The 60,948-nt window shown below is 41.2% G+C and overlaps 5 protein-coding genes across 6 annotated transcripts in view; 4 read left to right on the top strand and 1 right to left on the bottom strand.

Moving 5' to 3' along the window:
- Window positions 1-2,740: 2,740 nt before the first annotated feature.
- On the top strand, window positions 2,741-23,517 carry LOC124056453 (FYVE, RhoGEF and PH domain-containing protein 5-like). 2 transcript variants are annotated; one of them, XM_046383884.1, is made up of 21 exons: window positions 2,741-2,967; window positions 4,024-6,613; window positions 10,203-10,356; window positions 10,936-10,994; window positions 11,108-11,138; window positions 12,008-12,159; window positions 12,349-12,505; window positions 14,959-15,046; window positions 15,151-15,201; window positions 15,644-15,702; window positions 16,916-16,987; window positions 17,186-17,254; window positions 18,955-19,038; window positions 19,325-19,404; window positions 19,533-19,629; window positions 19,721-19,858; window positions 20,028-20,130; window positions 20,834-20,970; window positions 21,088-21,186; window positions 21,387-21,544; window positions 22,379-23,517. In XM_046383884.1, exons 1-21 carry the CDS (start codon window positions 2,958-2,960, stop codon window positions 22,413-22,415), a joined length of 4,425 nt encoding a protein of 1,474 aa, XP_046239840.1. In that variant the 5' UTR covers window positions 2,741-2,957; the 3' UTR covers window positions 22,416-23,517. The 2 variants fall into 2 exon arrangements, with proteins under 2 accessions (XP_046239840.1, XP_046239839.1); XM_046383883.1 differs by having other exon boundaries at window positions 21,088-21,213.
- A 4,322-nt stretch (window positions 23,518-27,839) lies between these two features.
- prkcda (protein kinase C, delta a) lies at window positions 27,840-41,629 on the top strand. Its single transcript, XM_046383882.1, has 18 exons — window positions 27,840-27,992; window positions 30,677-30,806; window positions 30,952-31,151; window positions 31,243-31,309; window positions 32,089-32,245; window positions 32,623-32,654; window positions 32,865-32,950; window positions 33,511-33,640; window positions 33,723-33,823; window positions 35,695-35,791; window positions 35,920-36,050; window positions 36,257-36,430; window positions 36,530-36,621; window positions 38,684-38,746; window positions 39,742-39,880; window positions 40,020-40,208; window positions 40,345-40,473; window positions 40,590-41,629. The coding sequence occupies exons 2-18, from the start codon at window positions 30,698-30,700 to the stop codon at window positions 40,746-40,748; spliced, it is 2,055 nt and encodes a 684-aa protein (XP_046239838.1). The 5' UTR covers window positions 27,840-27,992; window positions 30,677-30,697; the 3' UTR covers window positions 40,749-41,629.
- Window positions 41,630-42,532: 903 nt separating this feature from the next.
- rft1 (RFT1 homolog) lies at window positions 42,533-45,642 on the top strand. The gene is made up of 10 exons (XM_046383880.1): window positions 42,533-42,809; window positions 42,909-42,994; window positions 43,087-43,209; window positions 43,313-43,604; window positions 43,692-43,826; window positions 43,937-44,197; window positions 44,294-44,438; window positions 44,528-44,633; window positions 44,726-44,975; window positions 45,101-45,642. The coding sequence occupies exons 1-10, from the start codon at window positions 42,747-42,749 to the stop codon at window positions 45,263-45,265; spliced, it is 1,626 nt and encodes a 541-aa protein (XP_046239836.1). The 5' UTR covers window positions 42,533-42,746; the 3' UTR covers window positions 45,266-45,642.
- A 2,477-nt stretch (window positions 45,643-48,119) lies between these two features.
- ruvbl1 (RuvB-like AAA ATPase 1) lies at window positions 48,120-54,211 on the bottom strand. Its single transcript, XM_046383881.1, has 11 exons — window positions 53,904-54,211; window positions 52,881-52,967; window positions 52,658-52,790; window positions 51,489-51,640; window positions 50,994-51,083; window positions 49,719-49,868; window positions 49,553-49,616; window positions 49,257-49,455; window positions 49,036-49,138; window positions 48,859-48,950; window positions 48,120-48,529 (listed from the first exon to the last, which is right to left on the bottom strand). Exons 1-11 carry the CDS (start codon window positions 54,042-54,044, stop codon window positions 48,370-48,372), a joined length of 1,371 nt encoding a protein of 456 aa, XP_046239837.1. The 5' UTR covers window positions 54,045-54,211; the 3' UTR covers window positions 48,120-48,369.
- A 133-nt stretch (window positions 54,212-54,344) lies between these two features.
- eefsec (eukaryotic elongation factor, selenocysteine-tRNA-specific) overlaps window positions 54,345-60,948 on the top strand; it is a 10,462-nt gene continuing 3,858 nt past the window's right edge. Inside the window, exons 1-5 of the mRNA XM_046383879.1 lie at window positions 54,345-55,166; window positions 56,758-56,965; window positions 57,192-57,288; window positions 58,111-58,275; window positions 59,335-59,979. Of these exons, the coding sequence (XP_046239835.1) occupies window positions 54,863-55,166; window positions 56,758-56,965; window positions 57,192-57,288; window positions 58,111-58,275; window positions 59,335-59,979 (1,419 nt within the window). The 5' untranslated portion in view covers window positions 54,345-54,862. The remainder of the gene's footprint in view (window positions 55,167-56,757; window positions 56,966-57,191; window positions 57,289-58,110; window positions 58,276-59,334; window positions 59,980-60,948) is intronic.

Genomic DNA, 60,948 nt, shown 5'->3' with positions numbered 1-60,948 from the left:
AACAATAAGAAAAGACCAAAAGCAACAATAAATTGATCCTATCAAAAAATGTTTGTATTGCAAATTAACATTATATAGCCCCACTGTTGTCCAGACTGGGTGACATGTTCCATCATTATGATCAGCAGGCTCTATTGAGCTATTGGCTACTTTGAGTCAATTCCACACACACACCATCCTGTTGCTGTATACGCTCACTAGAGCACAATTGTGTATTAATCCTCAGCTGAAAATAACTCCCAACAAATGCACAGTTTACTGCTGTTTGAGTGATGCTTGCTAAAAGCTACAGTGGCCAGCAATTTTAGCAAATTGTAAGAGTAATTGTGTAAGTAAGAGCAAACGGGCTTCATCCTGTGGCGCTTGTAAAACATCGAAGGAGAATGCATATTGTGCTGGTCTTTACTTTGGATTTCTTTACCATATCAACATATTGTCAGCCTTTTGCTTTAATCATTTTTATTATGTGTGTGTGTTTTCATATTGGTTATGTTTGTCAAAAGATCTGTCATTATTCTCTCTTGCTGCAGGCTGCCTGGCCCACCTTCTTCCCATTTATTGACTCAATATGAAAACACAATCATTGCACCAACAAAAAGGTGGTCGAAGGTGCAGCCACATAATGTTTTTCAATGAACCAAACACTCTGTTAGTGACAATAGTGTTTGTAGTCTCAGGGGCAGCACACTGACAGAAATGCATGAGCACTTTACTGTTTAAGCTGATTAACAAGAGAGGTCTGTTTATTTTCCGTTCTGTAATATTAGTATTTAATATTTTCTCGATAGTAAAGTCTCAGGGAGCTCATTGCACACAAAGTATGGTCATGTCCCAGTAAACATGGACTGAAGTGTGTAGATTTACTCACGTAGCAGTGGATTAAGTTTTGTGCCTAGGCAGGGCTGGAGGCATTTTATATTGTGTACGTCCCATTCAGGAATTCATGTGCTAATTTCGACAACATTTCACACGAAGGTCTGACAACATAAAATGATTGATGACATTTTATATCTAAAAGGTCAATGGTCAGTCTAACTGTGACATCATAATGTTTTTTGTCCATTATTGAACACTCAGGAACAGAAGGACAGATTGTGGCCATATTTCACGTTTGCTCAGGTGCTGAACTGGTGGGACTAATCCTGTGTGCCCACCTTAAAACTGTGCTGATTGTGTAGATCTTCTGTGCTGCTGGGTCGAAGGTGTATATGAAGCATCCATGTTTTAGAATTTTATCAGAATCAAAGTCATAAAGTGATGACACCCATTTCGACAAGAACTTAAATTATTGCCTTTTATTAAACTCCTTCACTGCCTTCACTACAAATATTATAAAGATCTGGACAGACGTGGATGTAAACTGCAAGTTGATTGGTGCACATAGATATACAACTGTGAGGCAGTAACTCACACTGCACTCAAAGTTTGATACATGAAATTATAAGGAGCGACTCTTTATCGTCGTCTTGTGCAGAGTCGTCAGCACAGAAAGCCTCTGCGTGGAATTCCTCAGTTTCCCAAGAAATTCCTGTACTGCACTGTTTGGCCAGGATCAGCATCTCTTCATGACACTGGGATTATATCGATCCACACTCTTGTTTCATGGCCTGAGAAAGGGTTAATCTTTGGATTGCAAAAGGCACCAAATAGAAAACAAAAATAGATTCATGTATTGCTGTGTGTTGGGTGTGGAGACAAAACAGCCACGATCTGACTCCCTCCCTCCCCCCGAGCCACTCCCCGTTTTTCAGCTCCTGATGGTGGCCACTGAATCTGTGACACACAGCACAGATATTTTATTTTATACAATAAATCTTCACCAGCTGAGCACAATTCAAGAGTAAAAATAGCTTCTCTTACTTTACCGCCAGCGAGTCACAGTTAATTCACAGAGGGGTTAAATGTGAGCATAAGGATGTGAAGTTGGGCTGGCTGTACAGGAAACAGGGAGAGCAGTTTCCTGTTATGGAGAAAAGAGCCTGTAGTGCACCAATCAGAGCGTCCAGTGGTGCGCAGGGAAAAAAAGGCTGGTTTATCAGTAAAGGAGAGCTGATTTAAGATCATAGATGCTTTTTTTTGCAGTAATACTGAAATATAACTTCATGAAACTATAATTCAGAAACAACTGGGGTCTGAGAATGTTTTTGTTTCACCTTAATCTCAATTGATTTATTTCACAAAATCAGTCAGTTTACAGAGAGGTGAAAAATCATTAGTAGAGTTAGTCAGTTATAAACCATTAATAATAACGAATTCAGCAGCAATTAATACGTACATCCTCACAGGCGTCTCACTTTCTAATGAGCCACTACGTGTGCAAATGGAAATGTTAATGATTTGGCAGTAAAACTGTCTTCATAATATAGCAAAAAGCTGTTTATGACAAGTCCATAAAGCGTTAGGAAACTGATTATCTACCACCAATCAGTCATTCATTTGGAACAAACGAAACCTTTATAAAAGTGCCAGTTAAGATGGTATGTGATAGCATGGTTTTTATTATTTTCTATCACCAAAAGTTTGTACATGTAGTCTGGGTCAATGGCAGATCTTTAACTCACTTCACCAGTCAAAACAGCTATATCATCATCCTTTGCAGCCTTGATATTTTGCTGTAATAACTGGTGACCTATATTAAACCACTGATCAGCCTGTAAATTCAGTTGTAGGCTAATGTGACTCTTGACTGGGGCGATGGTGATGGTGAGCGCGGCTCGGGTTTTCTCTCCATTTGGTTTCCAGTCGCGTCCTGCGCGCTGTAGGACGCGCACACGATCAGCTGAGCAGCGTTTCCCTCTCAGAGGAAGATAGACGGAGCTGTGTTCAGTTGGACTCACTCACTCTCTGTTTAGACACTTTAGTTCAGTTTGGCTTCGTTTTTTTTTCTTGTTATTTAAAACTGTGTGTATCGAAGCTGCTCCCGTGGACGAGATGTTGGAGACGATCGCCTCGCCAAAATGAACACAGGTGATGATTTATTTTAAAGGACTGGGTAGTTTTTAGCTGCCGGTCTTAAACGCGTTTAGTTCACTGTTTGTTGGATATTTTGTTGGTTTCAGTCATTGAGTACTAAGAACAGAGCTGGGCAGAGAACAAAAGAACTTATATTTGGCTGTTTTTGTACATTCCTGTGAATAGATGGCGAATCCAGCTGTAGCAACAGGATGTGAAGCAAACCAAAGAGTGTTTAACGCAGTGTTTATTGCAATTAGAGCAGATGGCTATGTAATCTTGATAAATTATTCACTTTATATCTTTCTGATAGAATAGAGAGATTTTAGTGTGATTTAGCACCAGTGGACCTCATCTGGGTGTAAAACTCAACTCAAGCAAAGCATTTTGTATTCTCTGCCAGCCTTGCGGTTATCCAAAGGTCTAATGCCCAGTATTTTCAGCAGCATCCAGTCTGCCTTCTCTTTTCGGGTAGATACTCACTCCTTGTACCAAAAATATTGTGTGTGCTGTTATTTTCAAAAAAAGTGGTGGTACTGTGAGCCTGGTTTTACTTATCGGATTATTTTGGTCCTGAAAATGACCATATGTTTGAGTTAGTGAGATGTATTGAATATGACATATAATGATGAATTACATGTGTTGCTTTTTTGTTGCTGCATGTAAATTATCAGGCCTGTTCTCAAAGCTGTAATGGCAGCCTGAGAGGGTTTTCTCTTGAATCACAGGAAGTGAGTCAGGGAAATCCCTTAGATTATTTTGTATTCTTTCTCAAATGATGCAAAAGCAAACCTTACTCAATTTGCTCCCCACTGTATCCTTTTAGTACCAGATTTTTAGTTTAGGCAGCTCTTTCTGGAAATCATAAAACAAAAGTCATAAAACAGGTTGCCATATTAGTTTTTAAGTAAAAATTATGAGCATTTTATGAAGAAAATTACTGAACTGCAACCACATGAGAATATCTAGAATCTCTGAGCAGTTTTGGGTCACAAGGACACAATACAAATGACCTGTAAGCTATTTTAAAGTGCATAATCTTACAGTTTCCTTTTCCTGTTGTTCTTACAGACTGCACCAAGCCTTCTGTTGCTCCAAAGCCAAGGTTTGTTTGTCACCCCAGCCTGAAGCTGCCCTCCCCTCTCATGTCTGCGGCCAGGGGTCCAAAACCTTCTTTAGCCCCGAAACCCAAAGTTACACTGGAACTTAATGGCAACCACGGAGTATGCATTAATGACAGCCTACTATCTTTAGATGATGAGGTTGATGAAGAGCACGAGACGGAGAGAGGCCTAAACAAAATGGTTACTGACAGGTTGCCAGCAGAGAAACAATTCAATGCCTACATCCTCAGATCACCAGAGAAAGACGTTCATGATGTGTCACAGGGAGCGAAGGATGGAGAGGTGACAGAGGAGGAAAAGGAAGAGGAAGAAGACATGATTCAGAAGATGGACGAGGACTGGAGGTTAACTGACAGTGCTATATCAGAGGAGGTGGACTCCCAGGAAACACTTTGGGTCAGTGATGCTGGACTCACAGCTGACTCTGAGGAGGTGGTGGAGATGGCTGACACAGAAATGACAGAGGACATGGATGCTGAAGGTTGTGACGCAGGCGAAGCGCTGGCTGACACAGATGGCATCTCAGTGGGAGACATTTCTGTTAATAGCATTGATGAGGAGTCAGGCAGCTATTCTGCTGAAAATCGACACATGAAGAAGAGGCAGCAAAAGCTCTCAATCAAGGAGGATGAAACAGGTGACTGTACAGCAGATGATTTAACTGAGTCTCTCACGGATGAACCTGGTCTCTTCATCGATGACACCAACACACAAGTTTTCCAAACAGATAGAGAGAAGAAGGAAGAGGAATCTGCCCCTGATTGTGGCATCACATATAACATTCTGAAGTTTAGCCGTGAAATGACAGAGAAGGGCAAAAACATACAAAACACTAGTTTTTATGAGTTTGTTCCCAAACACCAAAAACAGGTCAGTGATACTACTAAGAGACATGCTACTGTGGATGATGATCCAACTAATGAGCCTTATTATGTCTCCTCAGAGGACATTATTAACAGAGAGATGAGTGAAAGGAATAACACAATTCATGGGCTACCAGAGAGTCCACTTGCACCACAGAAACTTTTCTCCCTAAACAGCAGTGGAGTATCAGTCAGGAAATATGAGGAAACAGCAGAAAATGGACACTCTTTTGAGGATTACGTGGAGATTGGTAATGATGGGTACAGCTGCCACAACAGGGATAAAAATAAGGTAAGAACATATCAGAAATGGACAACTGTCAAAACAGAAGAACTCAGAGCTCAGACAACGGAGGCCTTTCTGAATCATTTGGACTCCCAGCCAAGATTCAGGCTGGTATCCATCTCAGTGCCAACAGATACCGACACCTCGCTGACATCTTCTCTCTCAGAAAGCCAGCTGCTCTCTCCAAATGATTCGGATGTATCCAGGGACGAGGACGACCTGGAGGGTCACATAGTGCCGTTTCTGGACGACACCACTGACTCAGAACAGGACATCAGTGATGAGCATGTCTATGAGGAGCCAGGGCACAGTTCAGAGGGTGAAAACGCTTTTCCTTTTCACAAGAGGCCAACAGATAAGCGCTCTCGCTCACTGTCACATCGTGTTAATAATAATGTGGCTGATAAGGGAGTGCAGTTCATTCAGAGGCCCTATGTAAGTGGATTCGGACAACCTGCACTGAGCAGCAGCCCCATGTTGAACTCAGTGTTGAACAAGACCTATGCCAAACCCCGTTATTTGTCCCTGTACCCCCGCTCCCTCTCCATGGAGGCACAGGACACAAATCTGGGTGTCTACAGCTACAGGGAAGGCTCCCCAAGACAGGGTGGTGCCATTTGTTCATCTGGAAGCTTCTCCCGATGTTCACCTGTCTCATCCAGTGGTCTTTCCACTCCAACATCTGTAGTTGATATTCCTCCCCCATTTGAGCTGGCCTACATCACCAAGAAGCCCATCACAAAGAGTTCCCCCTCACTTTTCATCGAAGGAGACTCATCAGAGAAAAACAGGAAAAAGAAATCCTCCATTAAACGTTTCCTGATGCTTAAATTTAGACGGAAAACAGACAGCAAGCCTGTGGTGGATGTGAACCCATCTTTCAAGTCCTCACCAGAGTCCCATCACCACATTCCCAGGAGACTGCTGGATCTAGATAGACACAGCACAAGTAGCTCTCCGCGGCTCAACTCACGCTCTGCGAGCAAACCTCATGTTTCTCCTGAGCCAGCCTCCAAATTCTTGCTGTACAAGGACAGCAAAGGAAAAGGGAATTCTGCGGCCTTTCTCAATCGCAGCGTCGTCCGAGTGGAGTCTTTTGAGGACCGCTCCCGTGTGCCTTTCACACCTCTTCCTCTGATCAAGCCTCGCTCCATCTCCTTCCCAAACGCCGATACCTCAGACTATGAGAATGTTCCTGCCATCAGCTCGGATTACGAGAACCTTCAGGTCCCACAGCGGAGGCCTGTCCGACAGGCGCCATTCACAGACTTCTTTGACCGGCCCAGTCGGGTGCTGTCCTCTGCCAATGAGACTGATGGTTATGTGGACATGAGCAGCCTCCCAGGGTTCAGGAGTAAAACTGAGTTACTTGAACAGGAAACAGAAAGGTATGTCAACAAGACAACAAGCCATGCAGCCATGATAGTAGCTCAGTGATGTTGTACTTGATTTAATTGCTGACATACTCAAAAACATAATGCTAACATGCTGATATTTAGCATGTATAATGATTAGCATGTTCACCATCTTAGTGTGTTAGCATGTTAACGTTTGCTAATTAGCTCTAAACACATAGTTCAACTGAGGCTGATGGGAATGTCATTACCTTTGTGGGTATTTGGTCATAAATCCAACTACTGAACAATTTGAACATTTTTGATCTGATGCTATGGAAGAACACTGGTTATCACCAAAGTCAGAGGGATTCCTCCTCTGGGGTCTATGAAGGCCTGCACAGAATTTCATGACAATCCGTCCTTAAGTTGTTGGGATATGTCAGTTTGACCGACTGACCGACAGACACCCATAGGGCCTTGCTTCTAGTGTGTCACCAAAACTGTTTCTGTGTGCCATGTGTATGTTCATGTAGGTTGATACTTCTGGACATAATATTAATGATCTTTGCCATCTTTTACAATGAGCACAAGTCTTTTTTACTAGTGTTCGGCCACTGTGAGGGTTTAACAATGCCCCTGAGGAGGAGGATTTATAACTATTTATTAGGTTGAGTCCCCTGATGCTGCGATCAGAGCAGACATGGATGTGATGACCAGTGCTTTAGCTTCCCTCTTGCTATCCTGTGAGATGTACTAAGCCGTGATGTGTATTGTTGGGGAATGTTGGATGGTAGAGGAGGAAACGTTGCAGATTGAGGTGGTCTCTTCAGGTCTGAGTGAAAACAGGCTGCTTTTCATTCATACATGATCTTTTGGGGGTATAAACAGGCTCTTGTTCTGATGCTGTAGGTAGAGTCTCGAGTCTCCCTGCTGTGGTGTTTTTGTTGATCAACCATGCTGTTCTGACATTAACCCATCCCCCCCTGCATTCCTGTTGGCTGTGGCCATATCATACAGGCTGCTCATGATGATTAATAGTCAGAGCATTGTGGAGTCATTGCTCTTTTCTGTCCAGACAGAAACAACAGGCTGAGATAAAATCTCAGTATGTTCTGTAGTCAGCAGTTGTTCACTGCAGTGGTTCTCCCTCATCGCTGCGGTTGTGTGTGAAAGAAAAACCATAGAACGAAGGACAAACATTTGGTTTGATAGTGAAATTCAGTGTTTTGTAAGTACTGAATGGATATAACAGACATAAATGAAGTAAAAACTCAGTCTTCATTGTATCTTCTACTTCACCTTGATGGCGCCTCCAGCCCGTGGCTTCAGTCACAGCAGCCTGTTTTAATATTTGTTTTTTGTTTGTAAACATAATTTTATTTCCTGTACTAATCCAATATTAGAAAAGTGTGATTTGTCTTTCATTCATGAAGTGTGATACAGTACAATACCAAAGGGTGTAATACTCATTCTGTTGAATATGGAGAGTTAAAGATCAGCCTGTGTAGACGTACTGAGTTCATAATGAGCATCATGTGCTGTATTCAGATTTCAGTATTTGTCAGATATGTTTTTGCAGGGTTTGTTTTTAGAAGGTTTTGACTGTAGATGTTCCTTGAAATCAATTAACCATTTTGGTAAATTATTCTCACAAAATGCCAAACATTATTTTTTTTCCCATCTCCTCAATTTTGATATCAAACACACTTCTGTGTTTGATGTGACAGTAAGAAACTTGACTACACCATTCTGGGCTCAAGGAAATTGTGATATGACATTTGTCACAATTTGGAAACATTAAATTATTTGGGTATTAGTCCCAAGTCCCCTCTGTTGAATTATTTACATTATTTATTTATTTACAGTCGGATAAGCTGACAGTTACGTGGCAAAAGGCGTTTTCTTGCAGGATGTTAAATTTCGTTATCTTGCATTTCATTCCTACCAGTTATAGTCAACCATGTTTTATCATCCTTGTATCTTATTTATACTCTATACCCTGAAAACTTAGTCTTAACTGAAGATCTGAAAGTAAATCTGAAAAGATACTTCTTCTCTCCATGCTACTACTCCATGTTAAGACTTCAGACTTGTATGTAAAACACTGGATGCTTCACTTAGGACTACAGGTTTGTTTAAAAACTTAAGTTATATAAGAACATCCTATATTCTGATATTAAACAAAGACAACAGCATGATTATCATTTTCCTCACTTTGAGCTTCCAGTGAATACAGCAATACCCAGATGGACAGCAGAGTCAGTGGTTGAAGCCGTTGGTTTTACAGTAGCCTGAAGGGGCAGCATTAGCACATTATAGTTTGTAGATCATTGGTGTCTTTGCCCCATCACTGCTATCGCTGGAACAAATAGGTTCACCGATGAACCTGAGGCAAAAATAAAATGACTATTTCTTATCTCCTACTGTAATTTATCTCCATAGATTTCGCCTTGAGACTTCGTACAATATAGCAGGACTGTGAGAAGTGACAGAGGCAGTTAATATGGGAGTGATATAAAAGCTTAATACAGAAACTGTGCATGTAGTTTTGTGGTTTGAACATCTCCTGGTATCTCATCCAAAGTTTGATCCTGTGAGCAGTAATGGGCCATGCAGTTCTAATGTGTGCGATGCAGAGATCTGAACTGCTCACATATGTTGTTCATATGTAGCTAATTTGCATCCCAGTGGGGTTAAATCCACTGGTGCTTGGAGTGAAACATGGCAGGAACATTGGCAAGGCAATTGGTCACATACAGGGCTACTGCACCACTACTGTAACTTAAGGACGTGTTTTTATTTACACTCCCCACTGAGCTGCAACCATTAGCATATTCATTTGGGCTCCCTGCAGAAGAGAATCTCGTAGCATAAAATACCGATATGCGTCCCTGGTTGGGCACAGTTGTCACTGCAGGCCTTTCAGGATCAGTTTATTGGTTTCTCTAGACCTGCAATGTTTTATCTATTCACATTTGCTTCTAACACAGAGTATGTTTATTATAGCAATATTTCTACGAAGATGACAGTAAAGGACCATAAGGATGGTTTTGGATAGTTAAATGAAATTCAACTGATTTATTCTCACATGAATCAAAGTTCGAGGATTGAACACAGTCCATATTATAACACCACTGTGTGAAATTTGTAGTAAAAACCACACAGTCCACAGCAAAGCTTCAGAAGATGATTAAATTAAAAGAATAAGCAAGAAGAACTTATATTTCTCTTACAAAAAGAGAGAGTTTTTATGTGTTTATTTGTTTGTCCATCATTTCATCCATCCCTGTCTTGGGAGTTCCTTCAGATTTGGCACACATGTCCTCATGAACATTATGGTGGTCAAAGATCACTGTGACCTCACAAAAGCTCATATGCTAATTATGACAAAATTTCACACAAATACCGACTCCTTTCACATCTTTGGAACCCTTAAGAATCATTAAAGGAGTAGCTGGATATTTTGGGAAATACACTTATTAGCTTTCTGGTGAAGATGTGAAGATCTGCATCACAAAGGGAGCATAGGACGCTAAAGTTTGGAATCACTGGACTTGACCAGATATTGTAATGCAGGTATTGTCAGGAGTCAATGTGTCTGAATACATGTATAAATTGTTCCTAATTTTTTTCTCACCAGTGCCTATACGGAAGCCTACAACGTATGTTCGGTGGCTGTTGCTCCAGCGACTGTTTCATTGGGTGACGTCGAGGGAGGGACAGCAGGTGAGGAAGACCAAGGCCGTACCTCAGAGGAGGAGGAGGGAAGTGCAAACAGCAATTATGACAGACAGGTTAGTTCTGACAAGCTGACAACGTGCGTTGACTTTGTGAAAAAAATATTTTTGCTTTGGGAATTTTAGGTTTACACTGGGAAACTGTGTAAATATATATATATATATATATATATATATATATATATTAACTTAAGAAAACTGGTTTATTGATAATGTCGTTCAGTCTTTTTAGTCTATTTTCTACTGTTTTCATCAGAGGAATTTCCCTTAATATCCTTTAAAAAATGATTTGATTTGTTTTGTTTTGTGCCATCGTTTTGTGAGGGCAAGTGTCTCGTCTCCAAATAGTTGATAGAAATAACGACATATCTGAAGAACAGAACAAAGCAAAATAATACAAAGTGAACTGTTTTTCACCTTGGGCCATTGCAAAATTGTCCTCACAAGGCAGGATTTTAATGCGGGTTAATGGAGGTTAATGGCCTGCTACAAGGCTGTCCTCATTATTTAGAATTTGATTACCACTTGGAGACGATGTGGAGAGGGAACCTAGCTACATTTGTTGAAGCACTGCCAAAATGCTTTAACTCTTCTAACCCTGGGCTTATTACAAGTACATAATGTGATTGTTTACAGCCTGACGGCCGATCCAGGGCCTTTTACATTGCAAAAGAGCTGGTGGATACGGAGAGATTGTAAGTTGCATGTGAACTAATTTCCTTTATCAAACATCTCTGTCTATCAGTCAGAACTAAGCAGAGTCCCTTCATTTTCCTGTTTAACTGTATATTTATCTCTCTGTCCACAGACATGTGAAAGCCCTCAAGCTCCTACAGGAAGTAAGTGATGTATTGGTATTTTTCTTCAATTTACTATTGCAATATAATTCTCATGCATGTATCAAGATGATATCTATGTGAGGGATGTGCAATAGTTTCTACAATAACAACAACTGCAGTAGGCTGTAACTGCAGAGCTGAAGTTACAGCAGTATGGAAGAAAGGCAGTTCATATCATGTCGCCAAGCCACATTTTGCTCAATCATACTCATACTCTTGCTTTAGTATGCAGTGTATGTGGAAGTATTTCATCAAAATTAAAACTTATTGCCATTTTTCCTTATGTTATGTTAGTGTTCATGTCATCACAATAAAAAAAAAAAAGTCAAATTTGTGTAAACGTTACTCTATTCCTGCCACGTCGACATGTGTTTGGATTTGGATTTTATCTTAACCAATTCTTGCATAATGTTGCTTTAAATCACCTTAAATGTAAAGGTGTAAATGTCTGTATGAATGTTCATTTCCAGGAATGTTTGCTCCATTCTCACTCACCCCTAAAAGCTGTATGCTACAAACACAGTTGGCCTCTGAGCAGCTCCGCCAGGGCAGTTTTTGTTTTGTGCTTTGCTCAGGGGCTCCCTAAGGATGGCCCTTTCACTTCCCTTACCAGATTTAGTCCCCCATCGTGTGTGGATTAAACTAGTGACCCAGACCACCATTTCTCCAGGGTGCCTATTAATGATGAGTTTTCTCGATATAATAACTCATGTTCTCCCCGCTGTCAGATATTATCTTTTTATACTCTTACGGAAGAGTGGAAGGAAACAGAGGAGAAATGCAGGCTTGAGTGAAACCGTAAGTTTTATAAGGCTTTGAAGATAAGCTATGAAAAATAACCAATCCCTCCTTGTACGTCTGTGTGCCAGGACTTTCGGGAAGCAGTGGGGGCAGCAGTTGGGGATGAGGGGGAACCCGTGTTGGATGAAGAGAGGCTTCGAGAGATTCTCAATGAGCTGCCTGATATTTACACCCTGCACCGCAGAATCCTCAACGAGCTGGAGAACAGAATTCGACTATGGTGAGGCACATGCACAGTACAATGTTAATAGAAAATGCGCATATGCCACGACTTAAAAGAAATTACCCTCCACACTCGTACTTCTTCCAAAGTGGCCACGTTAAAGCAGCTCAGAAGGACTTAGATTTAACCTGAAGACTGGTGCATGCTGCTTCTCCTCCATCATGTCGCCTCTGTTTCTCCTTTTAGGGATGAGAGTCAGAGGATTGCAGACATCTTCCTGTCTAGAAAAGCAGAGTTCTTGGTTTTTACCACTTATATTGGCCACTACGACCGAAGTATGAGCCTGCTGGAGGACAGCTGCCGGACTTCACCTGCCTTTGCAGCTATTGTTCACCAGTTTGAGGTCAGACATGCTCAACTCAAAATGTATAATGCACCACATAATACAGTCCGTACAAATTTGTACAAAAACGAAATAACTATCAAATTCAAACTTAAATACATACATACTAGAGTATGAGTAGATCTCTGAAAATTAAATGCCCACTCATATGCTCTTGGGAAAGCACTATTTGCTATGATCTTTACTTATCAGCAGTTCATACTGATGTACAGCACTACTTTATTGTTTTTTTGTCATGTTATGAATCTATTCTGGTATATAAACACAGTAAAAATCCCAGATTGGGTACATAAAGTAAAGACATGCAACACTCACTTTCTCTCCATAGAGGAAGTCTTTGTTCTCAGTGTCCTCCTCACTCATTGTGGGTTAGAAAGGCTTTGCTCACTGCTTGAAGGTGTAAACACCAAGAAAACACGACTCTCGGGAGCATTAATAAAGGATTACCTTATATGTAACTGAAATATTATGTATAATATGTGTAACTTAAATATTTAAATGGAAGTTAGTCTTTAGTCAAGACATTGAAAAATTGCAGAGGTTTTAATTAAAAATCACAGATAAACTTTGCTTTCAACCTCACATATCTCACAGTTATCAGGAGCCTCGCTTATCTGTGCACATCATCTCTTAGCAGGAGAGTTCAGTGTGCGTGTGTGTGTGTGGGTGTGTGTGTGTGTTATGTGCATTGACAAGGATGAAGTACATGTTTTGTAGTAGCAGAGATGGAGATGGTTACATGTGTGGTACCGGCCTACATGTGACTGAGTAAGTGTGAGCGAGTCTTTGTGGCTAACATAAAGATGCAAACCCTGAAAAGGTTCAAGCAAAAGGCAGGCAGCTAAGTGAATAAAAGTAGTAATTTAATTTACAGGAACACCCACGCAGTGTTCTTGGCGGTTAAAAGAAACTGTGATGACACCTAAAGGAGAAACACAGACCATATGTTCAGATGTTAAAAACAAATACGTCTGGCATGAGCTGCTCAGAACAACAATTAAACACTGAATGTCCTGGTGAAAAACAAGGGAATCTTAAAATTTACGTAGGCTGCATTTCCCAGCAGCTTTTCTGAGCTCCACAACGTTATGCAAACATCCCACTTTAGTGAGGAGTTAAAATTAGACTCAATTAAATGATCGGACACAGGACAGCATTTTTCAAACCAGTCAGCCAGAGAATCTATTAAGTTGATAAGTTTGAAAATTAAAACATACAGTACAAAAGAATTAGATACAATAATATGCTTGACAGTTCAAGAGGGAGATTGCAGCATCTGTTCACTATCTACTATATAATTTACAATCAGATATTATCCAGCTACAGACAAAAGAATTTTCAATATTTCCCCTCTAGTTTATAGACCACAGAGGAAAAGTCTTTGCAGAGCTGAGCAGTTTTCTTTGTCTGATTTAAGAGCATCCATGTTTAAAAGCCCTGAGATTCTCCTAAGCACTTTGAGTATTAATGCCAGTGCAGTTTTTTTTCCCTGTTTGCCTTTCAACATTATGAGTTTCACTGATTATGAGTTTGTAATTTTGAGTTTTTAAATGGGAAACTGATAACAAAATAGTTTTTTACACTATTGAATTAAACCTTTTCAAGGATCAGAAAACTGAACCTCTAAGTTAAATATTATTATCACTTTCAATGTGTGTGTGTGTGTGTATATATATCTATGCATGTTTCTGTAACTATTCATAAGGGTTGTTATTTAATTAATAATGTGACTATTGATAAGGCTGACATGGTGGTGCGGTGGTTTGCACTGTCAAGATGGTTCCAGGTTCAAGTCCGGTTCTGGGACCTTCTGTGCGGAGTTTGAATGTTCTCCCTGTGGCTGCGTGGGTTTTCTCTCAGGTCTTCCTCCCACAGTCCCAAAAACATGCACATTAGGTTTATTGGCTTCTCTACTTTGCCCCTCGGTGTGAGTGCGGTCGTGTGTGTGTTTGTCTGTCTGTGTGTCGGCTCTGTGAGTGACTGGCCACCAGTCCAAGGTGTACCCCGCCTCTCGACTGTCGTCAGCTGAGACAGGCTGCAGCCCCCACGCCACACAGATAAAGCAGTATAGAAAATTGACGTATGGATGATTATTAATAAAGAGGGAGCATTTTTGTCTTTGCACATGCACACATACAAACAAGCAAACACAGATGCATGTTATCCTGCAGGGCTCTGTGCTGACCAGCAGTCTGTGTTATTGGCCCTTGTTCACACTTAAAATATTACTGGCGGTTCAGCTCAGAGCTCCAGTGTTGCTGCATAATTGCCTCTCAGCATTTCATTTTCATGGCCAACATTTTTTTCCGCATTCAGCGAGATCTCTTGACTGTTTTAATTATTCCGACATGTTGATCGGCCAAAGTTCATGTGGATTTCTGCACCTAATCCTGGCCATGGCGAGCAACAGTGATACAGTGAAAATGTTGAATTTGGTATCTTTGTCCCAGCAGCAGAGTCCAGCTGGAGACAACGTGTCTTTGAAACATCAGCTCCTGCAGGTCATTGTGCGTGTTGCTCATTACCGCCTGCTCCTCACTGGTGAGTTTAATGTAAAGGGCACGATTTAGGACGAGTGTCTTTTCTTAATAATAATGCATCTCACTCATAGAGGTTATATGCAGTTCCTTTCATCTCTCTTACAGATTATCTGAACAATCTCTCCCCTGATTCCAAGGAATATGAAGACACGCAAGGTATCATTAACAACCAGCAGACCTGTGTACAAGGGCTTATCCACAGGAGAGCCTTACTGGCCTGTGTTTGTGGCTCTGTGTTTACAGGGAATTTATGTGCTCTCATTTGGCATGGAGAGGTGGCCATAAGAGAGCCAATTTAGATTTTTTTTGTGCGTGGTGGTAACCCACCAGGCAGTCATTTCAGCTCTCTTCTGTTTGAAGACTGTAATGTGTAATTCATGAGAAGGCCAGTTACAACAGCACTATCTCTTATCTCTGATAGGGGAGCCACCCAAGTCGAGGCTTGTAGACACGCTCAGGCTCCTGACTCATTTTGAGTTTCATGTGTGGTGACTTTCTATGTCAAGACCAAGAAAAAAGATAAATCTTATCAGTTATGAATACTGATTGTCAATGTGTTCATTTTCCTGATTCCTCTTTCTGTGTTTGTACTACACAGCTGCTGTGACTGTAGTGTCAGACATTGCAGATCAAGCAAACGACAGCTTAAAACATGGGGTAAGTGTTGTGTGTACGCTTGTGTAACTCATATGTGAACGAACATTTGCATCCAGGATTACAAATCTTGTTTCAACCTCAACCTTGATCTGTACTCAAGACACAGAAATTCTAACACATATCTATCCCTCAGATTAATAATTCAAACAGTATAGATTTCTGTGTATCAAAAGTCTCTGGTTTGAAAGAGTCTAACTGTACTTTTATGAAAAATTAATCTTTCCTGCCCAGTCAACTAACCAAAGTTTAGGTTTTAAACAGATTATTCAAGACCAAAAGTTAATTGCCTCCTGAGTAAATGTAGCGTCACTTTTCACAGTACTGATTTGACTAAATGTATACAGAAGAAGAAATATGAGAGCATGTTCATGCCAACAAACCATCAAAATTACGTCACTAGAACTACTCAACTATTTTTAATGGCAGAAAATAGATCATACTAGTTACTTGTAAATTTGAATCTACCCTCAGGAGACCAGACTCTGGCACCAATAAGAGTAAAAACGTTTATCAAAACTTGACTATTTGCTCATCCACCTTCTTTTAACCTGCTAACAGAGCAGTGATTGCCAGCCCTTCTGTCTTGGGGCCCACTCAAACAACCCACTGTCTCAATACCACAAGTCGTCACAAGCAAAAATGAAAAAAAAAAACAAAAACAAAACAAAAGTTACTGCAAAGTCTGAAAAAATAAGCAAAAATAATGCTCCAACAGCTACATTATACTTGTTACACACATTCATGTTCCCAACATAAGGACCTGAAACATTGGCTCTGGCCACAGCTCTACTTTGTTCTTAGTGTTATTTAGCAAATGTTAGCATGCTAACATGCTTGGCTGAGGTCATGATCATACTAGCTAAACGTGTTAGCATGCTGGTGTAGCATTTAGCCCAGAGCAATGCTGGACCCAAGTACAGCCTCAGACATCCATGAGCATGGCTGTAGACTATTGTTGTCTTTAGTAGCTAGTACAGTAGTTAGAGTTGAGCCAAATGACGGCATTTCTGAGTAATCTGGCTCATTTTAAAGAGAACAATAGAAGACATGCCGTTCAGGTGATAACTGTCTAAAAACAAAAGCAGTCATGAAAATAGTCAAGCAGAAGAACACGGTTTCTGAGTTTCCGGTGACGCTCTTTCATTGTTTCTTTTCTTTGGGCGTCTAATTTTCTCTCCCCGTCTTTCTGCTCTTTCCTTACTTTGTGACTCAGGAGAACTTGTTGCGTCTGATCAACATAGAGTACAGCGTTCGTGGTCAACGGGACCTGCTTCAGCCTGGCAGGGTATGACTGTGATAACGACATTGTTTCTGTTTGTTGACTGCCAGCCCACCCTGTCTGCCCTGCACCACCCCTGTGTTGCCCTTTACACAATTGTTAAGCTGGGAATCCCCAACCGGCCTGGTTTTAAAAAACATTTACAATTGCGGATGCCCTCTATGTGTCATTACTTGTGAAGTTTATGTGTATTTTTTTAATCAGGTCTTTGTAAAGGAGGGCACCCTGATGAAGGTCAGCAGGAAGAGTCGACAGCCTCGCCATCTGTTTTTGGTAAACACTGCTTCCTGTTTGCACTATATAGGCTAACGGACACATGAGCCTGTAGTCATACAGCACTATGTTAACTTTTTGTAATCTGTATACTTGTTTCATCATGTAACTACAGTAAGTATTTAAGACATCTTTGTGTAAACTGTAGAGTTAGGCATTTTTCTGTTTCTGTGTCCAGACTGAGCTATTAAGAGCAGTGCTTCCTGGCAGGATGTTTCTGAATGCTGACTTCCTGAGCCAGTTCTTTACTGACAGCACAGGGAAGGTCAACAGCAGCTCCTTATAAACCGAATGGTCCCTGTACACCTGTGAACTCTTTATGACTTTAATTCTGACAGCTAAATATTAGTCTGATGTGTTATCAGTACCTGTATTACAGACAGAGTAAGCTGGGAGGCAGGAAAGGAGGACATTATTGATAAAGCTGTAAATATTAACTAAGTTACATGTAATTTTTTCACCACCTTTCACAGTCAGGTCAACGCTATGTATTTCATATCATGAAAGAGATAAATTGTCAAAGAAGCAGAGGACACTGCACTAAACATTCAGGTGGAGAAAGAGCTCTGAAATGTTATAAGAGAGATTAGTAAATTAAACGCCTTCGAAAATTATCCATAGAGCATCATCAAGGCATGGTGCTTTTCCCTCCTGTGGTATTTTCAAAATTTGTGGCCCTGGCTCGACACTAAAAAAGCTCGTAAATGTCTCTTCTGGAGGAATGTTTGTAATCATCACAACATAACTTTTTTCATACCAGTTCATCCACCCAGACGTTGCTGATGTGTGATAGCGTGATAAAACAAGTCTGCAGGAGCTGCCAGTCTCATAACAAAAGTACTAAAACACACAGGGACAGTGATTAAATGATTCACTGGGAAAACAGTACAGAGGTTAATGGACCAGTTTGATATCTACTTTATGGAGTGTCTCACTCATGTGCGATCATAAAATTCAAAGTATGTGGTTTTAAATTTATAGATTCCCCAAAAGACATGTTTTGAGTCACACACAAACACTCTGCCTGGAATGATCATTTTAAAATTCTTCAAATTGCATCCCAGTTATTTTGAAAGTTTTACTGCTGGATGCAAGATGTCTCTCACATCACTGAAAAGTCCATTCTCAGTGTATGAGCACTGCAGGTTTCCACATCACACCTGTCTTATGAGTCCTGACCTCAACCTCATCAAATGCCTTTGGGATGAACTGGAATGGAGACTGTGAGCCAGACCTTTTGGCCCAACATCAGTGCCTGAACTCACACATGCTCAATATCATGAATGGGCAAAAATTCCCACAGACACAATTTTAAGTTAAAACTTTTAAACTAAAAGTTTAAGTTAACCAACAGGGATCTGTAAGGTCTGTGTGGAGGTGGTGGCGGGGCATTTCTTTTCTTTGGTGGAGTTGTTTGTGTGTGTGTGTAAGTGTGATCTGGTAAACATGTAACCCTATCCAAATAAGAGAAAGAAAAAACACAGTTGGAACAGTGACTGAATTGTGTGAAATCATATGGAAGAAGTTAAGTTTTGTGTTAGTTTTGAGTGCCACCTACTGGAGCATTCCTGCAAGTACGTGAATAATGAAGTCAGGGCAGCTGCAGACAATTTTACCTTTTTTTGTCTTCTGATCTACAGCTACTTGTCTCTTCTGCAGATTTACTGTGAGTAAAGAATGGTTCTTTTGTGTGTTGTTAGATGAATGATGTGCTGCTGTACACCTACCCTCAGCAGGATGGGAAGTACAGGCTGAAGAACACAGTGCCACTCACCGGGTTGACGGTCTGAGTCCTTCACTAAATATCATCGTCTGTAACCATATATATGCAGTTCAAGATGGAATTAACCTGCAGCCATAGCAGTATTAAGTATTGTAGGCCTACATATGTGGATTTTTAATTAAATGATTTACCTGTTTGCACAGAAAGGATAAGAATGGAAAAATGTGTTGTTGTTTTTTTTTTTTTTAAATTTGTCAGACCAGAAAACTTTGCCCTTTCTCTCTCTCTCTCTTTCTCTCTCTCTCTCTCTCTCTCTCTCCATTTTTCTGGCCTTACTTATTTCCCAGGTCAGTAAACCGATCATAGAAAATGTTCAAAATGCACTGAGGATCGAAGGAACAGACATCTCCATCACTTTGTCTGCAAGGTGGGTCACACTGTACTGTGTCCTGAATAATGGATAGCATCTAACTCTAAAACCTCTAAAACGTAAAATGTGTTTACTGATTGCATTTCAGTAATAACAACATCATGGTTCTGTGTGTACTTTTGCAGTTCCTTCATTGAAAGAGAGGACTGGTTTTACACTTTAAGCCGCACTGTGACTGAACACGCCCGGGGATCTGCTGCCTTTGGCAGCGGCTCAGGAGAGGTGACCGAAATCTGCTTCTCTGTATTCATCTGTTAAACCATACATGTCCACAGTGTGATGTGTTATTTGTTTGTTTGTTTGTTTATTTCAGGCCAGAGATCGTCTACGGCTGTCTGTAGGAGAGAAAGCTCCCACACTTGTTTCAGTCTCACAAGTGATGATGTGCATGAACTGCACGTCAGATTTCAGCCTCACTCTTCGTAGACACCACTGCCATGGCTGCGGAAGAGTGAGTCACACACACAAGTAAAACACACTATTTACTTTATCTGTCAGACAGGATGCAACAAATCATGCCTCCAACTAGAACATTTATCGTGCTGAATGAAAACAACTTTCTTGAACTTTTCAACGTGTATGTAATTTAATCTGTGGTGAATTTATGCTGTTTGACACAGATCGTTTGTCGGGGCTGCTCCAGGAACAGATATCCACTGAAATACATGAAAAACCGCATGGCCAGAGTGTGTGACCACTGTTACAGTGAACTAAAGAAGCGAGGTGGGAAAGCTCTCCTTGAATACATTCTGGGATTCAGAAATCAGTTTGGTTGTTAGTCTGCCTATCAGCCCACAGCTTTTAGTGTTGCTATTCTTTGTGTAACCAATAGGAACAATATGATTACCCTGAGCATCACTAATCATTACAAGGAGATCAAGAGTCAGGCATGTTGCAGAAGAAGTGCTCTGCTTGCAATGGACTGTAATCAGACAGAGCTGGCAGATTTTGGAAATAGTGTATTTTACAGGAAATGTGTTCCAAATAAAGGAAGTGGCAGATTTGGAAAACTAGAAATGAAAGAAAAGTTACGGGCTACTGTCACTTACTGCATGTAAAAAGCTCCTTGACCTTGACTTGGCTAGTGAGATGGTTTTTGTAATATACATAATGTCTTACACTATGTGTTACACATTTTAATTTTAATCAATAACTTTTGTATTTTCCAGTAACATATTTCTTGTTTATTTAACACAAAAGCCACCACACTGGAATAGTTCTTGAATGCAGATATGTTGTAACCATAGCACCTCACACCTTACTCATCCATACCGTCACAATGATTCAACAAAGAAGGTTATGGCTTCTGCTGTTCAGGCCAAACACTGAGGTTGTACTGTTAAATTGCCATGTTCCTTATTTTGTGTGTTACGGTCTGCTGGCTGTCCTCTGTTGTGCTTAAAAATGCTTTTGCATGTTTCTGCAGGAGGAGATTTGTCTCCACTGTCAGGTAAGGACAGCCCTCGCCCAAGCCGCTCCAGTCGTCCTCTCTCTGCTGTGTTCCAAAACATTCACCCTCCCAACATCTGGAGGCATCGGAAAGGCACTGCCTCCTTCACCCAGGTACACCTGCAACACGTGCCTCTCTCTCACTGCACAGCGCAGATCACTGCTCACCTGCGCCTTTTTTGTAAGGAACATTTGCAGTAGTCATTCAAATCCTGCTCCTATCTTGTGCAGGTGACTGTGTCAGAGGAAGGTTCCATTAGTGGCAGTCTGCAGTGCAGCAAGAAGAGCAAGAGGAGCTGGAAGAGACTGTGGTTCCTCCTAAAAGACAAGGTGCTTTACACCTACAGAGCCCAAGAGGTGAGGGGAAACATGCACTCCCCTTTAACCCGAACAGCACATACTCACACTTACACAGACAGCGAGGTCTGTAGCCATCGGTTGTCTTAAAATAACTGAAAGTGCTGAAATGCTCACAGTTACATCACTCTTATGATTGAATTCTGTTCTGCTGTTGAATCTTCTGTCTGCAGGAGAAAGTAGCATCCGAGAGTTTACCTCTGCTGGGTTTCACGGTGAAGCTACCTGACAAGCAGGAGGGCGAGGAGGAGGAGGCCAACATCTTCCAGCTGTACCACAAAAACACTTTGTACTACACGTTTAAGGCCGTGGACAACCACACAGCCCAGAGGTGAGAGGCATGCCCGCTTGATAGCTAATTTCAAAATGTTTAGAGATCGACAATTTAAAGGTATTGGTCTGACTCCAGTTTTAAACACTGCATGTCACGCAGATGGAAAGGAACTCACCATCTGATGTCTTGTGTTGCCAGCATGGTGACTTCAGGGCTGCTACTCATAAGTTGTTTACATCTGGGACAAAGCAAAACAAGTGTATCATTCTTTGACCCAAATTGGATAGGTTTTCTTAACCCACAGGCGATCACGTCATTCTTCATTACTCATTATTCATTACACGGTCCTCAGTGAAAACATGAGCATCACCAGATTTGGCACAATACAGTACAGCTTTATTAATGAGTTGTTTCTGATGAACTGTGTATCAGCTACTGAACTAGTAATGACTCATATATTACTAATTACTTTATCATAAGTTACTCTTTTTGTGACCCCCTCAAGTGTGATACATCAAACTAAGTAGTAACTAAGTGGTCCCTCGTTACCTCATGATTACCTTAAGGGAAGTATATTCTCTAATATCTCTTTATTGTCTACTATATAGTCCTAGAATCAGAATGATTCAAGAAGTACTCATTAATAATTCACTAAATATCATATTGTTCCTCATCCATGTTTCTTAGTAGCCGCTCACATTTTTGTGTACCATATCGTAAAATTTTCTTAAAACAGGAGCAAACTATAGGCCCCAAAATTGGCTCGCTTAATAATGTTGCTGTGTGACATCTTAACAGGCACATAGTTGGTAGTTTTTAAGCAACACAGGCTGAAGTTATTCCTTTTACCACAAGTGTTTTTCCCTAATGTAAAATCCTCTCCTCATACAGGTGGGTTAACGCCATGGAGGAAGCCACAGTTTTATAGGATCAGCTACACTGGGTGTCTTACCAAAAACAAAAGTCTTCTGCCTTTCCTCTGCTCCAAATAGACTGTGAAACAGGAAGGGAACACTGGGAATAAAACACAATATTTGATTATGTCTGCAAGTTGTAATTTGCCTTGCTGGACTGAATAAAAGAAGACGTGGTGTGTTACGAGAGGACACTATTACCTACTTTGTCAACCTCCAGCGTCCCTCACCTGCTGCTGCAGCAGGTGTGATGCTGATAGCCACGAGAGGCGTTGGCCCAGATAGCTGCCAGTGTGGAACATTACACTGATGTGTCCTGTATTTCCCGCAGCAGCTGATCAGCAACATTCCTCCAAATCACTGGGAAGTCGGCAGATCTTTGGAGAAGAAAGATATTCTTTAATTTCAACTATATTTTCAACATATCAGATATTTCAAAAACAACATAAAGAAATCATTTCAATAACTGACCAAACGCGTATTTTAATTGCAACCATTTTACTGTTATGTTCATGTAGGCAGAAAAAAAATGCTAAGATATTTGTGTGTCATTCAAAAATGCCCAAATGTGGAATGACCTGATCTTCAGTTAAAAAAATGAATTTTAGCATGTGTTCTTCCACTGGATTAAATGCATCTGTATGACTAACACTTCAAAGCACAGGCTGTATCAAAGAATGAGTAATTTTATATGTATAGAAGTGTCTGTCGCTTTGCCATGTACTGTATTGTTGGAGGTTTCTATGCTTTTTTTGCACTGATAAACCTGAAAAAGAAATATGAGTGTACCTTCATCATAAAGTACTTTACTTACTTAACTTACTTAACATGCTTTTTTATTGAAAAAAAAAATGTTGTTAACTCCATCTTTATTGTTTTAAATACCTATAACAAGTGTAATGTAAATTCTTATTTGTATAAAGACTCCACATCCGGTTGTGCACAGATTGTTGCCCTGGACTGAACCATGAATCACTGATTTTACTGATCTGCGTAATCAGTGTCATGGACTTTGTACTGTACTTGGTGATTAATAGGTTTAAATTTCTAATGCTCTTATTTTAAAGTCAAATAAAAGAGGCTATACTGATGGAAACCGACTGTAGCTGTGTTTTCTCTTTATGCACACCCTGCCCTTATGTCACAAGACAAATGGGCTCAACATTAAAGTAGGCTGTGACGAACTCCCTGTGACTGTGCCCTTGCTGATGAAGCTCAGTAGATGCATGGACAACGGAAACATTACTGTTGTAGCACCCCCTGTATGAGCATGTCTTGCCTGCACTGACATGCAGTCCTATTCGTATGAAGCTGGCGAGTGTTTCAGATCACACTTTGAGCTGTTTGGGAAGACACCTGGGAATGAGTGACACACAGACCAGAGTGCTGCACGGCCACAGAAAGGCCAGGCCTGCTCTGCTTCTCGTCTCCCCCTGAGGCTTCCTGACCCAGAATGATATCAAGCAGAAAGTTTGCTTTCTGGGGCTCCTGAAAAGTTGCAGACACCTCGTCCTATATAGAGGACAGATCATTCATCACTATGCTCTCCCTCTCTAGCTCCAGTTCTGTTTTCTCCATCCTCTGTTACTTCATTCTTCCCAGATTTCTCTCATCTTTGTCGTGTTTTCTTTCCTTTGTTGCCATTGGTTTTGACACAACACACAAATTCTTTACAAGTGACAGTTTTTCTTATACACTTCCTGCACATGTTCCTTCTCACTGAATCCTTTGGCAGGAACAACGTCTCCTAATTGGTTGCGGTGAAATATGGATTTGATTTCATCTTTATACAGCACCAAAGCTGAGTAGATGCAAAGACTCAAGAACAGTGTTTTCTGTCTGGTTCTTTATGTAAATTAGCTTTCATGTTTCTGTTTTTAAGATACTTCTGCTTATGCTTTTTCTGGCTACAGCAAAGCCACAAAAATTAGCAAACTGTTGAGAAACTTTGAAACTTTGAGAACACAAAAGCGTGTGATGTCCAGTTGGGTTCTCAGTGGGATTAATTGAGAAACAAGAATGCGACAGTGAAAGCTGGCTGTGGGGGCCGATGGTGGAAAAGACAGGCTTTTTTCTTTACAGTGGCACAGCAACAGTGTTATAATCCTAGCTTGCGTTCATATTGCTGCAGGCAGGAGCGATGCAGAGACAAGCAAATAATCAATCACACACACACACAGCCTACTCAATAAGATTCAATGCATTCAGCTGCTGCTGTATGTGCTCATCCTCAGGAACCATTAACAACTGATGCCAAAAAGGCTGAAATATTTTTCTTAGCTGATCTATGAAAATTTGTCCCCCTGACAGCAGAGTTGGGCGAACTTGGCAATTTGCGACGAGAAACTCATGCTAACAAACTTTCTGGCCATTTTCAGCTCGAGTCTGAGAAGGCAATGCAGTGTTTCTGTTGATGTCGTGAGTTGAAACAGCATGCCTTCTCATCTTTCATAGTGTTGTGTGGGCAGCAGATCCTCAGGGGAAAAGGAAAGATTTCATTACATAATAGCTAGAGATTTAAATAAAAAGGCTAAGAAACAGAGCGTAGAGGAAAATAGCTGTGTCCATTTCACATTGGCTTGACATTTCTGGGTTTGCACCTTGTCTTCAGAGATGGGGGCTGAGGGAGAGGGGGAAAAAAAAGACATGGAGAAGCTGGAAGCATATAGAGACGCACTCTTATGTCCCACTTTGCAAACTGCTGCAGCCTACACTGCCAAGTCAATGTTACACCTATTCCACCTCCCCTAAAGCTTTAAATAGCCCGCTCTCCCTACAAAGGGCGAACAGAGAAATACACACAGCCTTCAGCACGCTCTGCACCTCTGACTGAACATTTATTATCTCTGTTGCCTAAACATGCAGTCTCCGTCGTGCTTTCCATTCTCATGCGATCATTCTGTCATTGGCAACTGTCTGCAGAGGGAAAAGTATAAACACATGTCAGCAGGGCCGGCAGTGAGAGATGTAAAATCTGCCTGCTGTCTTTTGAGCCAAGATAGTCAAGGTGTTGTTTTTCATTTCTTTTTATTGTGAAAGGTTTGACAGCTTCAGCAAGACACTTTAGCGCTTTCTTGCCTAGAGTTCGATGAGAAAAAATCACTCTCAGATATAAGTGGTATCAATCTTCTCATCCCGCTCTCTCCAGTGATGCATAGACCTGTATTTCCAAAATGTTGAATTATTCCTTTAAGAGGCCATCTTTCTTGTAATAGGACATTTTATGCATTCCTTGTAATTGAAAGCAGCACAGTTTCTTCACATTTCAAGGAACTGTGGATTAAGAGTCAGTCGTGTATTTCCTGTAGAAGCGTCATCAGAGAGATTAACAAGCTGACATGACTCCTATCAGGTTCAGAGTCATGACTCTGCTATTGTCTTTCAAACAGCACTACTACTAAAATGTTGCAAGGAGACTTCTTTGATCCATTGAATGGCTCATCTGTACTCAACATGCTTTGCCAACCACTTTATACACATTGTCCTTTAAACAGGAATTCCTTTATTTTAAACCTGAGCCCTTTATTTACATCTTTTGGTGTGTTCATGAATCATACTTAGCAAATGTTTTACAATTGGCCCAGTAAATCACCTCAGCTGGCGACAGCGACACGACTGCAGTGGCTGCAACGTAATCCGTTGGGGCAAATTTTACGTCCAGAAAAAGAGCTTTTTTGTTGCCACTTGCAGGCTGAGGTTGTTACTCTGAGTGTCTGACAACTTTACAGAAATATTCGATTTCACAATTTAGATCCATGTCAGATTGGGCAAGATGTAAATATTTGCCAGTTTTATGCTTTTTCTGAAAATGTGTGTGGGGAAAAAAAAAATAAAGAAAACAGGGGAAACATTTTGATTGTGTAACTGGTCTCAATGTATTTAACTCTTTTTGAATAAAAAATATCTGAAATCGGTGGTTCCTTTTTGACTTGTGACCCCATGAAACAAACCAGTGTTTATTTGAGACTGTTAATTACAGGTTGTGATCTCAGACCTGACATAATAAGTAAGCAATTTAACCAGCGTGATTTTTCCTGATTGTATAATTTGAATAACTTTTAGGGATCCCTTGAAAATGGAAAACATATTAAGTCTTCATAAATAAAAATCATCTTGTGATAACTTAGATTCATCTCAGGGCCTTGCTGGGGGCAATCATATAAATGTTCATATAATAAAACACCATAACATCAACCACAGCTACAAATGATGCAGCTTCCTCCTGGCTCTGCTCTACATCAGAGCCACATGGATGTATGTGTCAGCTCCATGCACAGGGAGTTCCTGCGTGGATCTTCATCTGGCTCTCTTTAAGATCTGCAGGCTGCGTTACATTTAACATCCACCTGTTCCACCATCCTGAGTGGATGGAAGAACAGAAGGAGAGGGTTCCTCAAGCGTTGAACGTGCCTCTGTCAGAGTTGGGAAAGAGCAGCTGAGCAATGAAGTCTTCAGTGTACACGCCTATCCTTCACTGTAGACTTTCCGTCAGCTATGAATCACAGTCCATCTGTTATACAAGTTCTCAGGGGAGAGAGGGGAACTCTGACACACCTGTGTCCTGTCAGCCTGTTCCTGGCAGGTTTCACTCCACATTCAACACCGCAGCAGCTATACACAGTCTCAAACTTGAAAATGCACCTGAACATTTAATTATGACTCACTCTGCATGAATTTATCTGCTGCATTTACTAATTTAGTGTAGTGTTCGCTTCAGCAATATTCATTAGTGTCATCAGATGTGAATAGCTGCCCTTCCTCATTTGCACACACACACACACACACACACACACACGCACACACACATTTAGACCGGAGTTCGTGAGAGGGGGGTGAGTGCAGGCATGAAATAAATACAGAATGCGGATAATTGGGAGTGCTTGTGTTAGTTCAGGACGAGAAAAGATCCCTTGGTTGCAGGAGCCAAATCTTCCACCTCCTCACCAGCAAAACCTTGCTTAAACCTCTCAAAACTACCCCCGCAGCCTACAGTACCACGTGACCCACCCCACCACCCACCCCCCTCAGCTACACGTTCAGTTAAAGAGGAAAAGAAAACTCATCTCTTGCCTCACATTCAAGGCTATGCTTCAGCAATGTAGGGCACACTCACCACCAATGCAGATTGTTATCTACACTGACGGTTGTCTGAACACTCATTATTATTTATTTATTTGTTTTTTGTTAGTGCAGGGAATCAACAGGTCTGCAGCTGAGTTAATAAAGGGTGGGGGGGGGGGGTTAATGGAAAATTACATGTGTGTGTGATACATATTTGTGTGTGTGTGTGTGTGTGGCTCGCGTGGAAACATGAATTATAATAGCGGACAAGATCTATCTTCAGAATAAGGCAAGTGGGTGCTTTGTGGCTACTGGGGCGCAGACAGCAGCCTGTGTGTGTGTGTGTGTGTGTGTGTGTGTGAGTGTGAGCGTGTGTGTGTCAGGTAAACGTCACAGCTTGTAGAGAAAGCCTCTGCGAGCGCGCGCCACACTTCCTCAATCGACGGAATCACAGAGCGAAAAAACGAGAGGAAGAGAAAGATCAACTTTCGTCGTGGTGAGAAAAGACAGCGCCGAGTGTGCAGGGCGAGGTGAGGCTGCTACTTTAATTGTGTTTTTATTTTGTGTAGTTTTTCGTAGAGTTGGGTGGGTCCTCAACGTTTGGAGTTTGCTCAAAGTTGCTCAAAGACCAAAGAATGTAACGTTGCCCCCTCTCATTTTTCTTCTCTCATCTGTGGGGGAAACGAAGTGTAACGTCAACTCGTTCAACCGCGAACGTTGGCGCTAAAGTTAGCTATTTCTTTTTTCCACAGTTTGACTTAAAACGAACGTTTATTTGCAGTTTCAATGCACTCTGTGTCTGTGTAACGCCTATTCAACGGCCATTAAAATACGCTCTGATTGAAATCCCGGCCAACGTTTTCGACTGGTGTTTCCTCGTTTTAAAGATGTTTTAACGCAGTTGTGCGACGGAATCTGTGACATGCCAGATTTCGCGGCGCTGCGGGGTGAACTTTAACAAAAGAGAGAGAGAGAGAGAGAAAGAAAAAAGACTGATTGGTTGGTCAAACATCGACAGGTGAGGTGTTAGGACTCAAATGCAAACTGACCGGACCACTAACACTTCACGCTATGACAGCTCTCAAACTGTGTGACCCCGTTTAACGTCAGTGGGGTCAGCTATTAAAGCACTGTTGGCGCAACATTTCCGTGGCTACGGTGGCAACATCGATTTCCAGCTCAGATCACCGAATCTCACGGGTCACAGAACAGGTTGTTAACACTGGGCTTGATTAGGAATGCGGACACGTCTGGACAGCAAAGAAAAAGATGTCTCTTTGAAATAAACCTCTACGTGTCGTAAAAAAGAATCTGGTTGCAAATTGAGTCATACTTAAGGTGCCATGTTACGTTCAGCCAACCGACAATCAACCACATCCTTGAGAGAAAAAAATGAAGATCAAATGAGATGACTGATTCTCGATAGTTGCTCACTCTCTCCAGATGAATACACACTCCTAGCTGAAATATAACTACATATATAGCTGCCCTGTACTTTATGAGCATCCTAGTTTTTTGCCTTTAAGGTCTTGCAGGTTTCAAATTCGTTACTCAATGTCCATAGCTGTTACACTTACAACACTTGTGTATGTGTCTGAGAGACGTACATGTGAAGACATGTTTGTATCACCAGCAGTAAGAGAGGGTTGCTCAATGCAGACAGGCTGCTGAGTTGATGCTTATGTTGTGAGGTGCTCCAGAATAGTTTGAAGTAGTTGTAATTACATTCATGTAGCGGATTACTGCACAAGATCCCTGTCTTTTTCTGTATTTTACTGCCTGTCATGTCTTTCTGTTGTTTATTCCTCACAGTGGAGCTGAAGGTACTCTTTCCCCCATACATTTTGTTTTCTTGGAAGTACATATTACATGTTGATTTATACACAGTGCATCCAATAGCTGTATTGTAGGTTTTTACCACAATTTAGCCTTAGCAATAGTATTTGATAGTCCTGCTACTGAACACACTTTTGCATTTGTCATTAATAAATGTGTCAGGAAGTGTACTATATAATTAAACTAACATTAGGAATTCATATGGAAGTATACAAGTTACAGTAGGACATGACTACTGTATTTAACAGATGGAACAAATCGAAACTGCACATGAACACTTTGCAATCAATCATTACAGCCCTCAGTCACACACTGTGCTTTGTATTGATTAACACCCCAAACCCTGACATCACAGTTCACAGCAGGAGTGTTTGAGTGAACATGATTTTTGATCACCCTCCCTTCTTTGCACATACTTTTTTTCTTCCCTGCATTTTTCTTCTGTGTCTTACTTTTCTGGTCTCAGTGTGGGCGGTTATAGGTTTGGGATTGTGAATATCAGCCAGGCCTACCATGGTGTGCTGCGTGCCCGTGTTTGGATTAGCAACATGTTGAGGCTTGCTCTGCCTTCGTAGAACAAGCAAACACTTCGACTGTTGCAGCTGCAACCTTTCAGGAACTACACAGTCAATATAACACAGCGACACAGACTCAAACAAGTGAATGTGGTATAGGTGATGCTGACACATTTGATGCTGTGATAGTACTTTATAAAAAGAGGTGTGAAATTAACAGATTAGCCATGTAAAACAACAAGGTGTGACTGAAGTGCCTGACCATCCTTGGTTTAGACAAACAAGACATTTAATGACACCACCTTGGACTTTGAGAAACTGGGACGACTTTTTTTGTTATATAATAACAAAAAAATTATATAATAATGTTTTTTGTTTGTTTGTTTTACCTTAAACAGACAGTTTTGAAATCAGACACAAAAAACCTGTAAAATATGGTCCTGCACACGAAAACAGCTGTTGCTGACAAAGGTTTCCCTCTGCTGTGTGGGTGTGACTGTGCAGGAATATCTCAAAGTGAGGAAGATTCTCATGTGTACCGTGAATTTTGTGAATTTTACTTTAGTTCAGCAGAAGTCCTTCTGTCTTCACTAGCACAGCCATCTGCTGTTTTTTTGTATGCTTTTGCACGCGTCTGACATTTTACAGCATGTATAGGGATTATGTAGTCTAAATTAGATCTCTGAAGCACTAATGCTTTAATGTAAGCTGGCACCATGCATGAGAATATGCCACCGTGGTTATGTATGCAACGCTAGTGGTAATGCTAATGATTTTTGAACTGTAGGTGTATGTATAACTAACATATCATTACAGATAAATGTTACGAGGGTAACATTGTGTTTGTCCATCTCTGAGGGCAGGTGACCTTGGTACTTGTCACCATGGCTCCTTTCTTGAGGATCGCCTTCAATTCGTACGACTTGGGCGTCCTGCCTCCTCTGGCCGACCCACCCTTCTGTGCAATCAAGATGAAAGAAGCTTTGACAACTGGTGAGAAACTGTTTGAGAGCCTGCCTTGCTCTGTCTTTTACGGATATTCTCACTTTGTAAGAAAGATGCTATTTCCTTCTTATTTCCTGCACTTGAAAACATAAGATACGTTTTTTCCCCTCTCTGGCAATCTTCCTTTTCTTAGAACGGGGTAAGACCCTGGTTCAGCGGAAACCCACCATGTTCCCAGCTTGGAAGGCAAGTTTTGATGCGCACATCTATGAGGGTCGTGTGCTCGAGGTACTACTGATGAAAACAGCGGAGGAGCCCCTGGCTGAGGTTACTGTTGGCGTATCTGTCCTTGCTGAGCGCTGCAAGAAAGCCAACGGGCATGCTGAATTCTGGGTAGGACACTGCAGACTCTCCTCTGTCCATGTAGAGCTACATCTCAGGCTGTCGGTGTGTAACTGTATGTGTGTCTTAACCGTGTGTTCAGGTGGATCTCCATCCCTCTGGGAAGGTGATGATGGCAGTGCAGTATTTTCTGGAGGGAGGGGACACAGGTAAAGCAAATGAAGTGGAAACATTCTCTACTTTCCTCTGTTCTCAGACATCTCTTATGAACTTCTTTGTGGTAATCAGTATCATTTTCTGTAGATGTCTGGATAGTTTAACATTTACCCTGTTGCCAGTCAAGCCCCTGTAAACTTAGTTTTTCAAATTTTAAGTACTTTTCTATAAAACTGAATATGACTCAAAAGCAGTTCTCAGAAAACATTGTTTATTTGTATTTTTTAAAACTTTAACACTCAAAAACTGCGCTGCTTCATCAGGCCTGTGTGGGTGTTGTTTGGTTAGACTTGACAGGGGCCTTGCAGCATTAGTAGACAACCCTGAACTCTCATCTCCTTTCGGATTGGTTCACAGATATGAGTGACATCACTTTTTTTTTTTTTTTTTAAGAATTTTTAGTATGAATAATATGAAAATTTGGAAGAATTTTGTATTTTGCATTCGTCTCTTGTCTTTGGTATTCATCAAATAAACAATATCTGTAGCTCCACAGCAAGCTTGTCTGATTGTCCATCTATATTTTGCATTCCTTAAATTTTAAACCACCCCCACCCTTTGAAATCAGGTACAGCATACCTGCAATATTTGCTCCTCCACAAAACAGGTGTTGACTTGGCAGTGTTTTTCCTTGCTACTTTAATCCTGTCATTCACAGGCATTCACATGAGCAATTCCTGTGCATCCCCATAGATTACCTTTGAGGCTATCGATTTGTGATATATGCAGTGTTGTAGGATGACTGGTTTGTGTTTCTGTCTCTATCTGGAAGAGAGTAAGCAGGCCTCAAAAGAGGAAGAGGCTCCCACCCTGAACAGGAGACGAGGGGCCATCAAGCAGGCAAAGATCCACTTCATAAAGAACCACGAGTTCATCGCCACGTTCTTCAGACAGCCCACTTTCTGCTCTGTGTGCAGGGAATTTGTGTGGTCAGTGCAGCCTACATTTCAGTCCTATAAACAAATCTTCAAGGTAGCTAAGGCAGAACTCATAAACAGATACGCAAGCACCAGACATGGGTAGATTAAAAACTTGCCGTTTAGGGACTTCCTGATATTTATCACCATCTGCATTGGATGTTTTCTGTCAAAATATGTTAGACAACCTGTGTGCTTTGTTGGCTGCTTTGCTGTAAAGACCGTTTTGGTCTCACTGAAGAGGAATTGAAAAACAAACAGTGATACACAAATCAACATGGGTGTACTGTTGACGTGTGATAAGACTCACAAGTGACTAATCAACAAACTATTCACATGATCAAAGACTGATACCAGCTGATGAATTTGTGTCACTTTTTCACCCACAGGGGACTCAACAAGCAAGGCTATAAATGCAGACGTAAGTGTATAAAAATGCAAAAAAATTCTGTGCTTTGTGCAATACTTAAAATAAAATCCCACTACATAGATGGTATATATTAAAAAATGCAGACTACACTATGAATAAAAATACTTGTATTTTGCAGGTCTTTTGTAAGCAAAATGTCCAGAATATGCTCACATTATGAATTAAAGGACCCAAATCTCTTTTATCTTTGCTTTTTATCAGAATGCAATGCAGCCATCCACAAGAAATGCATAGACAAAATCATCGGCAGATGTACCGGTACTGCTGCCAACAGTCGGGATACTGTGGTACGTATCACATATTTGTGCAGTACACCATGTACTACGAGCGTTCTCAATAAGTCTCAGTTCAGTGTTGTCTTTTCTCAGTGTGATTTTTTGCTGGTGTAGTGAAGTGTCCCTACTGCACAATATGAACAATTAAAGGGAATACCATTGGTCAGAGTTTAATTCAAAGGCAGATACCACCCAGGGTCCACATCCAATGAGATGCTCTTTTCACTGATTATCAATATTCATGGATAAACACAATCAAAGACCAGCTGATCTAGATAATGGTTACAAGAAAATGATCAAGCACAATCACTGACCTGTGGGGTCAATAATAGATGGGGTGTGGGAAACACGGGAAACACTTCAAATTAGAGTGGAGGACCTAGGAAGAAAAGGGGAACTTTTAACCAGCAGTGTGGTCACTTCTGACAGTGTAAGCTCAGTGAGGCAAACAGAAGACAAGTCAAAAAAAGAACAAGATGAGGCAGGTGCGCAGGCATGTGAAGTATCATAGGCCACTGATCAGGACTCCACCGGACATTCTTGGAGCTGATGAATCCCGTTTGTCCCCGCAGTTCCAGAAGGAGCGCTTTAAAATTGATATGCCACACCGTTTTAAGACCAACAACTACATGAGTCCCACCTTCTGCGACCACTGTGGAAGTCTGCTGTGGGGTCTAGTCAAGCAAGGCCTCAAGTGTGAAGGTACTGTGGAAATATAACTGATTAATTGTTGAAAGTACAAGTGTACTTTTGTCATTTAAAGACTTTCTTGTTCTGTGTGTAGATTGTGCCATGAATGTCCATCACAAGTGTCAAGATAAAGTAGCCAACCTTTGTGGTATCAACCAGAAACTACTAGCTGAAGCACTTACACAAGTCAGCCAGGTGAGTTCATGGAGACACTTGCAAGTCTTTCAGTGCACTGTGGAATCTTTTAGCATTTTCAGAAACTGCAAAAGTATAATTATTTTATCTCTTACTTATCTATTAGTATACAAGTTAACACTTACACACAATGTGGCCATAATGTGATGGTCATACAATGTAAGAAATCACCAAGGAAAAGATGAGGAATGATCCACTAATGAACTGTTAATGAGTAGTTCCTGAATTACTCTAGTAGATATCGATGAGTTACTGGAGAACAGTAGGGGAAGCAACATCAGGAAGGGGAAGTCTGTTCTCTAGTAAGTCGTCATTATCTATTATAAATTCCTCAGATCAGTTATTGGGAAACTCCCCATTAGTCACTAATTAATTATTAAATGGTTTCTAACTGATTTATTAGCAACTACTCACAATTTAGTGTATTGTAGGGTGTTGTATAGAGAAATAGGCTTTAATACACTATGCTTAGCATTGAACACAATCATTCCTGTGAAAGTGATGGGCAAACTGATAGCACCCTGGGCTTGAGCACCTCACTCTGTAACTGGATATTGGACTTTTTCACAAACAGACATGGAGAGAACTCTATTGTGAAGTTTGTGGACAACAGCACTATGATCAATGGGATTACCAACAATGATGTGAATACGTACCAGGATTAACTCAACAATCTTGTAGGATAGTGCACAGAGAACAAACCGCTGCTCAGTGTCAGCAAACCAAACAACTGATTGTTGTTGGATAATAAAGACAGCCACACCTTCTTGTTTCAATGGATGGAGCTGAGGTGGAGCAGGTGATGGTTTTTGGTTCCTGCAGAGACATCCCGGAGAACCTGTCAGGGAAATCACACATCTCCACCCTGGTAAAGAAAGCTCACCAACAACTGTATTTCTTAGGGAAACCTAAGAAGAAGAAACTCCTATGCTGAGTTCTTATTAACTATTAGAGCAATCCAACAGAAAACATCCTTATTGTGGATGATCTTGGCAACAGACAATGTCAAGCAATACAGAAAGATTTATTGATGTTTCATCAGAGCAGCATTGTTCCCTGGGCTTGTGAGACTCCTCACTTTATCCTCCACAGTCCTCCATAAATGTATTTTATAGTTATTTCTTATTATTTATTCAGGACCTACAGCTAGCATTTCATTATGCTATCACAGAGCTCTAGAAAATAAAGAACCTTGTACCTTGTACCCATACTAGTGAACCTTGATGTCACCAGAATCACAACTGTAGGCAAACACTTGATAAGTTTTAATGCCCTGTCCCAGGTAAAATGATTTTTTTTCACAGACATTTACACACATTTATACTCACACAAGGGGCATTGTTTTCTCCTCAGCAGTTGTTGATCTGGAGGCGAGACTGAAGTGAGTTTGGTAACACTTAATTTGGATGTTGTCCTAGTCCAAGGCTGTTACTGTTACTGAACTATTTTGTGGTAATGTTTTAACTATCATCGAAACATTGTGAGAACTTCCTGTTTCTCTATGTAGGATAAAGCATGCTTGTATTGTATTTTGAATGAAGATGTAACACATACAGTATGTGCAGTGGGGAGGAAATGTGTGACAGGTTTTCGAGGAACCAGGAGAACGCTTTTACGATACATATAAATATCATAATGTTGAAAGCTTTGCAGTTTTGTCTTGTGGTCTAGCTCTGTCCTCAACAAAATGTCACTGTTGACCATAACCCATTTTCATCCTAAATCCAGTCCTTCCTGGGGTTCTTTCTAATAATCCCAACTGGAACCCTGCACATTGGATAGACCAAAGCCAGATGGGTAATCATTGTTGGGAATCTATTTGTCTGGCTGTCTCATGCTTATTTTTGCTATTGCATTTCCTATTCCACCAGAAATCATCCACCCGCCGTTCTGATCCAAACCTGCCTAATCTGACTGATATTGGAATCTACGATGAAGTTAACAAACTTGCTGCACTGGAAATCAATGGTCAGTGAGTGTTACATGTGCATTTACTTCCTTGAATTCATGTGAATGATAATAATGCTTGCAGAATAGGATGCAAAAAATATTGAGTGTTTAGTATAATTATGTGTGGTGCTTTGTTTGTCCATTAGACGGAGCTCCATATGGCAGACTGTGGGAGGGGTCTACCCCACGGCCTCAGTCTCGTATTACTCATCTGACCCGCATCAACGTGGACAACTTCATTTTCCACAAGGTCTTGGGAAAAGGCAGCTTTGGCAAGGTACAAAGCAACCGTGTCATTGTGTATTAAATCGTGAGACCGCTATATTAAAAACCAACACAAGAGTGAGAGGATAACCATGTGAATCAACAGCACCTCAGTCAATACTTGTTAGCTGTCTTAAACACAGAAACTTCAGGCCTCATATGGAAATAATAACATAAAATTTGGTGTGTGGTCAAACTATGAGCTCTTCTTTTCCCCAGGTTCTCCTGGCAGAACTGAAGGGGCGTGGAGAGTACTTTGCAGTGAAGGCTCTGAAGAAAGATGTGGTTCTGATGGATGACGATGTGGAATGCACTATGGTGGAAAAGAGAGTCTTGGCTTTAGCCTGGGAAAACCCTTTCCTCACACACCTGTACTCCACCTTCCAGACGAAGGTAGTCCATTTCCAGCTCAATAATGCCACTTTTTTTTTCCTACTCTATGTCATTGTTTGACATTGCATCCTCATTTCTCAAAGTGAAACTTGTCAACAGGAGCATCTGTTCTTTGTGATGGAGTATCTGAACGGAGGAGACTTGATGTTTCATATTCAGGAGAAAGGGCGCTTTGAACTCTTCAGGGCCACGTGAGTCACACCTGCCACACAGACAGAACAACATAAAGACTTAATGTAAAAGAAAACCACACACTGCTGATGATCGAGCTGATGGAAAGCAGATACTCATAAAGCAGAGCCTATGTTTACTTTTCTTATGTCCTTGCCTTTGTCTTTGTCCCATTATGTTTTTTTTTCTTTACATAATATACTGAACCCTTATGGGCTGGGGATGCTCTTGCTCCATTAGCTGCTGCTCACTAAAAGACTCGCCTTCTAAGGAGTAAGCAGCTCTTCGTGCCTGTGTGCTGTTTATATGTGGAGGTATCATTTACTGCCACCCACCTCTCTACTCATCATACTGTGGGAATCGCTCCAGATAAAAACAATGGCTCATTGGCTAAGGAGAGTGTTATGAAGACTGAAGCTCAGTGGCATCTGCACCACCACTGACTCAAGTCTCACGTTTACAAACAGAAAAATGGGAGTGAACCATTTTTTTTCACAGGTGCTTTTAGACACAAATGAGCTTCAAGGCATTAGATGTTGTGATTAGATGTTATGCGTTCTGTTGTGTGTAATGTCTTTTATAAGGTGTTATGTTCACAGACTTGCAAGAAAAAAAAACAAACACCCCACACACGTACAAACTCAGAGGTAAAGCAACGCTAGTTTGCTTCAGTAAAAGTATGAACAGTAGACTTCTGTGCATAGTGCTGAGCAGACTAGTTTGGGGTTTTTTAAAAACACCAAGAATATACATGCATTCACAGCTATATATCTTTTACACTACTACAAATTTAATTCAGGATCTGTGGGCCTAACACACACACACACACACACACACACACACACACACACACTCACTCACTCTCTGCTTGTTTCTGTTTGTTTTAGTAAAAAAACACCTTTGTGGTTAGGTTGCAGTTTGATGTCTTTGTTGTATATTAAGTTTTGCATTTTCTGTTTTGCAGTTATTATTGGTTAGTGTTGGTCAGTGTCAAACTAGTGTCAAACCCACTACAACGCAAGTATACTATTTGAACATACTGGTGTTATATTATGAAACAGGTTTCACACTATGAGAACATGAAAACCGACAATACAATGTGGTCTGCCATTGCATTTCCTGTAGTTAAAGTGGTGTCTGTGTCCTAGACCTACGAGATGACAGGAGTCATTTTTGTACACAGAAACCTGATCTTTAATTGGCATCTACCTAAATCCTCCTCACTCAGTGACTCTATTCAGAAGGAACATTTATCCACAACAAATGAGGAATAAAGAGAATGGGCTGTTTCATAATGTCACAAAGCAGTCATTTTTAACAAAACATGCACTGGTGTGTTTGTTTACACATATGTCTAAATATAACAAAAAGACTTGTTGTGTGATACTGCAATAGCTGCCACAGTGGAATGGAAAGTATTTCCTGGATTTGGTTATGCAATATCTTTCCTGAGGCAGCAAATGAACTGCAGAGTTTCCGGTGACCTCTTTATTAGCACAAAGGCCCTATTCTCCCAGTGGTTACTGCTAACCTGTTGACCCGGTGCTGTAGGGAGTTTAGTTCGACGTCTCAACATTCCTCATGTAGCAGAGCCCAAGTTACTTAACACCTGCTTACTTATGTCTGGACTTTATTTTACAGTGTGTTTTGTGTTTTCTGATTTATTCTATGAGAGCTATTTGTTAGGTCTAAAATGAGAGATAATCAATAGATAAAACCTGACAGCCTATTCAGTCCTTGTCAGTTGGTAATATACAGTGAATAACCAGTTATTGGGTTAGAGCAGAGGTTACGCTCTCTCCTCTAAGGACTCAGTCGTTTCACCTGACACAGATGACAAGAGAAGCAGGTCAGAGATAGGCTAATCTTTCAGCTCACTGCAGCTCTCGGGTTCCACATTATGAGACTGTTATTCACCTGTCTCCTACTCCATACAAATGTCCTCCTCAATAATTCAGCTCTACACTGAAATGAGTCTGCAGTGACACCGGCGTTCAGCTGCCAACCTGCACCTGTAGCACCTGAGATGAGACGAGATGAGTAGTTGATATCTGTCTGTCTCTGCCATGTTTGTCTTCCCAGGTTCTACTCTGCTGAGATCATTTGTGGTCTTCAGTTCTTACATTCCAAAGGGATCATCTACAGGTCAGAGCAAAATTATGTATCACACCTGGCGGTACAGTACATACAGTTAAATGACCGCACTTAAATACTATATTCTTTATATAGCAGCTCAATGTTTAGGATTATTTTTCTGTCTTTCACAAGACAGCTGATTTCAGTTCAGTTGCAAGTGTGATGTGAAAATGAACTTGAAGAGACTCTAAACTTGCATGGTTAGGTAATCCCACGCATTTTGACACTTTTTTCCAAAAGTTTCATTACCGTTGTGTAGTAACGCAGTTGTTTGCACAGACTGTTTACAAAACCGTCCCTGTGGGTGCAGGCTAAAAAGTGAAATCAGATGAAAAAGCAATAAAAGTTTGTGATCTTGCAATGAGGAAACTGAATTTGTTAATCTTTTGTGATTAAAAAAAAACTAACTAAAATCTCAAGAATAGCGTAACTGCTTGCAATTACATAAGCATGTAAGAATACTGTAACTTTTAAACACCAACACTGGACCAAATATTTGCTTTGATGGTGTGTTTCTTGTCTTAGAAAAGTTTCAGGTCTCAATAAAATTCAGATGAATTGAAACCAGTGACTGTCTGGAAAATACAATTAAACTTCAATTCTAATGCTTTCAAAAACGGTTTGCAATATGACATGAAGTAAATGCAACTTATATAATTAATGCACAAACATGCGAAAACACTGGTATGGCTCTTAAAAACATTTTGTAAGCCATGAGTTATTAATAATAAGTTCTTTCTTGGTTCAGTGCTTTTCTAAAGGAGCCTTCAAATTTCACAGTCCAATTTGCAAAACTGTAAGGACTTTTTTAAAATCACATATACAATCAGTGTACAATCTACTAAACGTTCATTTAAATACAGGCATTAAATGGCTTTCTGACTGAATTCTGACAAGCACAAAAATGTCAGCTCAAACCTTAAAACTGCTAACATACAATTTATTATCATCTTCAAAACCACTTGTGTTCATTTCCAATCCTGCTGTGACTGTTTCCTTTCCAGAGATCTTAAGTTAGACAATGTGATGCTGGATCATGAGGGACACATAAAGATTGCCGACTTCGGCATGTGCAAGGAGAACGTGTTCGGCGAGAATCGCGCTACCACTTTCTGTGGTACTCCTGACTATATTGCTCCAGAGGTATAGTGTTTCATACTTAGAGACCATCTGTTGTTCTGAAATAGTCAATTTTCCGGCCCATTAGCTTTTGTTATTCTCATGCAAAGTGTCGATATCTCTCCAGAATGATTCTCATTTATGATATCGTATTTTAACTCAGATCCTGCTGGGGCAAAAATATTCCTTCTCTGTGGACTGGTGGTCATTTGGGGTGTTACTGTATGAAATGCTGATTGGTCAGTCACCTTTCCACGGAGACGATGAGGATGAGTTATTTGAATCCATCCGCATGGATACTCCCCACTATCCTCGCTGGATCAACAAGGAAGCCAAGGATCTGCTGGAGCGGGTGTGTAGCTTTTTCTACAGCTCATGTGTTCATGAAATCTTCAAATTCACTTTAAAAATATCATTTTCTGTGGTTGAAAATGAGCCGTTTTTGAGATGCTGCACAATCTTTACTTACCCTTATTGACTCCCTGTAGCTGTTCGAGAGAGATCCCACTCGCAGGCTGGGAATTGTGGGTAATGTTCGTTTACACCCCTTCTTCAAGACCATTATCTGGCAGGCCTTGGAGAGGAGAGAGATTGAGCCCCCCTTCAAACCCAAAGTGGTATGCTAAACACACATCACTGATGAGCAGTTTTATAAAGACATATGGCTCACGCGCTCTGTTTACCCTTGTCTTGACTTATCATTTTGCTGAGATACCTTTGTTGTCAATTACAGAAAGCACCGAATGATTGCAGCAACTTTGATCGGGAGTTCCTCAGCGAGAAACCTCGTCTCTCCTACAGTGATAAGAACTTCATAGATTCCATGGATCAGACAGCGTTTTCTGGCTTTTCATTCATCAACCCGAAGATGGAGCACCTTTTAGAAAAGTGACTGCCGTAACGACAGTCAGACCTGGCTTACATCCGTACTGTTTCCGGACAATTTCCTTATTCTGTCACATTGTTAAGCTTGCAAATGAGTGAGCTGGTCTACAATCAGTATTTTTGTGACCTTATTTTAAGCACAAACTATTCTCCTTGGGTACATGTAGAAATGATACGAGTAGCAATGGGCCCTTGTACTGTAAATATCGATGTTACTGTGTTTGTGTGCATGCTTTTTGTTTGTCTAGGTTGTGAAGGCCTATATGAGTAATAATATTAGGGCAGGATGTTGAAAATCCTTGCATTTCACTTGATGTCAGTGCTACCATCTGCAGCCATTTTGTGCCCCTTTTCGTAACATTCAGTTCAATCCAATTGAAGATGAAAAATTAGGAGGAGGAAAAGAAACCTATAAGAATGAATTATACACTTTATTTCAATGTTGATGTGTGACTGAAATATCTGCATGTATAGAGATCAGACCAAAAGAAACCTGTCCATCTTTTACCATAAATTAATAATGAGTGTTATCTGTCTTTGGAACATCTGAATTCTTGGCCTTTGACTGATGAATCATGTATCGATGGCAAAGAAGAACATGTGTGACTGACTTAACAGTGCCACATAATGAACAAATTTAAGCAGAGTTAGAGCTGATCTTAGCTGTACTGGAATGTCTTGTCTGTGGACTGATGCGGATTGGATGCACTCAGGGTTGCAAAAGGTTCAGTTAAGGTACATGACTGAGAGGGTGGAAAGTTACTGAAATGCTGTATATAAACAATGTGTATGTATATTGTTGTAACATGTATATTGGTTCGCTAAGGATGTACTTTTTTTTTTTTACTGTCTCCATCTTTTACATCTGATTAAAAACATCAACTCCCAGGTCTGATGTGCTTTTTTAAAAATTTCTTTACTAAAAAACTTAAGTTCACAAAACAGTTCAGTTAAATCAGGGATCGCCACTGGTGCAATGTGACCGATAAATTTGTTGTAATTTAATACTTCCATATGGATATCAATTCTGGGATTTGTTTGTACTAATGTATTTTGGGTTTTCAGGGTTTTTACGATTTTGGTACCTTCATGGGAATAACTTTTCACTTTTCACAAATTCTTGGATTCACTCACCACATTTGTTGAATCCATAATTTTAACAAAAAATAATGAAACTCAATATCCTGTGACATCCTATTCTAACCTGGTTCTCTAATGATCAATAAAACCTACAGAAGGTAGTCTTGCATTTCCTATTTGTGTAGACTGTACTTTGTCACCTGCTTAGGAACATTACATTACTCCTCTTTAAACTTTGGTAAGAAAATGTGATCACTTGTAATGCAAAAGTGCATCTAATTGGTATGACGTTTTCAGGAGATCAAACAAAGCAATTGTTCTGGAATAGTCAGAACATTATTTTTTTGTAAATATACATAATTAAAAAAACAAGAAAGCAGAGCTAATAGAATTCACCAGCTTGTTTTCAATAATGTTAGTTGTTATGGATTTTAAAATTCATGTGACAAAGTAATCTATAAATAGGATTTTTCTCAGCAGAATTCATTTTGTGGATGTAGAATTCACCCTGATGGTCTCAATATGATGGTAACTAACTCCCGGTGATTACACAGAGACTGATATTCACAATAAAGGTCATAACTGTGTATCATGGGCCAAACTGAGCAAAGAATCGATCCCCAGTAGATGATCGAAGAGATGATTACGCCCTCTAGCGACAGCGCGTTGGGGATGTCGTTCTTTGACGTCAACGCGTAACGTGCTTCCGTACAATGTGTACGGAAGTGTTATCGCTTCTGCTTGTAGGATCTACTGCTGACTCTTTTTCATTTGGAATTTCGCAACGGTAATGCCGTTTTTTGGGCAGCCACACTAGCAGTTTTGACATAATGAGAATATTATGATTTTCCTCAACAAAAAGGAGCAGACAAGTTGTCAAATTCACGTTTGACAAAGACTTCCAGCGACTCGGAGGAAGTCCAAAATGAGCTCTCAGGATGTATTGAGGAATGCGTCCACTTTAGCATCGTATAATGTGTTGCTACAGGTACACGAACACACACATTGTTTTAAAGTTCAGCAAACTAACACTTCTGCCTTGATTTTTAAACGATTCATGTGTTATATGTTACTGGTTGTATCTCAGGTGATGTTCCGTGTCCTCACCTTCTTGCTGAATGCTTTCACACTTCGGTTCGTGTCCAAAGAGCTGATTGGGGTGGTCAATGTCAGGTAAAGATGATACTGAGACAGACGAACAAAGCTAACGCATTCCACTGCACTAAGGTCGGCTACTGTAACGTGTATGTGTCTTTATCATGCAGGCTTACGCTACTGTACTCCACATTAGTATTTTTATCCAGAGAAGCTTTCAGGAGAGCCTGTCTGAGCGGGGTATCTGGGACAAACCACAGCTGGAGACAAGTTATCAACCTGCTGTGGCTGACGTTAGTTCACAAATTTATTAAACTACAGGATGTGTGTTTATTCTTGTGTATTCAGCTGGGATGTCTTGGTGTGTGTCTTATCTTTGCATTTCTTACCTGTCAGGTTGCCTCTGGGTGTGCTATGGGCAGCCCTGCTGGTCTCTGTTTGGCTGTGGCTCTTGAAGGTCCCAGACCCCCAGTCTGTCCCTTACTATGGTCCTGCTGTGATGCTGTTCGCCTTGTCAGGAGTGCAGGAGCTCCTGGCTGAGCCCCTCTGGGTCCTGGCTCAGGCTCACATGTTTGTCCAACTGAAGGTGGTTGCTGAGAGCTTAGCAATGATCGCCAAGTGCAGCATAACTGTGGTGCTGGTGGTGTTTACCCGTGAATGGGGCCTTTACATCTTCTCTGCTGCTCATGTAAGAAATTAGTTGAAGTTTTTTTGCATTGTTTATCTAATTACTTCTTCTGTATGTAACAATTTTAAGCTGTGGATGTTTATTTAGTTGGTGTACACAGGATTCCTGGTGCTGTGCTATGCTGTCTACTTTGTTCGTTTCTTGGGCTCTAAAGAGGCAGCCAAGAAGAGTTTTCCTCTGCACCGTGTTGGAGATCTTCTGCCCTGTAGAGCTGATGGAGAGGTACTAGGGCACTACTATGTTTGATCTATTCATCTTTGTAAATCAAACTGATTAGTTACAAGATAAGCTGCTATCATAAAGGACTAATGATCCTCATGTATTGTTAATAGCCTCTGATTGATTGGACTCTGGCCCGGCTCACATGGAGCTTCTTCAAGCAGTCCTTTTTGAAGCAGATCCTCACAGAGGGGGAGCGTTACGTCATGACCTTCTTGAACGTCCTCAGCTTTGGAGACCAGGGAGTTTATGATATTGTCAATAATCTGGGCTCCATGGTGGCCCGCTTCATCTTCTTGCCTATTGAGGAAAGCTTCTACATCTTCTTTGCCAAAGTGCTGGAGCGAGGACGGGATGTCACAAGTCAGAAACAGGTGTGAGTCTTTGATATGAATGCAAATGTGTCTGTTGTGTATGACTAGAAAGCAGACGTTGCTGTTTTTACTTAATGTCATGGGTTTTGTCCACAGGAAGAAGTTTCCATTGCAGCCGAGGTCCTGGAGTGTCTGCTGAAGCTGGTGCTGGTGATCGGGCTGATTATCACGGTGTTTGGCTATGGCTACTCTCATTTGGCTCTGGACATTTATGGCGGATCTCTGCTGAGCAGTGGAGCAGGTAAGTGAGCTACCGCCAACTGGCTGTATTGGGTATGTTTGACAAATTCCGCTTTGTCATAGCTTGTTATATGTTTACATTTCCTAAAGGGCCCACTTTGCTGAGATGCTACAGCTGCTATGTTCTCCTGCTCGCTATAAACGGTGTAACGGAGTGTTTTGTATTTGCTGCCATGAGCCAACAAGAGGTTGACAAGTAAGAATGCAGAAATAACAGAGACGTTTACATTCACTTATTATAAATCATGTTACCTGTCAGTTAGCACTGTGCTTGCGTTGTGTCCTCAGGTATAACTTTGTGATGCTGGCCCTGTCTGTGTCTTTCCTGTTCCTGTCCTACGTGCTGACATGGTGGGCTGGTGCTGTGGGCTTCATACTGGCAAACTGCCTTAACATGGGCCTCCGTATTTTGCACAGCCTGCTTTACATACACCACTACTTCCAGTCCAGTCAATGGAAACCTCTGCGAGGCCTGTTGCCCTCCCCTCACTTACTACTGGCACTTGGTGTCAGTGCTGTTGTCACTTCGCTGTCTGAGGTATAGGAGAATCGTGTCTCTTGTTTGTATCTCTAAGCATTGAGCATTCATCACAGTTTTACTCTGTATAGTCTGTACTGAGTCTTGCAGTGATCAGCTTGAGCTCCTTCATTCTCTGGTTTCAGGGTCTGTTGTGCTGTGACAGAGGCTGGATGCTGAGGCTGCTCCATATCGGCGTAGGAGCAGCATGTCTTCTCGGTGTGTTTGCAGCTGTCCTTGTCTCAGAGACTCGGCTCATTCAGTTTGTGAGGACTCAGCTCTTGCCCCGTTACACAAAGAAACGTACTTGAATTAGACAGGAAATGGACACGCTGGACTGGAAGAAAGCTTCTTTTTCACTTTAAACAGTTTTGACAGGAGCTGCCGATTGATCGTTACTGACAGCGAAAGCAACGAGGGAGTGACTTTTTTAAATGGACCGCGTGTATGCGCGTGTGGATCTGTGTGTGCGTGTGTGTATGATGGTTTGTTTTCACTGGATCATTCCTCTACAAGTGTGAACAAACACGTCGCGCCTGTTTCGGGATCTAATTGTGGGTATTGAAAAAGTGAATGTATTTTAAGAAAACGAGGAATAAATTTTCCTACACAATAAAACAAGGCAACTTAATTTGTGTTTGTGGTATTAAAATTAATTTAATGAAAAAATATGAATGTTTAAAGTTTAAAGGGCTCGAAGAACCTGTTGTGTGGATTTAAATGCTGTCAGGAGGAGTTCAGCTGTTTTTAAGAAACACATTTTAGTAAAAAAAAAAAAAACTGAGCCTGAAGATGTACTTGATAACATAAGGTAATGTAAATTAAAATTAGAAATACTTAATGCTTTATCCTGTTAAAATAACTTTGCCCTTGCTTGAGGCACATTTGATTAATTTTGATACAGATTTGCGGTGATAAGACGATCAAAGTCTTGTGTTGCAGTTTGCTCATGAAAACCAGTTTGGATTTATTTCCCCTTTGGTTTGTGTGTGAACTGTATCTTATCAACTCAGTCAGTCTCTTCACATCAGCCTTGTTTTTGACATAGTAAAGAAGCAGGAATGAGTTCTGTTGTGTACAACGGTGGTACATCTTCACCTGAACTTTATAGATTTTGTGGGTTTTTTTTAAATGTTTGGTGATATTTTCATTTCTACAAACACTTACTCTGAGGGAGTATATACTGTCTAGAGTGTGCACCAGTGCCACCATGCTTTATGTCATTTTTATTGAAGTAGGTTTAAGTTCAACGATCATTTGACACGTTGCTTGGAAACACTCATTATTTGTTTAGTCCTTGCACTAATTAACTCTGAACTTAGGGTCCCTGAGGGCTGAATAATGATGTAATTTTAAAAAAACGAGCAGGAAGGGGTGGGGACAGCATTCTTTTTTAAAAAGAGCAGTGTTTATTCTCTTCTTCTTCCCTTTTCAGAAACATATATTTGTATGCCAATCTGGCATGGTGTCAGATTTGATATCTTGAGTCAGGCAGCTTCTTAACTTTTGAACTTTGAGTTCAGTTTGCTCGGCTTGCTGTTAGCAAGTGGTGGTTTGGCTGCCGGGAGGAGGGCGAAGATACACAGAGAGACAGACGTTTGACGTATTCATGCAGCTCTGGGATTTATTTGGAAAAATGTAATGCCAGTGAGCTCATTTTCTGATGAAGCAGAGAGGACAGCAAACCATGAGAAAAAACAGAGTCAGAGAGACAGAAAAGAGGAGGAGCCCATAAACTCATTGCGTCATGTTTTAGTCTGAAAAACAGATTTATTGTCCAGTGGGAAAGCACTGCCAGGTTGTGTATACACTGTGTGAGTGTGTGTGTGTGTGTGTGTGTGTGTTGGACTGGATAGAGCGGCAGCTGACAGAGAGGAGAGTTTCTTGCAGCATATCTTCAACTGCTCAACCAGCATGTCTCAAGTAAGAAAACTTTTGAGAGTCTTGTGTTGTTGAGAGGGTGTTTTGCAGACATGGAGAGCCAGAAATCACAGATGCGTGTTGTCACATTTCTTCCTTTTTACTGCACTTCAGTCCGGTCAGGAAGAAGACGGACAAACGCAGCGTCCTGAGGTGAGAGAAGAGGACTTGACCGAAGCAAAGAGCAAACTGGGTACGAGTGGGCCAGCCAAGAGCAAGACATTTCAAGTACTGGAGGAATGCGGTGAGGACACACACATTTACAAACAATAAAATATGATTTGACACTTGTCTTACAGATGAAACTGAAAGGAAGCAGTCTTTTGTTTTCTGAGTCTGGTTAAAGCAAGATATCATTATGGCAGTGAGTCTGTGTGAGGGGTGTTTCTCTTGATGTTCAAGTTTCCACTCCATATACAGAGTAGGAAAGGAAGGTCGTTAAGATGGCAAATTCCTGTCAGTCTGCTCTCTCTCCCCTGGTGGCATGAAAAATGAAGTGTGTGTGTGTTTATAAAGTGCATATCCATAATATTACATAATCTGTTTCACTGAGTCATTGATGGTGGAATGTTCTGATTGTTGTTTATCCTGCTTCACAGAGAAAATGGGTAAAACTGCTCCCTCCGTGTTCAGTGGAGCGAGGTCAGGAGCGGAGACCGTTTTGAACACGCGCTCAACTCGACCAGTCAGGAAGTAGCAGGCGGCTGACTGATGCTCCATGTTCAGGGTTTGGGATCAGCGGTTTTTGAGCTGTACTTCAGTACATGAAAAAAGGTTTTTAAGCTTTTTAAGCTTTGTAGAAGTCTTGTGTTCTTTATAAAAGTCACGCTTTGCTTTTGCACATTACCGTTTAGTTATGACACGTTTTTGCACTCATATAAAGCTGATGATCCACTTTGTTAAAGATCAAAGAATTTCTGTGGAACAGTTAATGTTTTTACTGAATTTTCTTCTGTTATTTCTGTTTATCAAACTGGCATTAAGCCCCATTTCAGGATTGAGTATGTAATAATATAGGAACACAAAAGGTGCATTTATGCAATACTGTAATTTATACATTTTAAAGTTCAAAGGACATCTTTACATAGTAATAATAATGTGGTCTACACAGTTGTGCCTGGTTTGTGAGGGTTTGTCAATGATCAAAATTACTACAAGAAAAGCAATTTGTTTGAGTTCATTAAAAATATTCCAATTCTGCCTCATGTAAAGAACATACAAAAACATACAAGGAAACGAGAGTCAATTTGTGTTTTTCCATTTTATTCAAAAAACTTATCTCAATAAATGAAAAGAATGAATAAAACTTTGAAATTAGAACAAACCTACTACAGTGAACGAGGTGAATGGTGCTGTGGCGAAGAGAGTTAAGATGGGAAAATGCAAATAAACAAAGAAGGGAACGAGGATGGACAGTCAGAACCAGATGAGAACACCAGCTTGACGAGTTGCGAGAGAAAACCCCCCCCCAAAAAAACAAAACAGAAATCCAGTTTTACTTCATAAACTTGTGATGCTGATCTTGTAGGATTTTGGCAGATGACTTGGCGTCGTAGAACAGCTCGTTGATTTCCTCGACCTGCTCCCTCTCCACAGTCTCTTTTCCCTGCACGCGTCCCAGCAGACTGGCTGGCGTCAGCAGCTGCACAGCATACCTGAGAGGAAACAGGAAATAAGAACCACTCAGTGCGCTTACATATTCATGACAGAGAGAAGGGCGAGATCAGTTGCACTTCCTAAAAGTATTTTTCCTTCACTCTACATTTCCCTTTGAAGTTTACCCTAAATTTCAACTTGAATATTATTCCTTTTTAACAATAATAGAGGAATGTCTTACTCAAATCAAATCTCTAGTCAGTTGCACTAAATACTGTGGTACCATGAGTCTCCCCTGCTGTTGCTATGAAGAAAGCGGTTCACTGTGGACACTGAGTGTAAGGCTTCTTCTTCAGTCTATTCTTAAATACAAAGTGTATGTCCTTACCTGAGGGTGGTCTTGGTGCCGATCTCTGCCAGGTGTGTAAGAGCCTCCTCGCTGATATTAATCCCCTCGGTCTGAGCACGGATCTTGATGATCTACAAACCACACCAGCGTTAGGGTAATGTGCACAGTTGTAGGTGTCACATATCACACAGGCAGATATCTGATGCTCGGACTCACCTGCTTCATCTCCTGTGGTGTGTACAACATGGTGCGGATTATCATGACTCTGTCCAGCAAGTCCAGAGGGATCCCGTGTGGTGAGCTGATGTCTTCTGTCCCCCTGGTGAGCAACAGAATTGATTGTTAATACTACAAATCTTACATCTTAGCAAGAAAAAATGTTCTTTTCTGTGGAAGATTATTTCTCTGAAAATAAATCTAGGTTCTGATCCCCCAACCTGATTAAACAGTTTCCCCTGTTGGAAGCGAACACGACGATAGGGGCGATGGAGCTCTCGAGCGCTCGATGGAGGTATGTGAAGCATTCGATATCCAGCATGTGCACTTCGTCCACAAACAGCACACCAGGTACGAGCTCAGCTACGCCTTGGTCAATATAGCGGTTCACCACCTTGTTGATCTCAGCACGCAGCTTATCTGAAATTAAAGAGAAAATGGATAAATAGATAAATAACAAAAGTCAGCTAGTGGTGACACCTGCTGGTGATGTGAGCTGGGAAGTGGTTTTCTCTACCTGTGATTTCTGTCTTTTTGGGCTTCATCAGTTGTCCCATCATTGAGAGAATGTCCTGGCCTCCCTGGCATCAAATAATGCACAATTATTTAAACAATTTAGGTAGTTTATATAAGATAGAATAGCTGCACTGATATTGGCTCGCAGGACATCTGCAGTTACACACCTGGGGTCTGGCATTTGAAACATCCAGATCATGCAGTGTGACATCTTGGACTATCTCCTTCTTTTTGTGGACATCACCTTTGGGCAACGGCACATACTCCTCTGCCTCCAGGTCAAACTCTGTAGCAAAAGTGTCACAGCGACCTTGTCTCTGCAAAGAGACGGGAACACCACAGTGTGTTAGGAATAACAATTAGAAATCAAATCCCTGTTTAACAACAATGAATCTCTCACACTCCTCTGGACAACAGTGAAGCAAAAGACAGAACAGAAGAGCAGGTGTATGACTGAACCCAGTGCCAGCCCATCGCAGAGAGGAGGGCATGTGACTGATGGATGAAAGGGTTTCAGAGGGCAGGTCATGATACGGCTGTCAACAGTAACAAATGTGTCGTCCAGCCCTCCCCTCTGCGCTCTGACCAGAGCTGACATGTGCCCCTGGCCCACCTGCACCGATTAAAGGAGCCGTCATCGCAGCCTGTCAACGCAGGCCACAGGCCCCGTTCTGGAAAAAAAGGCATTGTGGGAGATGGAGAGATAAGGGGAGCATGAGGAGCTGCAGGAATGAGAAAAGCTCATTCCAGATTATGGTGGAAATGCAGCAGAGCTTTCATGCAGAGCTGGAAGGGATGAAAAAAAATGACTCACCAAAGAGAACCTAAACCACTGAATTTCAGTCTAACCAAATACTTCTATTGTTTTTTTATCGAAAATATTTTTTTCATCTTTTCATCTTTCACCTTTTTCTGTGGCGACTGTCCCCATCAGTGTTTTACTATTATATATCCTATATAATAATTTTTAGATGCATATAACTGCTGCATTAATGTGAATGTTGCATTTTACTGCTGTGGATATTTGAGGTTGGCTGATTTTTCACTACCTTACATGCTGTTGGGATGTTTAAATCTACAGCAATGCATCATATTCCATGAGATCATCCTATGTTTGAAGCAGCAGTTCAAACATATGAAAATCAGTTTTGGGACAATGAATTTTCCAGCTAGTCCTCAGTTTTTTGTAATAGTTTCTTTCGCTTAAGAAGGGTTCTGTGATGTTCCATTAAGGCGCACTAGACAGAAAGAGCGTGAAAATTTGAAAGGTAACTAAAGCTGTCAGACAAATGTAATGTCAAACACACCATATTTGCTTCTGAGATGTAATAAGATATAAAGTTGCACAGAATGGAAATACACATACATTGAAGTTGTACTTAAGTACTTAGTTACATTCCAACACTGTGAGGAAGTAACACATGATAGCAGTATAACGATACCTTGACAGCTCCACTGTTGGCTTCAATGTAGATGACATCCCCCACCTCCACGCGCTCTTTCTGAAGACTCTCATAAATACTGGGGTCCAGCTGAGGAAAGAAGACAAGATACGTGTAAGACACAGATTTTCTTACGTTATTCATCAGTGTTATTACAGCACACCATACTTGAAATCTCAACATTAAATCAATGTTTCCAAAGATTAAAACCATCCCTACAATTGGTCTGTGACATCTAAAAACACATTTAAAAAGTTTGTTAGGATCCTCAGCCAGAAAAGTAAAGAGAACCACATAAATATCATAGCAAATTTTAAATACCTAGAGATATAACATGTCACAGTTCACATCAATGCTGTTATAATTATGATTACACTGTTTACACATTCAACAAAAGTGAGAGTGCTTTCCATGTGGCAGTAGGACAAGTTCAGATGCAAGTAGATAAAATAAAATAAAACAAAACAAAGCAGAAGATACAGCCAACTGTCTGACCTTGAGCTGTTTTGTGCCTTTGCCCGTCTTCAGACCGATGATGACGTGGCTAATGGTTTTTCCATAGCCGCCCATGGGATTCTCGGTCTCACAGGGGGTCAGCTCAGTCACCTCCCCTTCATACACCTCCTTTGTTTCTTTGATACGCAATCCTGCATGCGGGTGACATTACAGACACACACAGAGTACAGAGTGAGGACTGAATCAGGCCTTTATATTCCTACATTAACTAAGCCGCCACATCCTTCAGCCTACCGAATAATGTGTTTCATTACAGAGACGGAACATGTGTGCGTGCGCCCGTGAAATGTCGAGCCATCGTCTTGTGTAATATGATCACACTTTTGTCCCTCTTTCATATGCAGCCTGTGGCACACAGTACGAGCAGTACACAGGTGGCTGATCCACTGTGGTGAGGCTCAGAAAGCAGTGCCTAAAGCAGGGACTGTCTGTCACAGTTCTTATCGACAGAGTGATGACAGCTTCAAAATGAACCCCACCACCACCTCTCCCCATGGATCCTGTTCTAGAGGACAAGCAAAGGTGCCGATGACCACCTCTCCCTCATACTAAGCTCCACTTCCTTCCCTGCGACAGGTACCATCAGCAGTCACACAAACCTTCCCCCTCTCCAGCTTTCCTTCCTTCTCAACGCCATTCTCATAAATCCGCTGTCAAGTGTTGCCTTTCAGCTCATAAGAACGGTGTGAGCAAGGACACCTTGTTTCTCCTGCCCAAGGACTCCTCAATTGGGGGAATGAGTTGAAGTTTTCAAGCTATTTTACACTAACACGAAGAAAGAAGAATTTCACTTCTACATGCCAAGACTTTGAAATTGCTTTCTCTGACAACAATGCTGTCCTAATCCACAGTGGACGGAATTGGTTTTGCATTTTTAACTCACAGATCTCTCTGACCATTTTCATTCTCAGTAGAAACTCTGATGATTTTTATTACTTTGTCTATGTTTTAGAAAATCTACATTTTAATATTTGCTTTCTCTTTTTCTCTCATTTTCTACTAACAGTTTGCCAATATTTACGACAATACTTTTGTGAAAGCTTGCGTGTAACAAATAACTACGCCAGCAGGTCACAACCTAAGACACTGTGACTTGTTTTGGTGGTAGGACTGATGGAGCAAGAACACGTGTCACAAGAGTCACTTACCAATGGCCCTTCTGAAATTCTCCATCAGAACTTCTGTTTTTTTTATCTCAGAGGAGTAGACCTCACTGCCAACCATGGGGCAGAAGGGCACCTTGTTTCCCAACTCTTGAGCTACAGCCAATGCAAGGGCAGTCTGAAGGAAGGAGATGTAAAAAAAGAATTTAAGTCCCATTCAGTTACACTTAACTGCTGTATTGCTAGTGAATGAACGCTGCATGTTTACCTTTCCTGTACCAGGCGGCCCTGCCAGTAACACTGCTCTTCCTGCCATCTTCTTTGAACGGATCAGCTCTACAATGATACCACAAGCCTGAAGAGTGAAAAAATATATAGTTATCATGTATAGAAGCACAATGTAAAAATGACAACAGGACTCAGCTGCAATACAGGCATCTGGTAGTGAGATACCCCCCCGAGCTGAGTGCTATGTAGTTAGAAGTAACTTCAAAACAGGTGCCTGGGATAGCTTTTAGCTGATATTTCAGTGTGATCGACTACTATAAAGGCCATAAGTCAACATATTTGCAATTAGAGGAGTCACTTGTTGCGGTTATGCCTACAACTGTATGCCTACACACCACTAAAAAAAAATCCAAGGAGAATGGTGCACTGAAAGCTGCATTTCATGTCAGGTTTATATTTTCACATTGTGAAATCAAGCAGTTGCAGCAATTGGAAATGATAGGAGAATTTCCCATTTCTGAGATGTTCTGATAGTACATTTTATCCAGTTTTCAAACTGTACATGTGTGTTATTATTTTGCCCAAATTTAAAAAAAAAATGTAACAATGTACTATCTCTGTGATTTTAGACAATGCAGTCTTATGTCTATGGAGATCCTACACTTGACTAAGAAAATATCTCCACATTTCAATAAAATCACCATGTGCTGTTACTGTTCACAAAGTAGAGCTATTTGTTTTTACATCCAACGCATTTAGTGTCTTTGCTAATAATTTACAGGAAAGACGAGTGAAAATTCACAAATCAAAGGTTTAACATATTACAAAAGAATATTAATGCAGGCAACCTCTTTTTATTCTTTATTCGAGCTATACTTTGACCTGAATATGAAACAGCGACACCACCGTGCTAACGGAACTCTAGCTAACGCTAGCTAACACTAGCTTGTTGGTAAACACTATCGCCTGCAGTAACTCAAATCATTTTGCAGAAAAACCCAAACTTTCAAGGTTATTCCTCAAATGCAAGAACATCGTAGGTGCAGTGAAACATGAACATTACCTCTCTCGCAGCCTCCTGGCCCACTAGACCACATGCTGACTGTTTAGCATTGCCGGCCTCGTCAAGCCCGAGTCCTTTGACATGACTGTGAGAGGCAATCCGCTGAGTTTTCGTGGTGCTTTTTACCTCCTCGATCTTCATAGTTATTGTTACTTAAGAAATATTTGATGTAAAAACTTTAAGACAGGTTTGCATTAAAGAAAATGTTTCCCGTGCCTCTGATTATTTCTCACCGCCGCAATCGGCGCCGAAACTCAAAACACAGGGAAATCGGTTTCCATGTGGGTTACTAGGGAAAATCAGCGGAAGTGATGTCATGACGCATCGGCTATTTGGATTATCGAGAAAAACTATTGGACCTTGTCGATTGATTCAATACATTCATTGGCTAAAAGGTCTGTCATTAATTTCCTTACCGTAAAATCCCACCCACAGCAGTTTTCACTTCCGTTTGTGTCTAAGTTGCTTTGCCGTAGTAGAAACTGCTAGAAACTTGTCAGTAGTAAGTGTAAGTAGAGTTACAAATAGATGTACAACTAAAAAAGATAAAAAGGTGTTCATCGATAAAACTACATTTTATTGTTATGTTTTAATCACAGAACCTACATGGCAGGTCAGATCTTCTCTTTTTATCTTTGTTAGCTGAACAAACGTTCCGCTGTAGCATTTTGTCCTGAGAGTGGCGTGCACTGACACAAGGGAAGACGTTTCTCTCAACTGTCAAACTCGTACACCGAAGTACGACAGAAGTCGTATTTATAGTTATATCCATTTTGCAAGGACCAAACAAATTAAAACAGTCTATTACTGGCTGTGTTTGGGGTTTAATCAGCGTACAACAAAGGAAGAAACGATTGTAAGGCCGCGGAATGTGTCAGTTGGAGCTGAGTTCAAGGTTCAGCTCAGAGTAAAGAAAAAAAACCCCTCGCTAACTAATATTACAACATACTGGTGTCAAAATGTCTGAGTCTGCCGACAATCACAGCAAGACGTTAAATTTCAACGTCGGGGTGCTTGGACATGTCGACAGTGGGAAGACATCGCTTGCCAGGGCCCTGAGCAGCACTGCATCTACGGCTGCTTTCGACAAGAACCCGCAGTCCCGTGAGAGGGGAATCACCCTGGATCTTGGTTTCTCCTCCTTCACAGTGGATCTGCCTGATCACCTGCGGGACAGCGGAGGCCAGCAGCAGTATGACAGTCTGCAGTTCACCCTGGTGGATTGTCCGGGACACGCGTCTCTTATTCGGACTATCATTGGGGGTGAGGTCTCTTTAAGTCTTCAGCGTTTTGCCTGGTAAACACATGGGGTATAGTCAAGATGCACAGACCACTATTTGTTTAGTGACAGCAACTATAACGTTAAAAACCGAAATATATTCTACATTTGTGTCCACTCAAATATCAGTGAGCCCCCCCCACACACACACACACTATACTGAACATTATAACCTTCACGACTCCAATCTTTTTTGCAGGACTGTTGAGTTAGACTGGTTTAGTTTTAGCCAGAGCAATTAAAAACATACTTCTTAAAATAGCCTTAACGATGATTCAGTTCAGGAGTCTCAGTAAGCTGTGACAGCGTGTCAGCATCCATACAAGCCTACCAGGACCTTGAAGGCAAATGCGTAGTCTCTCAGCCTTATTGACAGCCAAATGTAAAAGAGCTATAAACTGGAAAATAGCTTAATTGCCAGAAACAGAACTGTGTCAGTCGAGCATGTGACTTTTAATCTGAAGGGATTACATTTCTATGTACTGCCCAGTTCCCACCATTAACAAAAAAGAACCAAGCCAAAAACAACCAAATATACAAAAAAAACCCAAACTGATAACTATATGGTGCCAGTTTGTATTAATAACAACATCAGAAGAGGATGTACTGTGGTATTAATGCCAGTGTGATAATAAAATATCCCAATAAAACTTGAGATGATAGATTTTTACATGTCTCATCCTGTTTTTCTTGGCAGATATCTGACTGTATGCAAGCTATAGTCATGCTGTTTACAAATTTGACCTTTCCTGCAGAGGGCGCCTTTTCTCTACATGCTAGGTTGTTCATATTATTCTGACTTGGATGGCTAGGTGTGTGAGGAGAAATAACTGCAGCAGTGTTGCTGAGGACATAATCAGGACACTATTACCTCCTTGCTCTCTTAGTTCTTTTTGTTTCTCACACAAATTAATATCATACAACATATCCCATTTTTCAAGTTTCAATAGTGACACATAAGCAGCATTTAGTAGAAGTCACGATTTTGTTATTAAAGCAGACTAGAGGCATTCAAACAGTGAATGCTTCTGCTGCTGTAACCAACATATTAAATGAAGCCCAGTGGGGTGGCACATGCTGTAGATTAAGGAGGAAGGAAAGTATGGGGATTGGGGTATGTATTAAACTTCCCCTCCTGTCCCATGTGGGGAGAGCACAGGAAAGAGACTGAGCCAAATAGATTGAGAGAAAAGAGGGGAGTGCAGGAAAGAGAGACTGCCAAAGTCAGGAAAAGAAAAGAGGGAAAGGAAAGACAACCAAGTGAGCTGCAGCTCTGGTTTCAACCCTCTAGCCTTTTACTCCCTTTGCCTTTGTGCACCCCTCCCCTAGTTTCTCTTCTTGTTCTACTGTTATTTTTGGGTATCTGTGTCTGTTCCTGTTTGTATTGCTGTTGTCAGTTTCATAGTCTATTCACAGTCTCTACTCAGTTTTTACGTCTGCACAACTAGAAAGTTGCAGTGTCTTCAACAGCAAATTGCTTTTGTTGTTCTGCATCAGCTTGCTGCTTTTCCTCCATATCAGTAATATCTGACAATATCTTTTTACTGTTGTTTGCATTTTCTTCTTCTTCTATAGGTGCCCAAATCATTGACCTGATGATGCTGGTGGTGGATGTGGTGAAGGGGGTGCAGACTCAGACCGCAGAGTGTCTGCTGATCGGAGAGCTGACCTGCCCTCGCATGGTGGTTGTTCTGAACAAAACTGACCTGCTGCCCCCCAACAAGAGACAGACTGCCATTGAAAAAATGACCAAGAGGCTTCACAAAACGCTGGAGAACACCAGGTCTGCTTTTGATACACGTAAAAGAGTGAATATGGATATGTGTAGAGGTAGTGCCTCTAAAATGTGGGGCCACGCAGCTGTGTAGGTTAGAGCGTCCCGTGTAGTCCACAGTGGCTCCAGGCTGAATCGCTTTGTCAAACTCTTGTCAATTCGAAATAGTCTTAATCATTGCCTCATCATCAAAGTATGAAGTAATTCCGATATATTTTTTTATTCTGTTGGCCAGATTTAAGGAATGTCCAGTGATTGCTGTGGCAGCAAAGCCTGGGGGCCCGGATGCTCCTGACGCAGAGGAGCCACATGGAGTGCCAGAGTTAATAGAGGTAAAGTCCGGAAACACGCCGGTCCTCCTCAATTGTTGCTAATTTAGCTCAAAAGAGCACATAAGTTCTCACTTATGAACAAGTGCTGTTAATCAGTTGACACTGTCAAGTCAAGTATTGAAGTGAAAAGTAAAGCAAGTCCTTACGATGCAGTTGAAACTAAACTTTTGAAGAATTAGAGTAATTAATCTCATGACAGTTAATTAAGACAAATTGAAGTCAGTGTTGCCTCGTCTCTTGTCTGTAGCCCGACCAGTGGATTTTAAGGCAGACAGGTGTTGATATAAAAAGTTACCTTTTGCTGGTTGTATTAGTTTTCACAGTTTCTTAAATTACCTCAAGCATTTTTTGGAATTTCTTGACTGCAATTTCTAAATTATCGCTCGATCTATAGGCTGACAAAAAAGAAAATACAGTGTGCTGACCTTGGTTGACCTTGCTTTACTGTTGTTGAGTTCTGTCAACTCAAACAAACCAAGAAAAGAATGAAAACTTGAATGAAGGAGTGGTGTTACCTTATCTGACACATTATTCTGCAGTGGAAGAGGTTCTGTCTTTTTTTTGACTTTGGTGGAAAAAAATCTGCAGTATGACTCACACATTAGGGTCAGATCAGCAGTAATAACACGAGAGAGAGAGTGTGTACCAGGCAGTGTTGTTATTATTTCCAGCTTTATGTGGATCTAATTAGTGCCTGATCCTGCATGTTTTATCTGGTTGTGTACTTATGTCTGTGTGACCTTGCAATATTGTGACAGCAGTTATCTTTTAGGTGTTTAATAAATAAGTCTGCCTTCTTGCCCTTTTGGCTGTCTGTCTCAGCTTTTGAAGAAACAGACATACCTCCCTAAGAGAGACCCTGGAGGTGACCTTCTCATGGCCGTCGACCATTGTTTCTCCATCCGTGGTCAGGGAACAGTCATGACTGGAACCATCCTGCAGGGGTCATTGGCCATCAATGACACTGTGGAAATCCCAGCGCTAAAGGTATGCATTCCAAAAAATGGGAATGAATTTTGAATCTGATGTTGAAAAGTAAGTAGCATACCAGAGAGCTGGAAATTGTTTTGTCGGAAGTCCATAAGTTGACTGAAAGTGGGCAGACGAGGGGAGAGATGGCTGAGTGGGTTCAGAGGATGTGTCAGTTTAATGTGAGGGAAGGATGAGGTGACTGGGGGTGGACTGGCAGCGCAGGAGTTGGGTAATTTAGACCAGATGCACACTTTGAGCCAGGCTCAGCAGTTTCATCTGCAGTTTTCATGTTCACCTCTTGGTGGCAGCAAATGGCTAAATTAACATTTGTTACACAGACTGATTGTGAGAAATTGTGCTTTGTCAGATCCTACAGTCATACGTGGGTAGAAGGACCAGTTAACAGATGGATAGATGGCTTTTGTTTGTTTGTTTAGACATGTTATTTGTCTGTCAAACCAAATGAATCACATAATCAGCTTTAGTAAAGCTTTTTATTAGAGCTTGATATTATTGAAACACATATTCAATGGCAGTCTTTGCCATTAATGAGAAAAATTAGTATTGTAAAAACAGCTATGTTATCTTTAAAGACAAAAGTAGCTTAAACTGCTAGTTGTGCATATTTAATGAGTTGTTTACTTCCATGTGGGCATGTTTTATTGACAGAAGATCATCTGTGAGGGCTTTCCCTTAAACATATTATAAAACATTCCTGCACTGTGGAGACAATAACTGATTAGTTTTCTTTATTTAATCTCATGCTGTACTCCATGTTTGAGTTCTAGGTTTTAAATGTGAAGTTAAAGTTGGCCCTGAACATGTATTTTAAAATTGTTAAGACTAAACAAACACACATTCAAACATGGATGACTGAGTATTGTAAGCTATGAACTTTCCTCAGCAATAATGTAACAGAACATTTTAATATAACAACACAACATGGATTTATATTACTTGTGTGCTTTCTCATGTTAATTGTGTTCCAAATCTGTAGAGGTTAAATCGAATAGATTAAGCTTTAAACTGATGTTATATGTCTGTGTTATGTGCCGTATCTTTATGCTGTATCAGGTGACCAGGAAGATAAAGTCTGTGCAGATGTTTCGGAAGCCAGTGTCTGGGGCCATGCAGGGTGATCGTGTGGGCGTGTGTGTGACCCAGTTTGACCCTAAACTTCTAGAGCGGGGTGTGGTGTGCACCCCAGGGTCCCTGCGCACCCTCTATGCAGCTGTCATATCTGTGAGGAAGATAGGGTACTTCAAGGGCTCTCTTGCCACCCGTGCCAAATTCCACATCACTGTGGGTCATGAGACTGTCATGGCGAAGGTAACTTTCTTTGGCCTGCCACCTGTGGGTACTTCGGGGCCCCCCTCAGACACTGAACCACCTCCGTCACAGCCCTGCTCACTGGAAACACCCTTCGCTTTCGACAGGGAGTACTTTTTCCAGGATGAATACATCACTGGTCAGGGAGAGGCAAGTTCAGGCCCTGACCCAGAGCAATGGGCCTTGGCGGAGTTTGAACGGCCGGTCACATGTCCCTCACTCTGCCTGGTGATTGGTTCCAAGCTGGACACAGACATCCATGCCAATGCGTGTCGATTGGCTTTCAACGGCTATCTGCTACAGGGGTTTGAAGATAAAGGCTACGTTGAGACTGCTCTGCCTCGTCTGCGCATCTGCAAGACAAAACACAAGGAGGGACAGGTGGAAAGGGTGAGTGGACACTCTGCAGTTTATTTAAAATGGTCTTTTTCTGAAAGTCTTCCTGTGGTCACCTTGATGTGTTGCCCTTGCTCTCCTGCCCTCTCTGTCACCTCGGACTCCGTCTTCTGGCTCTGGTTCTTCTTTGGATGTTTCTCATTGCTGGTGGCACTGGAGCGTGCCGCTCAGACACACAGCCCCTATTGTATATTCGTAAACAGACACGCACACACAAACAAGCATGCATATTCAGTCCCGGTAAGTAGTGTTTGAGACATGGGTGGGTGCGCATGCCTTAGCATGTGCTGTGCCACAGACGTGTGTGTGGGTGGCTGCCTGACGCCACTAGCCCTGTCTAGCTGTCAGAGGCCTGTTCTGTTTGGACACACCTGAGTGGCACAGGAATACCCACATGACCACGTGACTAAACCTTCACACCTCTGTGGCTCAGCATGATTCTCTGTCTCTCTCGCTCACACACATACTGTTGATTTGATGTTGATTTTTGTTTCTTGGTGTGATTGCTGTTAAATTCTGTCCTAAATCCTGAGCTCCAGTTCATACCGATCCATATCTCATCTTATCCAATTCTGTTTGTATTCTGTTTTTATGCAGCATCTTTTTTTTATTATTTTTTTAAGTCAACACTTCTCACAGTTTGCATTTTCACTGTGGGTGTATTGAGGATGTTATGACTCTTGGCCGTTCTTACGCTGTACAGTTAAGTTTGAGTGCATCCTCGTGCAGGGTCAGATTCAGGTCAGAGGTCAAGTGTGTGAGCCAGTTTCCTGCTGTTAGCACCTCAGGCTGTTGACAGCTCCAGTCACTGACCCAGGAGCAGAACAGCTAGTGCGGGAGGTTAGACCGTGGTTATGTGATGTTACATTTGTCATTCATCTGTCTACCAAAGAGAGGCAGTTATGTTTCATGACCTCAAAATTCCTTTTTTGCTAAAGAACACATTATCGACATTGTTGAGCT

This window comes from Scatophagus argus, chromosome 3 (assembly GCF_020382885.2).
Source record: "Scatophagus argus isolate fScaArg1 chromosome 3, fScaArg1.pri, whole genome shotgun sequence".
Taxonomy (NCBI): Eukaryota; Metazoa; Chordata; class Actinopteri; family Scatophagidae; genus Scatophagus; species Scatophagus argus.
Note: the sequence above shows the minus strand (reverse complement) of the source record. Positions and strands in the feature narration are given on the sequence as shown.

Bases quoted from the DNA above. Each gene is read 5' to 3' on its own strand.
- prkcda (XM_046383882.1), top strand. From the start codon at position 30,698: ATGGCTCCTTTCTTGAGGATCGCCTTCAATTCGTACGACTTGGGCGTC. The intron at 32,951-33,510 runs GTACGTATCACA...TTGTCCCCGCAG, and splicing joins CCAACAGTCGGGATACTGTG to TTCCAGAAGGAGCGCTTTAA. The intron at 33,641-33,722 runs GTACTGTGGAAA...TTCTGTGTGTAG, and splicing joins GCAAGGCCTCAAGTGTGAAG to ATTGTGCCATGAATGTCCAT.
- rft1 (XM_046383880.1), top strand. From the start codon at position 42,747: ATGAGCTCTCAGGATGTATTGAGGAATGCGTCCACTTTAGCATCGTAT. The intron at 42,995-43,086 runs GTAAAGATGATA...TTTATCATGCAG, and splicing joins ATTGGGGTGGTCAATGTCAG to GCTTACGCTACTGTACTCCA. The intron at 43,827-43,936 runs GTACTAGGGCAC...TATTGTTAATAG, and splicing joins CCTGTAGAGCTGATGGAGAG to CCTCTGATTGATTGGACTCT.
- LOC124056453 (XM_046383883.1), top strand. The intron at 11,139-12,007 runs GTAAGTGATGTA...TCTGTGTGCCAG, and splicing joins CCCTCAAGCTCCTACAGGAA to GACTTTCGGGAAGCAGTGGG. The intron at 15,202-15,643 runs GTATCATTAACA...TGTACTACACAG, and splicing joins GGAATATGAAGACACGCAAG to CTGCTGTGACTGTAGTGTCA.
- ruvbl1 (XM_046383881.1), bottom strand. From the start codon at position 54,044: ATGAAGATCGAGGAGGTAAAAAGCACCACGAAAACTCAGCGGATTGCC. The intron at 52,791-52,880 runs GTAAACATGCAG...TCCTTCCTTCAG, and splicing joins GGCCGCCTGGTACAGGAAAG to ACTGCCCTTGCATTGGCTGT. The intron at 48,530-48,858 runs GTAAGGACATAC...GTTTCCTCTCAG, and splicing joins GGCACCAAGACCACCCTCAG to GTATGCTGTGCAGCTGCTGA.